Below are 69246 nucleotides of genomic sequence, written 5' to 3' on the forward strand. Positions count from 1 at the left end.
TTGTTTGTGGAAAAGAGGGTGCGGAGGATTGGTTGCCCTCCATCACTCTGGGCTCTTAAAAATGGACTAGAACTTTCAATTTACTATCAAATGAGCTTCCTCTAAAGTTTTTACGACCACCCCTTCCATAAAAAGCCTTTTATGCCCCTGGGGCATAACTTACAACCCTTGCCCCTGGTCTTTGGGGGCTTGTTTCAACAAATCCCCATAGTGTTTAACTAATTTGAACAAAAAGGTTATCTAAGAATTTATATTGGATGCATTTGGGCAAAAGAGGATACGGGGGGAGGCTAATTGCCCTCCTATCACTTTGACTCTTAAAAAGGGACTAGAACTTCTTATTTCCAATTGTCTGGGCGCCATCAGGAGTGTATACAACCATCCCTTCCATAAAAACCTTATGTGTTAATAATGGGCAACTAGTATAACATATAGTAATTACCCCGAGGGCCATGGGGGGATGTTGCCGTCCCAAAAGACATAACTGCTGGACTAATCAACTATGCTGAACAAAACACTATCTCGCAATTCTACTTGGATGTGTTTGGGGAAACGATGGATGGGGAGTTACCCTCCAATCGCTTTTGACTGTTAAAAAGGGCACTAGAATCTTCAATTTCTAGTCAAATGAGCCCTTTTCGAATTTTTTACGACAACTTCTTCTGTACGAAGTGCCCTGGTAAAAACAACTACAACAAATAAATGAGACATTTTACGAATATTGTTCTTTACTTAAGCAGCGCTATTGGGCTGACTGTAAATAAGTCTGCTCATTTTTGGATATAATGTTACTCTTTACTTTACAGCGTAGACCAAAAATATTCCAAGAAATTAAGAATGATTAAGTGTCAGTTTTACGTTTTTGATGCGTTTTTAAAAGATTTTTTACCTGTCCCCTTTCTCTAAAAAATTATCCCTGAGCAAAAGTTCTCGATACGGTCATGGAAGTTGTACATCAATTTCTGCCTCTGCCCTCCCCTCGTTTATCCCTTAGAACTAATTCTGTATTTATTTGAAGGCTCAATGAGAGACGAGATGCTTTGATATTAAAATGCTGACTTTGAGGTATCTTCATCCATCCCTAACTAGAAGAAAATATTTTTAAGTTCAAAACAAATTTTGCAGTCTTGGGTAAATTCTCTGTTGATTTGCAATTCCAAATATTTGTATACAAGGGCTTTAAACCTCTGTGGTGCGGTTCTCAGCTTTTTTTGAAGTTAGAGGGGAAGGAGATGCCTCAAAGGGTGTATGTTAATGCCAAAACATCCCAACTCTCATTGAGCCTTCAGATAAATACAGAATTAGTTCTAAGAGAGAGACGAAGGGAAGATGGGGTTTGAAATTGACATATAATCGCTAGGGCTGTATCCAGAGCTTATATTTGGGGTTGGGGGGAGGGGGATATTATTTCAACGTATTAAAGATAAGAAATTGATATATAATCCCCTTTGATATATAAAAAGGAAACTACTTTTTCCTCATCCCCACTTCCACGTCATGGTCGCAGAAACTTGCGTGGGTACTCATTACGCCGGAAATTTAGAGTTCTAGTTCCGTTGAAGAGGGGTGTGTTTTGCGGAGGGGGGATATATTTTCCAGGGAGTAAACGCCACCTCCTGTCAATTTTATTTTTTGCAGATTACATTATTAGTTAAACATGTGTTTCATCAATTTAAGTCAAACGGAAGACTAGGTCAAGGATTTTCCTTTATCCTTGTGTTGAAAGGTTTTAAGCTGTTAGTTGTAATGGACTCAGTCGAAAGCTGCTGATGAATTAAAAAAATTGCACACATTAAATTATTTTCTTGAAATCCAGCTTTTATCCCATTTTCCAATCTCACTACTGCATCTACTGTATTTTGCTTACGTCAAATCTTACCTACCGTCTCCTAAGAACTTTTTTAATCCTTTGTTTTATTAAATGTTCTAATTCTTATCGAAAAAACTAGTTGAAGAGGTTAGCAGGCATTTTTCAGAGATTGGCACGTTTCGGTGTGGGATGATGGGACGAGTTGCTAAGCTAGTCTGTACAAATAGCACAAAAATTATCTACTTTTTTTCCCAACTTCTTTATTACTTAATTTTTAATTTCATCTATAAAATTGGCCTCAATCCTTAGTATTATATCTATACCGTTACACAGTTCTTCTATGTCTAAATCGTAATCTCTTCTCTCTTTTGCGACAACCTCACTTTGTTTCTTCTTAATATTATTTTCATCCCTTGAGGTTGCTTTATCTATTTACGGGAAATACGACTAGGATATTTTCATTGGTTTAGGTTCGTCTTTTTTTAGCTTCAACTACGGGTTTACGAAACTTCACGTTCACACGGGTCTCAGTCCTAGGCGTAATAATAGTTCCGTTTGGATCGACTCACCAGCAACTAAGACTAGGTTTTAACCAATTACGTCAAAGATTAGTGGCAAGAAATTTAAAAGGAATTTATCAACAAGTGAAATAATATCATTTTTATACAATTCTAAAAAAGGGTTATACCAGCTTTGCCTTTCACTGAGACTATTTGTCTTGGCTTTACTAAGGAAGCATCACAAGTTGTATTTGTAGATGCATCTTATAGAGGCCTGGATATAAATTTTGAGCAGGTGACCTCCCAGTCATCTCTAATGTATTTTGCTTCATCGTAGTATTTTTGTACTTTTTCTGTCATATTATACAGATATCATGCACAATAAGTTCTTCAAGAAAAGAAACTCTTGTGTCATTTCGTATCTGTGCCACTTGCTCACCTTTCATTGCTGTCAAATTTCTTGCCACTAATTTTCGTTGTAATTGGTTGAAACCTAGACTTAGTTGCTGGTGAGTTGATCCAAATTGAAGAACTGTGTGAACGAGACGTTTTTGTCAAGTCGCAGTCAAGACAACGACTACTACTGAGCCTCGTGTGAATGGCCATTAAAATCAACGCTGTAAATGTCTCTTGGTCCTTCTTCTCTCTTGTACCAGTGCCTGGACTTCCACGTTCCAACCCTGTAGCCGCACCTGTCCCATCTTTATTTGACAAGTTGTACTTAATTCCTCGATAGCAGTTTTCATTACTGACATAAATGATTTGCATTAGTTTCAAGGCATTTTAGTTTCAGTCTTCTAACTTTTTAAATACGAGTATATGTGTAATTTGGAATTTGTTGAACTTCCCTATTTCTACCTCTATTCATTTTCTTTTAGTACGGTAGGTCAAATTTCATTTCTATTTACTGACGTCAACTTCAACATTTAGATCACCTTTCGCTATAAATTCAGCTATTTGCATAATTTGACAGGATACAAATGCTAGGTCAATATTAGGGAAATAATTTCTTGGAATATTCATATATATTTCTTATGACTATCAAATCTGATGATCCATAGATAAAATTTGCAGTATTGTGTCCTGACCTATTTTAACTAACGTATAAGCAATGCGCGACTTGTCCCAATAGTAAACCAAAATTAAATAGCAGAATTTTGATATCAATACATACGTCGAAAAGGTGTCAATAGATACCTTGTATCTTAGTTCCAAATATATAAATTCTTAAGTTTAATGTTACCCATCAAAAGCTACAAGCCCGAGAATATTTACATAATTTCAAAAACGAGGCGAAACAACTCCAACAAAATAATAAATTTTAAAAATAAATATCACCATGAGGTTCAGCATATCAGAGAACCCTACTATAGAGGTTTTAAGCTCTTATTTGCAAAAATATGGAATTTCGGGTTTTTTGTTACAAACAATATTAGGGATGCCGGGTTATTTTTCCCAGGGATGATTGTGCCAAACTAAGGGTCTTAGAAGATCAGAAGAGGGCTCATTCGAACAGAAATCCGAGCTTCTGGTGTTATTTTTAAATGACCAAAAAAATTGGAGGGCAACTAACGCCATGGAAAATGTTGATTTTTACCACCACCACCACACCCCCCCCCGCATACACACACTATCTCTACCACAATACAAGTAAGAAAAAAGCTTTCAGTTTTGCACCTTCTTAAAGCCTGAATTCCAGGACAGCCTCCCCTCTTGTCCCCCTAGTCACGACACTGCCCGGGAACATTTTTTCTGCAGTTCTCTTAATTTCATCAATCCTAAAGTCAAGGGCACCGGCAGAAATTTTTTCAGGGGGAGGGCAGACGCTAAAATAGCCGTGGTAGTTGTGTGCCAGGGAATATATCTCAGAATATTTTTTAGTAGGAATAAGTTTATTTTTAAATACTTATAGATATTCACCAAAACTAAAAATGGGATTCTAATGACAATTACTACACCGGCAGTATTGGCTTTTTATGATGATTTTAAATGCAGAAAATTCTTTCAGTTTATTGTTATCCACCCAAAACCAACAATCTGAGAAAATTTATCTGTTTTTTGAATAAAGGGAAAACACTTCCAAAAAAGCAAGTGATCTTATTGAAAATTAAATAAAACAAGAGCTAAGAGCTCATATGGCACTTGTGACGAGGCGAGCAGAGCTAAGAGCCAAGAGATCATAAGGTATGAGCTCTAACAAAATTCTATGAATCAATAGATTGATTTAAAAAGGAAAATAAGAGGCTTAATGCCGGTCAAGATTTAAAATAAGAGCTCTGAGTCACAAAGTCCTTCTAAATATCAAAATTCATTAAGATCCGATCACCCACTCGTAAGTTATAAATACCTAATTTTTTCTAATTTTTCCTCTCCCTTTTGCCCCCAGATGGTCGAATCTGGGAAAACGACTTTATCAAGTCAAATTGTGCAGCTCCCTGACACGCCTACCAATTTTCATCGCCCTAACCGAACTCGCCAAATCACTGAACCCCTCCCCCCAACTCCCCCAAAGAGAGCGAATCCAGTACGATTCTGTCAATCACGTATCAAGGACTTCTGTTTATTCTATCCACCAAGCTTCATCCCGATTCCTCCACTCCAAGTGTTTTTCCAAGATTTCCCCCTCCAGCTCCCCCCAATGTCAAAAGATCTGGTCGGGATTTGAAATAAGAGCTCCGAGACACGAATTCCTTCTAAAAATCAAATTTCATTACGATCCGATCATCTATTCGTAAGATAAAGATACCCCAATTTTCATGTTTTCCAAGAATTCCGGTTTCCCCCTCCATCTCCGCCGAATGTCACAGGATCTGGTCGGAATTTGAAATTAGAACTTTAAAGCACAAGATCCTTCTAAATATCAAATTTCATTAAGATCTGGTCACCCTTTCGTAAGTTACAAATACCTCAATTTTCAAAATTACCCCCCCCCCCAATTCCACCAAAGAGAGCAGATCCGGTCCAGTTATGTCAGTCACGTATCTTAGACAAGTTTCTATTCTTCCCATCCAGTTTCATCTTGATATCACCGCTTTAAGTATTTTCTAAGATTTCCAGTCCCCCCAACTACCCCCCCTCCAATTACGCTTGATCCGGTTGAGATTTAAAATAAGATATCTGAGTTACGAGGTCCTTCTAAATATGAAGTTTCAATAAGATCCGATCACTCCTTCGTAAGTTAAAATACGTCATTTTTTCTTATTTTTCAGAATTACCCCCCCCCCCCAATTGAGTGGATCCGTTCCAATTATGTAAATCACGCATGCAAGACTTCTGCTTATTTTTCCAACCAAGTTTCATCCCAATTCCTCCAATCTAATCGTATTCCATCATTTTAGGTTTCCCCACCCCAAACTTCCCCCAATGTCACCAGATCCGGTCAGGATTTAAAATAAGAGCTTTGAGACACGATATCCTTCTAAATATCAAATTTCATGGAGATCCAATCACCCGTTCGTAAGTTAAAAATACCTCATTTTTTTCTAATTTTTCAGAATTAACCCCCCCCCAACTACCCCAAAGAGATTGGATCCGTTCTGGTTATGTCAATCATGTATCTAGGAATCGTGTTTTTTTTTCCACCAAGTTTCATCCCGATCCCTCCACTCTAAGTGTTTTCCAAGTTTTAGGTTTCCCCCTCCCAACTCCCCCCAATGTCACCAGATCCGGTCGGGTTTAAAGTAAGAGCTCTAAGCCACGATATCCTTCTAAATATCAAATTTCATTGAGATCCGATCACCCGTTCGTAAGTTAAAAATACCTCATTTTTTTAATATTTCAGAAATCCCCCCCCACTACCCCAAAGACAGCGGATCCGTTCCGTTTATATCGATCATCTATCTAGGACTTGTGTTTATTTTTCCCACCATGTTTCATCTCGATCCCTTCACTCTAAGTGTTTTCCAAGTTTTAGGTTTCCCCCTCCCAACTCCCCGCCCCCGTCACCAGATCCGGTCGGGATTTAAAATAAGAGCTCTAAGACACGATACCCTTCTAAACATCAAATTTCATTGAGATCCGATCACCCGTTCGTAAGTTGAAAATACCTCATTTTTTCTAATTTTTAAGAATTACTCCCCCCAACTACCCCAAAGAGAGCGAATCAGTTCCGATTATGTCAATCATGTGTCTGGGACTTGCGCTTATTTTTCCCATCAAGTTTCATCCCGATCCCTCCACTCTAAGTGTTTTCCAAGATTTCAAGTTTCCCCCCTCCAACTCCCCCCAATGTCATCAGATCCGGTCGGGATTTAAAATAAGAGCTCTGAGACACAATATCATTCCAAACATCAAATTTCATTAAGATCCAATCACCCGCTCATAAGTTAAAAATACTTCATTTTTTCTATTTTTTTGCGAATTAACCGGCCCCCTAATCCCCCTCCAGATGGTCAAATCGGGAAATAGAAAGGGTTCATATCAAATGAAATTTGATGTTTTGATGTGCCTAAAGTAGCAAAACCGGGACTTTAGGTTTTCCCCCTCCAACTCCCCCTAATGTCATCAGATCTGGTCGGGATTGAAAATATGAGCTCTAAAACACAATATCATTCCAAACATCAAATTTCATTAAGATCCAATCACCCGCTCATAAGTTAAAAATACTTCATTTTTTCTATTTTTTGCGAATTAACCGGCCCCCCACTTCCCCCCCAGATGGTCAAATCGGAAAAACGACTATTTCTAATTTAATCTGGTCCGGTCCCTGATACGTTTGCCAAATTTCATCGTCCTAGCTTACCTGGAAGTGCCTAAAGTAGCAAAACCGGGACCGACCGACAGACAGACCGACAGAATTGGCGATTGCTATATGTCACTTGGTTAATACCAAGTGCCATAAAAACAAGTTTTTTTTTAACTGAAAGTAAGAAGAGACATTAAAACTTAAAACGAACAGAAATTATTGGGTATATGAAAGGGCCTGTCTTCTCCTGAACCCCCCGCTCTTTATGTTAAAGTTTTTTATTGTTTTAAAAAGTAGAGCTGTGAGAGAGAGTCAAACTTTAGCGTAAAGAGCGGGGCAATGATGAGGAGACGGCCCCTTTCATATAAGGAATAATTTCTCTTCGTTTTAAGTTTTAATGTCGCTTCTTACTTTCAGTTAAAAAAAAATGTTTTTTAATCAGTTTCTTAACGTTTTTGAATTAATGCAGGTTCTGATTTTGGCTCACTTTACATGAATAATTAAAACGAAATTTGCATATTAATTTTATTTATTTTTTTGGCTAAATGGCTTTCTTAGGGTTTTGATTGGACGACTCTCGAAATCGACTCTCCCCCTCCCCGCCCTCAAAAGGGCGGGGAGGGGGCCTAGTTGTCCTACAATTTTTGGTTACTTAAAAGGTCACTAGAACTTCCAATTTTATTTACGAACGTCTTTGTTAGTAATAAATATGCGTAACTTATGAATTAACTTACATAACGAACTTCTATATTCATATATTTTTATTACGTATATGAGGGGGTCCCCCCCTCGTCAATACCTTGCTGTTTTCACTAAAGTTTGAATTTGGTTCCAATTCTATGAGAATGACCCCTGAATCACAAGGGTTGTTCAATTAGAATAAATAGCTCTTTTGAAGTTACTAAAAATACTTTAGCGTAAAGAGTGAGACATTGAAGAGGAGATGAACCCCCTCATATTAGTAATAATTTCTGTTCGTTTTAAGTTTTAATGCTACTCCTTACTTTCAGTCGAAAAAAACTTTTTTCTCATTGTTTTTTTAAGTATTGCTAGAAAATTCAGCGCCCTCTTCGTGGAAATTCTCTTCCCCCTTGATAAATTTCTCCATGGAAAAATCCTCCCACGTGACCCCTTCCTCTGACTCTCTATCACCAGAAAATCTCCCCTTAAAACGTCTTTATACTTCCCAATAACCATTACTATATGTAAATTATCGGTTAAGTTCATAACTTGCAGCCCTTCCCCCGGGGACTGTGGGGGATTAAGTCGTCCTCAAAGACATAGTTATTATATTTTTCAACTATGCTAAACAAACTGGCTATTCAAAATTTTGATCCGGTGCCTTTGGGAAAAATGAGCTTGGGAGGGGGCCTAGTTGATGTCCAATTTTTTGGTCACTTAAAATAGGCACTAGAACATTCTTTTAATTTCCGTTAAAATGATTCCTCTCACGACATTCTAGGATTATTTGGTCGATATGATCCCCCATGGGAAAAAGAACAACAAATAAACACGTATCTGTGATCTGTCTTCTCGCAAAAAATTCAAAATTCCACAATTTTGCAGATATGAGCTTGAAACCTCTACAGTGGAGTTCTCTGCTACGCTGAACCCGATGGTGTGATTTTTTTTATTAAGATTCTATGACTTTTAGTGGGTACTTCCTCTATCTTCAAGAATAAGGCAAATTTTCCCAGGCTCGTAATGGCTAAGACTATACTTGATGAAACTTATATATTTAAAATCAATATAAAAATTCGATTCTTTTGATGTACCTATTGGTATCAAAATTCCATTGTTTAGAGTTTCGGTTACTATTGAGCTGGGTTGATCCTTACTACAGTTCGTTATCACGAACTGTTTGATTTCTTTATTATATATGTCATATAAGAGAACCCTAACGTCGAGGTTTCAAGCTCCAATCTTCAAAATGTGGAATTTCACATTTTTTTTAGAAGGAACATCGTCGATGCATGTTTATTTGTTTTGTTTTTTCACAGGGGTGATTGTATCAGACCGAAGGTCCAAGATAATTGGGAGGGAGCTCATTCAGTTATAAATTCAAATCTCTATTTTAAGTGACCTTACAAATTGGGCCAGGGGAAGGTCTTGTTTTCTGCCCTTTTAGAGCACCAAACTACGACTTTACCCCAAATGGGCCGAATTTGCAATCAATTTAAAATTCTGAGAAGCCAATTGATATAAAAGTATCAATAACGATATTTTAGGCTTCCCAGTTACAAAGGAAGTAATGCAACAGTGGCAGTTTATTTTTATTTTACAGTTTAAGTCGTAGTTTATTTGTAATCAAATTAGGCTACATTTGGTGATCTGTAATTGCGTATTAGCTATAATGAGGGTGGGGGTGAGTCATTGTTTAGGTCAGGGTGAGGTAGGTTCCTAAATACGTTCTGAGAAAGGTTCTGAGTAGGTTCCTAAAAAACTAAATTTCAATGGACAACCTACTTACTCTTCATGAGGCTTCAAATAAATGTTGAAAAGAGGCAAGGGGAGTAGGAATTAATTAAAATGTTTTTTTTTTATACAGCTAAAATGTTACACTCCCATATCTACCAGCACAGAGGTGGAAAAATCAAGGCAGGTCATCATCAGCCCCACCAGGAAATGTCTTTGGGGTGGCAATTACTCCTAGGAACTTAGTTTTCTGCAATTTTAAATGGTAATATTTTTCTTTTTTCTGTTTGCATGAATTACTTCAATGTATTTAAAAAATTAAGTAATGTATGTATCGATACGAAAATCCTTTTGCAGAGGCTGTGATCGCTTTAGCTGTGTAGAAGATCAAAAGTCTCACAGAATTTCCATCCATACAAACAACAATGCTCCTTTTTATCCAGCCGAAATTCTTTAGTTCTTTTCATCCAACCAAAATTTCTATTCATCGAAAATTTTTTGATTATATTCAAATTTTATCCAAAACTGAAATTGCAAATTTAAACGTAACACAGTTCTAATCAACATACCATTATTGATTTATATATTTTAAAAGCAATTAAGCAGAGATTTAAGGGATTGGTACCTCAAATTATATTTTGGTTAAATTTGGAAAACATTCAAAAGTTAATTAAAAATAACGAACTTTTCAACTGTAAGTAAGGAACAGTTTTGAAACCTATTTGAAAATATTGTTCTTGATATGAAGGGGGCTGTATCCTCCTTAGCTCCTGAATCTTTACTGAAGTTTGACGTTTGTCCAAATTTTTAAAGAAAACTTCGAAATTGAAAAAAAATTCAAAGCACTAAAAAACTTTTGTTTCATGTGCAAGGTGTTGAGAAGGGGGCAGCCCCCCTTATATACAGAATAACTTATATTTGTTTTAAACTTTAACTTGCTGCTTACTTTAGTTGAAAAATATTTTCTATTTATTTAAATACATTTCATGAAACTATAAAGTTTTACGAATACAGTATTTTAGGTAACGCAGAAAAAACGATAAATATTTCAATGATATCTGTATGGATTTTGATGGGTAATTATACAGTTCGTGGCAACGAACTGTAAGTAAGGAGCGACCCGGCTCAATAGTAACCGAAACTTTAAAAAACGGAGCTTTGATACCAATAGATATATCAAAAGAATTGGCTTATTATGCTGATTCCAAACATCTAAAATTCATTAAGTTCAGTCTTACCCATCAAAAGCTATGAGCCTGAGGAAATTTGTCTGAATTTCAAAAAAAGGTGGAAAAAACCCCTTGAAGTTATAGAATTCTAATGAAAATCGCACCATAAAATTCGGGGTATCAAAAAACTTTACTGTAGAGGTTTCAAGCTCATATCTGCAGAAATGTGGAATTTTGCAATATTTTGCCAGAACGGATGCGTGTTTTTTTTTCCCAGGGGTGATCACACGGACTACGTGAGCCTAGAACATCGAGAGAGGGCTCATTCTAATAAAAATGAAAAGTTATGGTACTATTTTTAAGTGACAAAAAATTGGAGGGCAACTAGGCCCCCTTCCACGCCACTGTTTTCTCAAAATCATCAGATCAAAATTTTGAGATAGCGTAATTGTTCAGCATAGTTGAAAGGCCCAATATTTATGTCTTTGGAGATAAAATGATTCCCTGCAGCCCCTGGGGAAAGGTTTTTAAGTTCTAAAATTTGCCCATTGTTTATGTATGGTAGGCTATTTGCTATTAAAAAAGTATACATACATTTTTCGGGTGGGGAGGGGACGACGAATTTTCTTCTGGGCGGGATTTTGCACCGGGAGAATTTTCCATGGAGAGGGGAGTTTCCATGTGGTGAACTTTTCAGAAGAAATTTTACACTGGGTCAATTTGCCAGAATTCCTATACGAGATTTTCTTATATGTCTTGCTTTTTCTTTACCGATTCAATTTTACGCCTGGAAATGTTAAGGGTAAATTTGTACCGCATTGCATTATCCAGAGAATATTTCTGCGTGGAGGGGGATTTTTTGTGGAGATGGAGCTAGATATCCTTGCGTCATTTAAAAAACGATAAAAAACCACTGTCTTTGCCAATTTTTACTTCATAACAGTAAAAAATTAAATATTTTCTACAGTGAAAACTAGATAAATACAATCAATTCTGGAAAAAATTAGAATAAAGCACAAGAAATGCATCCGCTTAGGAGGAAAATACGGAAATTCCCAGCAATCCGTTCAGGGGAAACGTTTTGAATGCAAGGAAATGTTCCCGGTTTATTTTGACCGACATTGCCCCTTATTAAGTTCTTTTCCTAGTGTTTTGTATAATTATACGAAGTTTCTTGCGTACTAATAACTGTACTATTTACTTTTAAACAAGTACATATTTAGGATCACTATAAAAAGCTGATTCTTTGACTGAATGTAATCAATAATTAGGCTCTCATACTTTTGTTATTGACAAGGATCGTTATTTCCTTACCGTCCATTATTATGAAGAAATTGATTTTTTTGGTTACTTCAACCAAATCATACAGAAAAAATGCTTGTGGAAAACTGGATAGGGGTCGCTCAGTCACAAATTACAACTTATACTACATCTTATTACAACAATCTTTGGATTTGTACAGCTGCGGTTATTTATAAGCCCGTCCTCTCTGCAAGCGAATATTCTTTTTTTTATATTATTTTCCATAATCATAAATATTTCAGCTTATGTCATTTTTGTTTACTCTCCAAGCAAGTTGACTCTATGAGAAACTTGACTGCTTATAAGGCTTTCTAAATACCTTGAACAATTTTCATCGCCGCTAATGTGGTCTATGCTATGACAGTTTTTGCATTTAATCTGATTTTTGCTAAAGGGCGAGTCGCAGCTTCTTGAGGCCTAGAGCACAACAAGCAAATAATTATTGCAATTGGGTACGGAATGTTAGAAATTCCAAAATTAAACTGGAAAAAGCTGATTGAGCATAATGTTGATTGTTTCAGCTAGTAGAGATAAAATACCGACCTTCCTTAATTTGTTTCTTAGATGGCGTTTAAGAACTGTTGAGTTTTATATTTTTTCTCTTGGGCTGGATCACTTGATATGCAGAGGTCTTTTCCAAAGAGAGAGATTGAGAGTGAGACAGTGAAAACTTTCATACGCTTAGAGACAACTGAAGAATAAAGATCAAATTGAGGCTGAAGATTGGGAAAAAATTAAGGTTGAAAAGGATTGTGATCATTTTTCATCAATAAGATGCCTAGGATTGATAACGATATAAAATTGGATTTTAAGGATGTGTTACTGCGGCCTAAAAGAAGTACTTTGAAAAGCCGAGCAGAAGTAAGTTTTCGAACTAGGCCTTGGCTAAAATGATATATTTTTACATATTCACATAATTTAGCTAGGAAGAAAGTTAATTTTCACTTTATGTTTTTTTTAATGCTTTTAACGATTTAAGTATTCACTTCTGGAGCAAATTCTATGTCGAGCCCTTAAAGCGGCTCAAAATAGCCCATATTAGCCAAAAGTTTAAAAATATGATTTAAAAAAATAAAACTATCTGGTGAGGAAAAATTATCATTTGCAACAGATTTGGGAATTGTGATTATTATTTCCATTAGTCTTGATAATAAAATGTTGTTTGAAAACAAATATGCAAGATCTTTTAAACAGAGTTTCCCTAACCCAACAACTTTCCAAGGTAGCAACAAGTCAATAAACCAGAATTTTACCCTACTTTTTTCTTTGTTGGTAACTGAAACATCATTGAGAGTTATCTAAAGTATTTTTCGGTAAAATTCTAGTTGAGTGACTTCTTGCTATCTCAGAAAGGGGTTAGGTTAGGAAAATCAAACTTTCAAGGATGGGTCTAAAGGCTAAAATATATCCCAGAAAGGTATTTCAAAGTACCCACCTCTACTCCTTCTCCCTCTAGAGAGCCCTGAAATTCGAATAAACCGCTAAGAACCTATTGAAATTTTGACAAAACAACATTTTACCTTAATTTTCAGGTATCAGTTGCTTTTTCTCTGCATTTAGTTCTGAAAAATGCAATTCCTGTTAATTGAGTAGAATTCTGAGCCATATCAATGTTTTTTTTTTCTTCAAAATTTAGGAAATGTTTTTGCATAGGCTATCTTTAAAACCTTATAAATTGGGATTGAGAAAAGTTGTGAAGCTGAAAACAATTTTGTTGTACTTCATTCAAGCAGAAGATCTATTTTACGAAGTTCCACTTTTATAACACACATATTCTTAAAAGTCATCAAAGGTCAGGATCCTCTAGAGAGAGAAGGAGTAGAGGTAGGTACTTCAAAATACCTTCCCGGGATATACTTTAGCCTTTAGACCCATCCCTGAAAGTTTCATTTTCCTAACCTAACCCCTTTCCGAGATAGCCAAAAGTCAATAAACTAGAATTTTACTGTATTGTTCAAAAATCAATTTTTGTGTCCAATTAGTATTTAACTAGTTTTTGTTTTTAACTTATCACCATAGTGTAAAAAGTGTAGACAATGCAATAAGTTGCCTTTTGAGGCCTCTTAATGACGCCTCAAAAGGTTAGTTTCGTTCTAAGTGCTCTAACCTGGAATTTATAGCTCTTAGAAATGCGAATTCTAGAAGTGCATCCATTTTTGGTTGAGCTTCCTCCTCCATGGGGCAAACTAAAAATGCCCGAAGTGGACCTTGTTTGAGGTTTTGTTTTTTAGTTTTAGTATGATGAAAAAAAATATGCGATCATCAGAATCTTGCTATATGCAGTAATACGCACTTTAGAGCACTTGGAACGAAACTAAATACGTACTTTTTTTTGGTGGGGGGGAGGGGGATTTAAAGCTGACATTATGATTATGGTGTTTAAACTTTCTGCCACTAAAATCCTAGACAATAAGCTTTTAACTACCTTAGAAAGTTGCTGAGATAGGAGATGGTTCCTCCAAGAAGGAGTTTAGACCCTGAATTTGCGTTCTGTCGCCCATCCAATCCCTATATAAAAATCGGAATTATTTTCATCAAAGTGTAAATGTGTAAATAACATCGTTTTTTTAAATGTTTTTTTTTTAGTTTTCACTGACTAAGGGGACTGGGAGGGGTGTACGAGAAGCCGGACTGTAAGCCTTTGGTAAAGGTTTTTTGACCATGGACCCTTATTATGCTTCTTGTCTTTGCCACTCGTGAAATGAGACAAAAGAGTGTCTTTTTGGGAACCAAATGACAATTTATAAGAGGCAGATAAATTACTTCGTATATGAAAGAGGCTGCTTCCTCATCAACGCCCCGCTCTTTACGCTAAAGTTTGACTCTTTCTCTCAATTCTTCTTTTTAAAACAGTAAAAAACTTTAGCGTAAAGAGCGGAGCGTTGATGAGGAAGCAGCCTCTTCCATATACGAAGTAACTTCTGTTCGTTTTAAGTTTTAATGTCGCTCCTTACTTTCAGTTAAAAAAAACTTTTTTTTTAAATTTCTGAACGTTTTTGAATCAATGCATGTTTTGATTTTGGCTCTCCGCAGAGGAATAATTAAAACGAAATTTGCATATATTTTTTTTTTGCTAAATGGCTTTCTCATAATTTTGATCGAATGATTTTGAGAATAAAAGAGCGGGGGAGGAAGCCTAGTTGCCCTCCGATTTTTTGGTTAATTAAAAAGGCAACTAGAACTTTTCATTTTTTACGAATCTTTTTATTAGTAAAGATTTACGTAACATATAAATTAGCTTACGTAAAGAATTTCTGTATTCTGTTTACTTTTGTATATGAGGGGGTTCGCCCCCTCGTCAGTACCTTGCTCTTTACACTAAAGCTTAAATTTTGTCCCAATTCATTAAGAATGACCCCTGAATCACAAAAGCCGTAGAATAAATAGTTGAAATTACTAATAATACTTTAGCGTAAAGAGCGAGGTATTAGGAGGAGGTGATCCCGTTATATGGGTAATAATTTCTGTTTGTTTTAAGTTTTAATGCTGTTCCTTACTTCCAGCTGAAAAAAACTTTTTCACATTTTTTCATTGTTTTTTTAATAATGCTAGTAAATCCTGCGCTCCATTCATGGAAATTTTCTTCCCCCATGACAAATTCTCGATGGAAAGTTCCCCCAGCATATTCCCCTCTTCTCAACTCCTCCCCCCAACCAAAAAATCCTCCTGAAAACGCCTGTACACTTCCCAATAACCATTACTATATGTAAGCACTGGTCAAAGTTTGTAACTTGTTGCCCCTCCCATGGGGACTGTAGGGGAGTAAGTCGTCCCCTAAGACATAGTTATAAGGTTTTTAGACTACGCTGAATAAAATGGCTATCTCAGAATTTTGATCCGTTGACTTTGGGAAAATAATTAGCGTGGGAGGGGGCCTAGGTGCCCTCCAATTTTTTTGGTCACTTAAAAAGGGCACTAGAACTTTTCATTTCTGTTAGAATGATCCCTCTTGTAACATTCTAGGATAACTGGGTCGATATGATCACCTCTGGGAAAAAAAAAAAAAAAAAAACAAACAAAAAAACGAACAAACAAATAAACACGCATCCGTGATCTGCCTTCTGGCAAAAAATACAAAATTACACATTTTTGTAGATAGGAGCTTGAAACTTCTACAGTAGGGTTCTCTGAAACGCTGAATCTGATGATGTGATTTTCGTTAAGATTCTATGACTTTTAGGAGGTGTTTCCCACTATTTTCTAAAATAAAGCAAATTTTCTCAGGCTAAATTTTCTCATTAAAATGCAATTCTTTTGATGTAGCTATTCGTATCAAAATTCCATTTTTTTGAGTTTTGGTTACTATTGAGCCGGGTCGCTCCTTACTACAGTTCGTTACCACGAACTGTTTGATTAAAGAAAACTTGTTTCTTTTTACTTAGTTTCTGAATGTTTTTCAAGTAACGGAGGTTCGAATTTGGCTCACCATACATGAAAAACAAAACAAAATTTGCATATTAATTTCGGCAGGTTTGTTCGTATATGAAGGGTCGCCCCCTCCTGAATACCTTGCTCTTTACGCTAAAGCTGTTAGTCATTTTAAAAAAGCTTCCTATTATAATTAAATGGGCCCCTTTGTTTGGGTAAACGCTTTTAAAAAATTGGGACAAACAGTCAAACTTTAGCATAAATAACAAGGTATTGAAGAGGGGAAATCCATCATATATAGAATAGTTTTTGTCTGTTTTTCAAATAATGCCGGTAAATATGGCTCGCCCTCTATAAAATATACCCCTCTCCCTCAAGGAAAACTCAACCGTGGCAATTTCACCCAACTTAAAAGTGCCCCCCCGGTCAAATTTCATTCAGACAGTTCTATACTCACTGAGTATCCCCCTCCCTGTAAAATTGCTTGTGGGCGATTTAGCGTGAAAAATTCTCCTTATCATTCTTTAATTTGAATAAGACTTTAATCTTTAATCAGTTTCTCATCCACTCAAGAAATGCTCCCTTTCGTGGAAATTGTTTGCTGGAAGTCAAAATACGCGGGAGAAAGCCTCTGGATAATTCTCCCGGAAAATCTTCGCATGAAAAATTTTGCAAAGAGAATGTAAGATAATTAAAAAGAATTTCGTATAGTAATTCTGTCAGATACCCCCAGTGTAATATTTTCCCTGGAATAGTCACCCCCCAGAAATGTCCCTCCCCATGGAAGATACTCCTCATAGAAATCCTCTCAAGCACCCCCTCCCCCAATAAAAAGTTCTATACGTAAACTTTGGGCAAACTTTATAACTTACAGGCCTCTTTCTAAGGGTTTTGGGGGGTGTACTAAAGACATAATTATTTGAAAAAAATGGGCGTGGGAGGATGCCCAGCTGTCCTCCGATCTTTTGGACATTTTACACGCATCTGTGATCTGTCTTCTGGCAAAAATAGCAAAATTCCCCATTTTTTGCAGATAGGAGCTTGAAACTTCTACTGTCTCTGGTAAGCTGAATCTGATGGTGTGATTTTCTTTAAGATTTGTTTTAATTTTAGGGGGTGTTTCTCCCTTATTTTAAAATCAGGGAATTTTTCTCCGGCTCATAACTTTTGACGGGTATCACTAAACTTGATGAATCTTATATATTTGCAATCAGCATAGTAAAAGTGTTACTTAAAACACAGACAAGAATGAACTTTGAAATGAAACTTTTTTCGAAAATTGTTGTTAAGAAAACTAAAAAGAGATATTAAAACCGATAGCAATTGGAAATTAGGGTACATAATAAGTCGAACTTGAAACCATCAAAAATTACAGGAACTTAGTGTAAAAATTCTTTACAGGTTAGTGTTTTTACCATTTTAATTTTTTTTCTCTCTAACAAATCTTTTACAAGTATGAAGATATATATATATATATATATATATATATATATATATATATATATATATATATATATATATATATATATATATATACATATATACATATACATATATATATATATATATATATATATATATATATATATATATATATATATATATATACATATTTATATACATATATATATATATATATATATATATATATATATATATATATATATATATATATATATATATATATATATATATATATATATATATATATATATATATATACATATATTATACATATATATATTATACATATATGTGATTGTATGGATGAGTAGGGTTAAGGCCTCATTCAAGTGCTGGTCTATATTAATCACTAATTTAGGAAAACAGTCTTCCTTTTCTCCTTCTGTCTCCTTTTTTTTTTTTTTTTTTTTTTTTTTTTTTTTTTTTTTTTTTTTTTTTTTTTTTTTTTTTTTTTTTTTTTTTTTTTTTTTTTTTTTTTTTTTTTTTTTTTTTTTGTGTTTGTGCTGTAGCATTGGTGATTTCTCTTTTCATGATATATACATATATATATTATACATATATATATTATATATACTGATTATATATCTGAAATTGGAGGCCGATTTTGATGCTTTGATAAGAACAAAGATTGTTACATCAAACTCAATGCAACATGGAATTGTCGCCAAAAAACTGACGGTTGATATTTCCCTATATTTGTCGGCTAGTTCAAAACTTTGGGTGGTTTGATATGATTATCCCTGGAAAAAGAGGCTGCTTATGCTGAAAGGCTGTTTTCTTTGTTTTTCAAAATAGGGGACGGTATTTCCCTAGTTTTGGTCATGGCGATTCCAATGGCGTACTTTTTCTTTCGATTCTCAGTCATTTTCGAGGGTTCTCATGCTCGTTTTTACAATTCCCTAAAAAATTCTTATAGAACTACATGTTAATCTTCAGTCTGTCTAATTTGTAATTTGATAAAAATATTGAAAAATTAAATAAATGAATTTAAAAAGAGATCTTTCACGTTTAAGTTTGCTAAAACTTAGTATGATAAAAACTCCCCAAATATGGAAGACTGTCGCTTGTTTTTTACATGGAAGTTTGATCAACGCTGTATGCATAGTAAAAAAAAAAAAAAAAAAAAAAAAAAAAAAAAAAAAAAAAAAAAAAAAAAAAAATGTATATGCGAGCGTACATCAACTGGAAAAGCAAATACACCTAACCTAAATAAGCCCTTTTATTCTCGAAGCATTGCTATTTCAAAGAAAAAGAAGTTCACTTTTTATGTGCTGTGGGATATTGGAGGAGTTTTAGATAGGCCTACCCGATATAATTTTATAATTTCTAATTGTTTGAGTTGTAATAGTACTTTTTACTTTCATATATAAAGCTTTTTTATTTACCTCCATTGAATAGACACCATGTTCAATTACAAAATTTCCACAAAACTATATTGAAGTGCGTTCAAATAAAAGAGCAAAGTTCAAACTCATGCATATAAAATAAAAGATGGATCAAAAACAAGTTTACATTAGACCTCCAGTGCCTCCAAAAGCACACTGGGTGTCGATAAGTAGCCTCAAATCTTCCCTCAAGTGGGCCGCTGTGGAGATGTCCACCCACTCTGGGATGAGCCTCCTCTGGAGGGGTCTTCTTTCATGTTCTACGTAGTTTATTATTTTGTCGTCGTCGGTGAGGTGTGGCTTCCGATAGCGAGTGGAGGATCGTTTTAGAAAGTCTTATTATCTGGAATGCGGAGGATATGTCTAAGGTATAACCATCTTTGCTGCCTCGCAACGTAGGCGGTGCATGGTTGGTATGGGCGAATACGGATATCGTCGTTGCTAGCATGGTCTCTCCTGCTGATTAGGATCCGGTGAAGACGTTTATTTTCAAAGGCGCTAAGACGTTTCTCCTTTTCCGCAGTTAGCTTCAGGCATTCCAAAACATCTTAGATACCAATACAGCTATGAAAACTCGATTTATTTGTGGGACACAGTGCGCGGCAGCGATGCTAGCGGCTGGAGACAGGAAACTGGCAGCACAGCTTCGATACCAATATTGGTATCCAAGCTGTGTATGCAACAAAACAAAATTGCGTTCCCGCCTGTGGTGTTGTAGTACGATCAACACGTCAGAGCGCGGGCTTGGAGGAGGCGCCAAGTTCAGAGCTTCTCATGGGCAAGATAGGAGTCTTCATAACTGTATTGTATATCTAAGCTGTGATTGGTATCTAAGTTGTGCATTCCACAGTATAAAAATATATACGAATATATATTCATATATATTTATACTCTGCTATGAATTTTCAGACTGGTGGAAATAGTCTGAAATGGTGCGTCGGGTAGGGCTAATCTGGTGCGTAACTATTTTTGAAGGTCACCGCTGGCGACTTTTAGAATAAATTTAGACTCACATAAAAGAATCTATTTCACTATGGATTTCAGAAACTTTAAAAAGCATAAAAACATCTTATGAAAATATAAAAAATTTCCAGAAAATTGGGAACGTTTTATTCTCTGGTGTTAAGGGGGTTTGGGTCCAATGTCCTCTCCCCTACATGCGCACATATGTGTCTAATTCAATGGCTTGTTTCTTTCAGAACAACTCCTTCAGATTCAATGGCTTGTTTCTGTCTGAGTGCTTTGGAGGCCCTTGTCTACCATCTGTCCATATTACAGACAAATTAAAAAATTCTAATTCCTAAAGCCTTCCCTCCATACATTTCGAATTCATTAAGTAAAGATGGAAGGAGAAAATACTAGGTTGATATGGTACACTAATTTCTTATGCTAGTGTCATATGTTATGAAGTCCAAAAACAAAAATCAAAAGGAAACTGAAAATAAACATTTCTATCTTTAAAAAATAACAATGATAAAAATAAAGAGAAAATGAATACTCTGAAGTTGTTTTATGCCAAAGTTTTTTTTTTATATGTAAATCATAGAATTTATGCAATAGAAGTTTCTCAAAAACTTTTGAATCTTTGAACTGTGCAGTTAACTGAAATTGCATGAGATACAAACAATTCAAACATTTAGAAGTAAGCAGTGGGCAGATTATATTATTTCATATAGTTTGGAAATATGGTGGATAGACGGGTTATGGCTATTTAGGGTTCGAACTCCCTAGACAGTTCTAAATTCTTCCGAGCTGGCTTGGAATCGAAATGAAAAATGTCTGTTTGTTTCAGGTTGACTTAGTTCGTGAGTTCAGCTTCCGGAATGGCAAGCAATCCTACGTTGGCGTCCCCATTATTGCTTCTAACATGGACACGGTGGGAACATTTGAAATGGCACAAAGTTTAGCCAAGGTATGAGAAAAAAAAATAATTTGCGGTTCTTTTTCTTCCTTTAGTTATTTAGAAAATTGCAATGCACCGTGTTGTTTCGCATGTAAATATGTCTACTATTTATGTACAATCTAGTTTGTATTTATTTGGTTTTTTCTGCACACCGAAGAGCAGTTATATTGTCAAAGGTAGAAACAGAATTTTCTACTAGATATTTCTTAGAACCTTGATCACGACTTTTTAACTCAAAAAAGTCGACGAAGCTTCACTGGAACAAACTGTGCTTGGAATCAGGCTATGGTCTGATGTTCAGATCGATCAAACACTGAAGAAGAATTAGCCCAAATAAGGAAAGTAAGAGATTCTTTGCGCAAGGCTCAAACGAGCAAAAATGTCTGGGTAGCCAACCGTAGGGAGTGGACTTTGGGTTTTGTAGGTAGGAGAGCCCTAGCCTGACCTCAAAATTCTTTTATATACTTATCTTCTAGAGCTACATCTCTCACTTGCAACAATTGCTTCAATTTCTTGTTTTATCTTTTGATACTTTATTTGAATGCCTCCCAAATCACAAAAGTAAAATTCTTCTTTTATATTTTTTTTACTTGCATATATCAGAGAGATTAATATGAAACATCAAAATATCATAATAGCCTATCGATATGAAATATTGTATAGTCTGAACAACATAGTCAACAATTTTTTTTTATCTTCTTTTTTGTTGTTGAAGAAAATGCGTTTAGTTTTGAGCAGTTACCTACTTTCCGCTACCTGCTGTACATGCCATGTGTGCCACAAAATCAAACCACTCTTGGGACAGTTTCACCCCGCGCGGAATAGTCTCCGCAACGGTTGACCAAGTTCTGTCCCCTTTGGCACGCACTAACTGGTGCACGTGAATTTTAAAAGTCGTCAGCCCCTCGTGTACCTTATAAAGATTTTTTTCACTGTTCAAGAAAATATTTGCGATAGTTGTCTTATATCATATGCCTGACTATTTCAGCCAATGAATGACATAATCTTAGTGAAAGGTTATTCCACATAAGGTTATTCAAAACGATTGTATATTGACACCATATTTTTTGGTTTGAGAAGCTTTAAGGGCACCCGAGTAAATTTTTTTCAAGGGTTGGAGCTTTAGAAAATTTCTCACAGGAAGAAAAAGGGTTACAAAAGCTTTTTTGACTGATATTTTTCACTTTGTGCGGATAATGTACATATACTTATTTCTATTACCCTAAAAGAAACTCTGCAAATTTAAAAACTTTTACAGTTAACGACAAGCCTGCTTGGTAGTAGGGAAAAAAAAATCATTTGCATAACTCGAAATTGTGGGATTGTTTTGAACCACTCTACAAAAACAGGAAGTGTGTGTCTCCGCAAGTGCAAAATGATTGCGAAAGAGCGATCCCATTTATCGTTGTTAAATTAGGAAAAAATAGTTTCTTTCAAACACTGCGCATTCTTGATATTTTCGATAAGAACATGAAAATACCTGTTTTTCTTTTAAATTGATGAAAAATTAGTAATTAATTGTCAGAAATCGGTTGTACAATAGAATGCCTTTAGTAAAGCGCAAGTAAACACTTTATCCCTGTTTGGAGGCAAGAGACCCCTTCCCACTAAAGGCAATCTTCGCTCGTCTAAGTTCTTATATCGCTCTTTACTTTTAGCTGAAATATGCTATTTAAAAAAAATCGCCCGTCTTTCAGTTTTTGCTTAGTATTTTTTTTTATGTTCCTTTCATAAAGCAGAGGAGTTATTTCCGTTTATTAGAGCTAACAATTTACTTTCTTTGCAGAATTGTCTTTATCTGAATACTTCACTGAAAATTGATTGTAGTTTCAACAAACTGTTTTTGTGTCTAGGATTGTAATGTTAGGAAATATGATAAGAAATATAAAGCAATGAAAATGTGCGTAAAAAGTCTAGTTTCTTATGCTACTAACTGATGGTAAGTATTAAATTTAATTAAGGCAATATGGAGATTAGAAATTGTTTTGCGACCCTTAGCGTTGGCCATCCGTCACAAAGACAAAGGATCCATTACCGAATATTCCCAGGGAACTAATCATGATTGACAGCTTTTGAGAATTGGTAGCTTGAATATGAAGTTTGACTAAAAGATAGTGAAATTTTACATCTCTTAATTCTAAATAGTTTTGCCACAAAAACTAAAAAAGTTTATAATGGGTGAGATTGGATAACTCTTTCTGACATTCAGAATAATTAATATGAATGCAGTTTATATGACAGTGTGTCTTTCCATCCACAACAGATCGAGGATTTTTTGAGGTATTTTGTTTAATAGGGGAAGGGAGTTACAAATGCCCCTTTGACAACAAATTTCGCATTATACCTTTTTGATTAACGTACCAGAGCTTACCGTACCTCTTTGATAGCAGAAGCTACTGGCCAGTTTCTATAACTTCTAAATTGTTTATGCTACTGCAGTTCAAAATTATCCTGCTTTCCCAGTAAACAACAAAACTGATTACATGATATTCAAGCTTTTGCTTTGGTCTATAGCCATTCCTCGTAATTAATTTTATCCTATTACACGACTCCTTTCTTCCTTTTTAATCTTACGTGTCATGTCCTTCCACACCCTTCTCGCAAATTTCTTCTTACCTCGTCTTTTGGGGATAGTCAATTATTCATTGCAAAAAAGTTTCACCGTTGTCCTTTTGTCTCTCCTATTTCTTTATTCTTTTCGACCGTTTCTCTTCCAGACTTACAATTTCTTATAGTGTTAGTTTTTTTCATTCGCTTGCTGTGCAGGCTGTACTGGAAAATATTCTAAATACTTCCCAATTTAACCTCAGAAACTGATCTTGCTCGTCTACCAGAACCCTAGCATTTGCCGAATAACTTCATATAAGAAATATTCTTTTTGTAACAATGATTGTTTACACTCTTGATAGATAATTTTTGGTATTGTTTATTATTCAGAACACACTAAATAAGTAAAGTCAGGTTCTTTCGTAAAACAAACTACTATGCGAAAATCCGGTTTCATAGCCACAAAGACAGAACTCGATCTAGTTTGCTGCGAATAGTGATAGAAGATAGTGTCTGAACATGGATTCTGAAATGAAGATTTGGGATTTGCCAAAGACTGAAAAAGAGGCAATTATATTTTTCCAGGATAAGGGGTTGTGAATTTACTATATTTTCATCATATTTTGTTTTATTTCATTAGTTTTATCAAAAATTTTGGCTATATATTTGTACATTGGGGGGGGGGGGTGCATTTTATCAAATACCTAACTTGAAACCTAACCTAACCACCTCTATATATAAAATATTTAATTAAATATACCTATATCGTAGTATGTTTCACGAAAGAACCTAACCTCACTTATCGAGTGTGTTCTGAATAATACACAAGTACCTAATTTTCTTTTGCTTTTCCCTTCCTTTGCTGATTTAATCTTATAATGTAAAGGAACAAGTGATATAATACAAATGGGTCATTACCTTCTAACTGGACCCTGGGTCCTTCTTAACCTTTTCCTTAACGTTTTATTCGCTTTGACCGTCTCTTTTTGTCATGGTATACTCTGGAGCTGAGAAATTACCGTGACGGTAAAAAGATCAAGAAGTTGTTTAAGTTAAAGGTTACAGAATTATTCCTTCTTTCTTTACCGTTGAATATAACTGAAAAGGCTCGAATCCCTTATTGTTTTTAAGTCTAAAATTATCTCTTACTTTGCACTTATGTTGCAAATAATTGGATGGGCAGTCCTAAGTATTGATCATAAATGCGTCTATAAGAGATTTAACAGATGTGGGGAGACGCTTATGAATGTAAAAGACTAAATTTGTTTGTTCCAGTTCCTCTTTGGTTATAGTTCCTTCATTTGAAGTCGGAAACTGGTTTTGATGAATTTCCACCTCTTAACAATTTTGTTTGTGGTATTTTCTATAGCTTACATTTTATAAACTGTCTAAGCTATGTTGCAAAATGGAGATGCATACTGACAGCTCTTGCATTAGTGCCTCATTAAATCTATGTGCATATAACCGTGGGCGTGTATATAACTTAGGCGGAGAAGCAAGTCAAAAGAAAGAAAAGAGTGACTGATAGTAAAAAATAGATTTTCGGTAATAGAAAAATACAAGTTTAAAATTAAGAGCAGCAACCGACCAAATTAAACTTTTTTTCTTTTATCCAAAAAAGGCGTGGGTATTCTTTTTATTTTTTTCTAATTTCATAAAATGGTTTTTTATTCATATTTTCAATGTCATCTTGGTAATCTTGGTACAATATCATTTTTTGATCAAAATACTTAAACTGATCAAGAAAGAAGTTTATTTCCCCATTCAATTCAACACTCTTTCTAAAGAGTTTCCGAAGCCACGCCGACGAAAATATTTCAGTGCGCTGCCGCAAAAGTTGTGATGCGCCGGTACGCCGTCAAAAATTTCTGTTGGTGAATTATTTTCTGAGATTGCTCATAGGAAAATATAAAACAGAATCCACTATTAAATGGCAAATGCAGAAGTGTTAAATTCCCCTCAAAATGCTTCTGAAACGACTCATCTACAATGGACTTCGGATTATCTTTCACCTGTTTCTGTCCTGTCCACTGCAATACAATAATTTCTAATTAAAATGAATTTCGACTAGCCCTGTCATTTCTAGAATACCTTCTTTGTAAATTTTTTCTTCTTTTGGTTGAACAAATATACGCAAAATCTTCACCAAACTTCTAACGTCTATAGTAGTCAACCCGCCAGCCCACACCATAGCTAACATCAATATTGCTCTTTACTTCTCTTAGAAAAATGCTGTTTTTTAAAATTAATCTCTTTTTCACATGTTTTTTAATCACATTTATCTGTGCTTCAGTTTCATCAATCGACAGCTTATAAATTTAGATGATCTCAAATGGATTCTGCACACGGCCGGAAAAATGGCGATTGGAATGATTGAGCCAAACCGGGCCCCGCATTTGAAAGGGCCCCGCACTGTCATCAAAATGAACAATTGGTTTTCGAAATCGTGTTCTTGTTGTGTTCTTAACAATCCCTGTAAGCATTGCTTCTGGAGACTGATCATTTACCAGGCTAAAACAAAAAAAAAAAAAAAAAAAAAAAAAAAAAAAAAAAAAAAAAAAAAAAAAAAAAAAAAAAAACTATGTGACACCAACAATAAATAAAGATGGACTAAATAGTTTAGCAATCATGTTGATTGAAAGTGAAGACAGAAGGAAAATAGATTTTAGAACCGTTTTAGAAGCTTTTGCAGAACAAAAATTCAGAAATATGTAAATTCATGTGCCTATATTTGGTGATGTATATTTCAAAAGGCATTTTCAGCAGTTTCATAATATCTAGGGGGCACAAACGCGAATTAATGTTAGCACAAAATGATTACAAAAAGAACAGAAGAGGTCAAAACTGTAAGCTCAAAATGAACAAACTGGACCATCAATAAACTATAGCTAAAATATTAACAAAATTGCCAGTTCTAGAGTTAAAATATTGTTTTATTTTTTGTTGGCCGGCCACGTACCCCCTAAAAATTGTTGCGTACCCCCAAGGGGTACGCATACCACAGTTTGAGAACCACTGACCTAGACCATCAAAAGTGATAAGACCAATCGAAGCAACTAAGGCAAAAGGCACTGAAGCAATGATAAACGAAAATAAAGATAAAAAAATATATAGTTAAAATATTAGCGAATCCGAAAATTAGAACAAGTTAAAAACGAAATTGAAAAATATAGAAATATGCAGTTAAAAGACGTAAGTTAAAAGAGTTGAAAGATGAAAGATGCAGTTAAAAGAGTTAAGTGGTAGCTTGAATCAGAACGACTCAAAAACGAAAGTGAAGAAAAAAAATATACGGTTACAGATATGCGACAACAAGGATCAGAACGAATCAAAATGAAAATGAAGAAGAGAGAAATGTGTGGTTAGAAGATATACGACCGCGAGAACAAAGAAGTATGCAGTAAGAAGCGAGAATTACAAGCAACATCTGGAATCAGGACTTGCCAAAGATGAAAGTGAAGAACAAAGAATTGTAGAGTTAGCAGATACGCCAAAGGAAGTATCAAGAGTGTCAAATATGACAGTGAAGAACAAAGAACTGTGCTGTTAAAGGACAGCGAGAATCAGAACGAGTCAAAAATGAAAGTGCAGAAAAAAAGGTACTTGTGTACATAATGGTACACACTCGAGAACAAGCCGGTTTTATCTGTCTGTATTAAGAGACAATTAGCTTACGCTCAGTGGAAACAAGTGGGTGACAGAATACGTTGGACACCTATAGTTTGGGTTACATATTTGCACATTAGAAGTGGGAGTGGTGGTAAAGTATTTGGACAGCGTGAAGTTAAAAAACAATTTTTACTTCATAATATGCAGAATAATGTAGCTAACACATTTTGCATTCAGACCCGCTACACTTTACTAAAGAGCTCCACAAACAAACACGAAACAAGAACTCATGTTTTGTTTTAGCTTCATCCAACGCAAGCGATGATCGAACCAAAAATAGTCGTAATGTTTTCAACTTCAAAATAGCTTGACAAATTTATCACAAAATTAATTTAGCGACACTTTTGAACCATATTCATATGGCCAAATGTATTTTTTAGACCCCAATGCAGATATTAAAGAACACCTATCACATCTTTTAAGTTATAAGATCAGTCGTTACCCAACAGATCTCTAGGAAGAAATATTTTGAAACACAAACAGCTATGCTAAAGGTTACATGAAAATGCATATATATATATATATATATATATATATATATATATATATATATATATATATATATATATATATATATATATATATACTAGCTGTTGGGTGTCCCGGTCGTCATTTGTGTCCCGGTGTCCCAGTTTGTAATTTCTCTTTGAGTGTCCCAGTCGTCATTTATATTCCCTGTGTCCCGGTCGTTATTTGTGTCCCGGTGTCCCGGTCTGTAATTTCTATTCGAACAATCCCTGTGTCCCGGTCGTCATTTATATATCCCGCCTGTGCCCCTGGCGTCCCCGTTGTAGTTGTGTTCCTGTGTCCCGGTCGTCATTTATATTCCCTGTGTCCCGGTCGTCATTTATATTCCCTGTGTCCCGGTCGTCATTTGTGTCCCGGTATGTAATTTCATCAGTTGACGAACATGACGTCAGTCGACAAACAACTTCATGACGCATACAGCTCAATCCTTATAATGACGTCAGTCGAAAACATGACGTCAGTCGACACACAAACATGACGTCACTCGACAGACACACACACAACTATATATTATATATATATATATATATATATATATATATATATATATATATATATATATATATATATATATATATATATATATATATATATATATATATATATATATATATATATATATATATATATATATATATATATATATATATATATATATATATATATATATATATATATATATATATATATATATATATATATATATATATATATATATATATATATATTACTAGCTGTTGGGGTGGCGCTTCGCGCCACCCCAACACCTAGTTCGTGGGGGCGCTTCGCCCCCCCAAGCCCCCCCCCCGCGCGCAAGTCGTTACGTGCCATATTAGTTACGCGCCATTGTAGTTGTGTCCCTGTGTCCCACCTGTGAATATAGATTGTCAGGATAGATTATATTTATCTATATATATAAAAATAAGTTGTCTGTGTGTGGATCTGTGGATCAGGTGACGTCACACTAAATTATTTCACACTAATACAAAAGAAGAAAAAAACTAAAAAAGGTAAAAACTACAAAAAAAAAACTAAAAAGAAAAAAAAACTAAAAAAGCTAAAAAACTAAAAAAAAACTAAAAAAAGGTAAAAATCTAATAACTAAAAAAAAACTGAAAAAAATAAAAAAAGGCAAAAACTACAAAAAAATAAAAACTAATAAAAAAACTAAAAAAGCTAAAAAACTAAAAAAACTAAAAAAAACTAAAAAAAGGTAAAAAACTAAAAAAAACTAAAAACTAAAAAAGAAAAAAACTAAAAAAAAGGAAAAAACTGAAAAATAAAAGAGAAAAAGAAAACTAAAAAAATATGAATAAATATATATAAAAATAAGTTGTTTGTGGGTTATGTCTGTCTATCTGTCTGTCGAGTGACGTCGTGTTTGTCCGCATATGACGTCTGAATTATTTCACACTAATACAAAAGAAGAAAAAAAACTAAAAAAGGTAAAAACTACAAAAAAAACTAAAAAGAAAAAAAACTAAAAAAGCTAAAAAATTAAAAAAAAACTAAAAAAAGGTTAAAAAACTAAAAACTAAAAAAAACTAAAAAAAGGCAAAAACTAAAAAAAACAAACTAAAAACTAATAAAAAAACTAAAAAAGCTAAAAAACTAAAAAAACTAAAAAAAGGTAAAAAACAAAAAAAAAAACTAAAAACTAAAAAAGAAAAAACTAAAAAAAAGGAAAAAACTGAAAAATAAGAGAAAAAGAAAACTAAAAAAATATTAATAAATATAAAAATATAAATATAAATATAATATAAATTAGCAATCAACAAAGCACCGAGACACAAATGACGACCGGGACACAGGGAGTATAAATGACGACCAGGACATAAGTAAAAAAAAAAAACTAAAAAAACTAAAAAAATGGTAAAAACTACAAAAAAACTAAAAACTAATAAAAAAACTAAAAAATCTAAAAATCTAAATAAACTAAAAAAGAAAAAAACGAAAAAAGGAAAAAAATAAAGGAGAAAAACAAAACTAAAAAACGAATGTATATACAGACCGGGACACCGGGATACAAATGACGACCGGGACACAGGGAATATAAATGACGACCGGGACACAGGGGCACAACTACAATGGAGACGCCGGGGGGCACAGGGGGATATAAATGACGACCGGGACACCGGGACACAAGGAATATAAATGACGCCCGGGACACTCAAAGAGAAATCACAGACTGGAACACCGGGACACAAATGACGACCGGGACACAGGGAATATAAATGACGACCGGGACACAGGGACATAACTACAAAGGGGACGCCGGGGTGCACAGGGGGATATATAAATGACGATGGCGACTCAGGGAATGGTCGATTAGCAATCACCATCAACAAAGCTCAAGGGCAATCATTAGAATCATGAGGTATAGATCTGAATACGGATTGTTTTCCCATGGACCATTATATGTTGCATGTTCAAGAGTCGGTAAACCTGAAAATCTATTTATATGCACAGACAATGGGACAGCAAAGAATGTTGTATATTCGCAAGTTTTACGTAGTTAAAAACATATATATATATATATATATATATATATATATATATATATATATATATATATATATATATATATATATATATATATCTATCTATATTCACAGGTGGGACATAGGGACACAACTACAATGGCGCGTAACTAATATGGCGCGTAACGACTTACGCGCGCGGGGGGGCTTGGGGGGGGGGTGCGAAGCGCCCCCACCAACTAGGTGTTGGGGTGGCGCGAAGCGCCACCCCAACAGCTAGTAGATTATAAATATAGATTGTCAGGTTTACCGACTCTTGAACATGCAACATATAATTGTCCATGGAAAAACAATCTGTATTCAGATCTATACCTCATTATTCTAATGATTGCCCTTGAGCTTTGTTGATGGTGATTGCTAATCGAACATTCCCTGTATCCCCGTCATTTGTGTCCCGTTTTCCCGGTCTTTAATCTCGTCAGTCGACAAACATGACGTCAGTCGACACACAAACATGACGTCACTCGATACACACACACACACAGACAACTTATTTTTATATATATAGATTTGCTATTTATATGCCCTGTATATAATTTTGCTTGTTCCTCTAGAAAGATTTTGTCTAGTGCTTTTTTCTTAGGAGTTCCTTCCAGGGAAGGGAGGCATAATTGGGTTTCTGTAAGGCCATGTTTTGACAGTTAAATGAAGGGTGCTCATAACTCCTTTTACAACTAACTTTTTGTGTCATGACTGTCCTTTACTTTTATTTTTAGTAAAAGCAATCGATTCTTGTGGTTTGTAGGATTATTTTTGCTTTTGATTGTATTTTGAGAAAAATGCCCCCTTTTACAATTCTTTTTTCTGTTGCCCTGATGATTCACTGTTATGTATTCAAATATTATTAGCTTTTTAATTTTACTGGCATCAAGTCCCTTTTCTATTTCTTTTATTTTGTAAAGACCGAAAATATTTTTTTTTCGCTTCTTCAAGAAACAGGGCCTTTTCTCCGAAAAAAGGGACAAAAAATGTATGAAGTTCAAGCTCAAGGCTTAACTTTCATATATATTACGCCAAATTATGTAAGAAATCGTCGAACTAGAGGTACTGAAAAATGTCGCCGTATCTCCCTGAAGTAATTTCATTTAATCTCTCGTATTATAACTATTAACGTATTATAACTATAAATATGTAAATATTCTCCATTTTTTCAGCACAAAGTTCTCACAGCAATACACAAGCACTATACTGTTGACGATTGGAAAGAGTTTGCCAGAACAAATAAAGATCTTATGCCTTATGTGTCTATTTCAAGCGGGACAAGCAAAGAAGACTTTGCAAAGTTACAAGAAGTTGTCGGACATGTAAGCAGTTTATTTAGCTTTTGGCCTCGTTTTCTTTCAAGGAAATATTAGTGGTTTTCCAGCGTGAAACATTTTCCTTTGGTTCATGCTCTTATTATTCCAAAAGAGTTTTATTCAAAGCCTCCAATATCACGACTGTAAGTGCCTGCTTAACACTTTAGGCCCAGATTCTCACCAAAGACATTGCTGTATGTGGGAAAGGATGCTTCCCTAATCATAGACCGCGAAGGGCTTATGCCCTTATTAATAATTGAAAGTGATTGAAAGGCAACTAACATCACTCCCACGCCCACTATTTCCTTAACCACATCCAATAAAAGTTTTGAGATAGCCATTTTGCTCAACGTATTTGATAGGTCCAGAGTTATGACTTCGAGGCTGACAACCACTCCAGAGCCCTGGGCAAGGGTTTTAAGTCATGCCCTGGGGGCATAGAAGGTTTGAATAAAAATGGTAATCGTATAAACTTCGGAGGGGGCTCATTGGATTGCTAATCAGAAGTTTTAGTGCCCTTTTTGGAATTCAGAGTGATGGAAGGGTGAATACCCCCTCCCAACACACACACACACGCACCTCGTATTTTCCCAATTTGCATCTGATAGAGGTTTCTAGATGGCTATTTGTTGTCGTAGAATCTTCGAACAAGGTTCATTCGTTTGAAAATTGAAAGGGCTGGTGCCTATTTTAATAGTCGAAAGTGATTAGAGGGCAACTAACCCCTTCCCACGCCCACCATTTCTCCAAACACATCCAATCAAAATTTTGAGATAGTCATTTTGTTCAACGTAGTTGAAAGGTTCGGAATTATGTCTTTGAGGATGATTAAATAAAAAAACAAGTTTTTTTAAATGAAAGTAAGGAGCGACATTAAAACTTAAAACGAACAGAAATTACTCCGTATGTGAAAGGGGCTTTTCCTCCTCAGCGCCCCGCTCTTTACGCTAAAGTTAAATCTACATTTTAAAACAGTAAAAAACTTTAGCGTAAAGAGCGGGGCGTTGAGGAGGAAAAGCCCCTTTCATATACGGAGTAATTTCTGTTCGTTTTAAGTTTTAATGTCGCTCCTTACTTTCATTTAAAAAACTTTTTTTTTAAATTTAGTTTCTGAACGTTTTTGAATCAATGCATGTTTTGATTTTGGCTCTCCGCAGAGGAATAATTAAAACGAAATTTGTATATTTATTTTTTTTTTTTTGGCTAAATGGCTTTCTCATAATTTTGATCGAATGATTTTGAGAAAAAAAGAGAGGGGAGGAAGCTTAGTTGCCCTTCGATTTTTGGCTAATTAAAAAGGCAACTAGAACTTTTAATTATTTACGAATCTTTTTATAAGTAAAAGATATACGTAATTTACGAATTAACTTACGTAACAAACTTCTATATTCGTATGTTTTTATTGCGTATATGAGGGAGTTCACCCCTCGTCGATACCTCGCTCTTTACATTAAAGCTTAAATTCTGTCCCAATTCCTTAAGAATGACCCTTGAATAACAAAGGCCGTAGAATAATTAGTTGAAATTACTAAAAATACTTTAGCGTGAAGACCGAGGTATTACGAGGAGGTAAACCCCTCATATGCGCAATAATTTCTGCTCGTTTTAAGTTTTAATGCTGCTCCTTACTTTTAGTAGAAAAAAACTTTTCATATTTATTTTTTCATTGTTTTTTTAAATAATGCTAAAAATCCTGCGCCCCCTTGATTGAAAGTCTCTTCCCCCATGAGAAGTTTTTCCATGGAAAGATCCTCCCATGTAACCCCCCCCCCCACCTCAACTCTCCCTCCCAAACCAAAAAAATCCCCCTGAAAACGACCGCACACTTCCCAGTAACCATTACTATATGTAAACACAGGTCAAAGTTTGTAACTTGCAACCCCTTCCACGGGGACTGCGGGGGAGTAAGTCGTCCCGAAAGACATAGTAATCAGGTTTTTTGACTATGGTGAATAAAATGGCTATCTCAGAAATTTGATCCGGTGACTTTGGGGAAAAATGAGCGTGGGAGGGGGCCTAGGAGCCCTCCAATTTTTTTGGTCACTTAAAAAGGGCACTAGAACTTTATAATTTCCGTTAGAATGAGACCTCTCGCGACATTCTAGGACCACTGGGTCGATACGATCACCCCTGGGGAAAAAAAACAACAACAACAAAAAAACAAATAAACACGCATCCGTGATTTGTCTTCTGGCAAAAAATGCGAAATTCCACATTTTTATAGATAGGAGCTTGAAACTTCTACAATAAGGTTCTCTGATACACTGAATCTGATGGTGTGATTTTCGTTAAGATTGTATCACTTTTAGGGGGTGTTTTCCCCTATTTTCTAAAATGAGGCAAATTTTCTCAGGCTCTTAACTTTTGATAGGTAAGACTAATCTTGATGAAAGTTATATATTTAAAATCAGCATTAAAATACGATTTTTTGATGTAACTATTGGTATCAAAATCCATTTTTTAGAGTTTCGGTTACTATTGAGCCGGGTCGCTCCTTACTACAGTTCGTTACCACGAACTGTTTGACTACCACCCTATAGCCCTCAGGGCAAGGGTTGTAATTTATGCCCTGGGGAAATACACGGTTTGTATAGAAACGATGATCGTATAAACTTTGGAGGGGGTTTATTGGATGCCTAATCAGAAGTTTTAGTGCCCTTTTGAGACTTAAAGTGATGGGAGGGTGGATACCCCGTACCACACACACACCTCGTATTTTCTCGAAATGCATCCAATAGAAATTTTGAAATGGCCATTTACTGCCGTAGAAACTTCGAAAAGATCTCATTCAATTAGAAATTGAAAGGACTAGCGCCCTTTTTGTGTCGAAAGTGATTGGAGGGCAACTAACTCCCTACCACGCCAACCATTTTCCCAGACACATCCAATCAAAGTTTCGAGATAACCATGTTGTTCAACGTAATTGATAATTGGGAGGTCTGGAATTTTGTCTTTGAGGATGACAACTCTCAAGGCAAGCGTTGTAAGTTATATCCTAGAGTCTTATAAGGTATATATAGAAAGGTTGATCGTATAAACTTCGGGGGGAGGGGATCATTTGATTAATAACCAGAAGTTGTACTGCCCATTTTAAGATTCCGAGTGATCGGAAGATGGATACCCCCCCCAACCTTGTATTTTCACGAAATGTATCTGATAGAAATTTTGAGATGGTCAGTTGTTGCCGTGGAAACTTCGAAAAGAGCTCATTCAATTGGAGATTGAAAGGGCTAGTTTACTTTTCAATAGCCGAAAGTCATCGGAGGGTAACTAACCCCCTTTCCACGCCCACTATTTTCCCAACACATCCAATCAAAATTTGGAGATAACCATTGTGTTCAACGTATTTGAAAGGTCCGGAAATTATGTATTTGAGGATGACAGCCACCCTGAAGTCCTCAGGGCAAGGGTTGTAAGTTATGCCCTGGGGACATAAATTTATACAGAAAGGGTGATAAAAGCTTCCAAGCGTAAAAGTACCACAAATCACTATCAATAAATAAATGAAACTCAAAACGAACAGAAATAACAAAAAAATAGCCAAGTCAAACTCAAAACGAGCTAAAATTGACATGATTAGGGCTGATAACCCCCATGCCTTTTCAAGACCAGAACACAATTTGCACTTTACTGAAAACAAAACACATTTGAAATGTTTTCACTTCTCTTATTTTCATAAATAAAAAATTATCCAAATTCTAAGGAATAAATATCAGTATATGGCAATTAAACTAACAATCCACGGTCATTTGTTTGTTGTTGCTGTTGTTTTTTTTTCAGTAAAGCGCAAATTGAGTTCTGATCTTGAGAAGGTATGTGGGTTATCAGCCCTAATCATGTTAATTTTTGCTCGTTTTGAGTTTGACTTGGCTAATTATTGTAATTTTTGTTCGTTTTGAGTTTCGTTTATTTATTGATAGTGAATTTGTGGTAGTTTTACGCTTGGAAGCTTTTATCACCCTTACTGTATTTTCTTCCCATTCTTGGATTAATAGAGCTATTTACTTTTCTTTGAAAAACTTGTTTTGTGGAAAAAGTTTTTAAAATTAATTGCTTGAATATGCGCCACTGAATTCTAAATATAAATCATAAAAACAAGTCAAGTCAAGTTATTCGGGTTTGTTGAAAAAAATAATCCATCGAATCACATGGCAACCTTAGCTTCACCAACATCCCTGTTGCGTCTCTTTGAAAGATTACAATCAATTTAAAAACCTAAGTAGCGGATTTTCTTTTTAACTTACACACTAGGCTTATTCTCAGACATAATATTACTTTTAAAATCAGAGGATTGCTTACTGTAGAATATAAAATAAAATTAGTCATATCCAGGGACGTATTCAGTTTTTTTGGGGGGAGGGTTAAAACAAGTTTTTTCAGGTTTTTTTTTTTACAAAAACATTAAAACAGGCATCAAAAATTAGTTAATATTCATTTTTGTTACGTTTTTACGAGTCGAACAAACATTTCGGGTTTCACTTTGTATTTTTTTTCACTTTGTAGTTCTTTTCTGGTTTAACAAATTAATCTTAGGCATGTTTTTTTAGATTCCTGAGATTAAATTTATATGCCTAGACATAGCCAATGGCTATTCAGAACACTTTGTGGAACACGTCAAATGTGTGCGAGAGTCGTTTCCAGATCACGTGATTATGGTAAGATTGATTTTAATTTTTGGTTTCAACTTTGAGATTCTTTACAGTTTAGAAGATCGCTGGGCTGCAATTTATTTTTGCTTTCAGGATTTGATAAAAGTATTCAATGTGTCGGTTTTAAAATAGCTAAGTATTAAAAAAAAAGTTTTTTCTACTAAAAATAAAGGAGTAACATTAACACTTCAAAGGATTAGAAATTATCCCGCATATGAGGGGGGCTGCCTCCCTCAATACCCCTCTCTATACGCAAGAGATTTTTTTTGCAGTAAAAAAAAAAGTTCAGGTTCTAATCATAATCTAAACGTCTCTTCACGCAAATGCTTTTTTTTGTACTTTAAAAAAAAAATGTTCAGATTCCAATTAAACGGCCCTTATGTTTCAGGATTCGTTCATACAAAAATGGGACAATAGGTCCAGTTTTAGCGCAAAGAGTGGAGTATTGGGGGGGCAGCCTCCCCCCGCTCATTAAGGAATAATTTCTGTTCGTTTTAAGTTTAATGTTGCTCCTTACTTTTAATAGAACTTTTAATCCTTACTTTTTCACAAATACCTCAATTTTCAAAATTACCCCCCCCCCCAATTCAACCAAAGAGAGCAGATCCGGTCCGGTTATGTCAGTCACGTATCTTATACAGGTTTCTATTCTTCCCATCCAGTTTCATCCCGATATCACCGCTTTCAGTATTTTCTAAGATTTCCGTTCCCCCCAACTGCCCCCCCCCCCAATTACGCTTGATCCGGTTGAGATTTAAAATAAAAGATCTGAGTTACGAGGTCCTTCTTAATATGAAGTTTCATGAAGATCCGATCACTCCTTCGGAAGTTAAAAATACGTCATTTTTTCTTATTTTTCAGAATTAACCCCCCCCCCCCAAATAGAGCGGATCCGTTCAAATTATTTAAATCACGTATCTAAGACTTCTGCTTACTTTTCCCATTGGGGGGCAGTTGGGGGGGGGACCGGAAATCTTAGAAAATACTTAAAGCGGAGAGATTCTCCCCCTCGAAAAGTTTCTCCATGGAAAGTTCTTCCTTTGTAAAATCCTACATCCCCCCGGGAAACTAACCCCAGACAATTCCATCGTCGCTGCAAATTCCCCCCGAAATTTTGTCGGACGATTCTGCATGAAAACTACTCTTTAGCATACTTACATTTTGAAAAAAGATATGCTTTTATTTAATTTCTAATCGTTTTTCAGGTCTTGGCGAAATCACTCCTATTTAGAAATTTTCCCTGCCCCTCCCCCATCTATGGTAAGTTTCTCCTGCTGAAATTTTTCCCATTTAGAATTCCTCCAAGTGAAAATTGCCCCATGAAAATTTTATCCTTTGAAAACCCTTCCAAGAGGATTCCAGCTCCACCGAAAATTCCACTTGGAAGATTCGTAGAGCATCTCCATATGTAAAATGGAGTCCCTATCAAGAAAATAATACAAGCAAAACGAATGTCGTCGTATATGAATTCTGGCAAATTCCCCCTTGGATATTTCACCCTAAAAACCTTATCATGGGTTGTAGTAACAAATCCATCACCAAAAAATCATCCCCCCTTCCCGAAAAACATCTGTATACTTCCCAATAAAAATAGTATATGTAAACATTTGGCAGATATTTTAAGTCGCAGCCCTTCCTTCAGGGTCTGTTGTTGGTCGTGTTATCCCCAAAATCTTAGTTGTTAGTTCTTTCAACTATACTAAATAAAATAGCTATCTCAAAATTTTGATCGGACAACTTTGTAGCAAAAAAGAATTTTTAAGGGGGCGCTATTTACCCTCCAATATCTTGGTCACTCAAAAAAGCCACTAAAACTTTTAATTTCCGTTTAAATGAGCCCTCTTCCGACCTTCTCAGATCATTGGTTCGTTACGACACTTCCCCGAAAAAAATAACAACAAAAAAATAAACATGAAACCGTGATCTTTTTTCTGGCAAAAAATACAAAATTCCATATTTTGCACATGGGAGCTTGAAACCTCTACAGTAGGGTTCTCTTATATGTTGAATCTGATGGTACGATTTCTTATGATATTTCTTGACTTTTGAAAGATGCCCTACCCCACTTTTTTTGAAAATCAGGCAAATTTTCTCAGACCCATGAGTGTTGTTGAATAACATTAAACTTGATGAATATGATATATTTGGGGTCATTATTAAAAGTCAATCCTTTTGATGTACCTATTGTTATCAAAATTCTTTTTTTTAGTTTCGATTACTATTGGGTCGAGTTGCTACATACTTACAGTTTGTTACTACGAACTGCAATATTGGAAGTTTTTATTGTAACTGCAATATAACTGTAAAGCTGTAATATTGAAAGTTTTCAAAAAATAATATGCAGTCTCGTTGATAATTGTTCCCCTTTGGAAAAAATGTTATAAAGAAAAAATAATATCTTGATAAATATAAGTTATTCTTTAAATGCGTTGGAATGTCCACTGTTAAATACACTTTGATTTGGTGGCAGTTTTAGCAAACCTCTGGAAAATACAAGCTGAAAAACATAGCTTCAAAAAAATTGCATTCAAAAATTAGAATTTCATCTGACTCAAAACCTGACTCAAAATGATTTTACTGTTAAAAATCAATATAAACCTAAATACACATAAACTGATGCTAGAACTTCATGGCCTAGTATCATTTGATAGGATAAATGTTCACATGTACACCCTAAGTGTAATAAGGTGTGTGAGGGTTATGTCGATCCTAGAGCTTCGTGTCGAATGACACGAAACAAAATTTTGCAGAAAGAAGGTTTTGCGTTGGCTTGTTTCGTGTATATTACGGTTAGAAGAGACCAAACCTTACTTACTTCTATTATTCTCTCAATTAGTTTACATAATTTTATGAGTTTCCTTAGTAGTAGATATAAAACAATCAAAGAGCTCAACCTTCCTTTCTTTCCGAAGCAGTAGCCATTTGAAACTTGTGACCGGGGACTGAGACGTATGAGAAAACACAACACTGTCCCACTTTGGATCCATTTGGCTTCTTTGAGCTAATGCCCAAAGCGAAGGATTTGTGTTGCAGTTATTCATCAAATAAAAATAACTATTACACTTATTGAACCGAGAATATAGACGTATATATATATATTTACGTTTACCAATGCATTTCAAAGCTTACAAATTTCCATACAAGATTAAAAAGATACAACCAAAGGGAAAGGGCCAAATCCAAAATACTGCAGGTAGGCAAGTTGATTGTATATTTTAACAAGAGTTAAGAGCTCATATGGCACTTGTGACGAGGCGAGAAGAGCTAAGAGCCAAGAGATCATATGGTGTGAGCTCTAACAAAATTCTATGAATCAATAGATTGATTTAAAAAGGAAAATAAGAGGCTTAATGCCAGTCAAGATTTAAAATAAGAGCTCTGAGTCACGAAATATCAAAATTCATTAAGATCCGATCACCCACTCGTAAGTTATAAATACCTAATTTTTTCTAATTTTTCCTCTCCCTTTAGCCCCCCAGATGGTCGAATCTGGGAAAACGACTTTATCAAGTCAAATTGTGCAGCTCCCTGACACGCCTACCAATTTTCATCGTCATAGCACGCCCAGAAGCACCAAACTCGCCAAATCACTGAACCCCTCCCCCCAACTCCCCCAAAGAGAGCGAATCCAGTACGATTTTGCCAATCACGTATCAAGGACATTTGTTTATTCTATCCACCAAGCTTCATCCCGATTCCTCCACTCCAAGTGTTTTTCCAAGATTTCCCCCTCCGACTCCCCCCAATGACAAAAGATCTGGTCGGGATTTGAAATAAGAGCTCTGAGACATGAATTCCTTCTAAAAATCAAATTTCATTAAGATCTGATCATCTATTCGTAAGATAAAAATACCCCAATTTTCACGTTTTCCAAGAATTCCGGTTTCCCCCTCCAACTCCCCCCAATGTCATAGGATCTGGTCGGAATTTAAAATTATAACTTTAAAGCACAAGATCCTTCTAAATATCAAATTCCATTAAGATCTGGTCACCCTTTCGTAAGTTACAAATACCTCAATTTTCAAAATTACTCCCCCCCCCATTCAACCAAAGAGAGCAGATCCGGTCCGGTTATGTCAGTCACGTATCTTAGACAGGTTTCTATTCTTCCCATCCAGTTTCATCCAGATATCACCGCTTTCAGTATTTTCTAAGATTTCCGGTCCCCCCAACTGCCCCCCCCAATTACGCTTGATCCGGTTGAGATTTAAAATAAAAGATCTGAGTTACGAGGTCCTTCTTAATATGAAGTTTCATGAAGATCCGATCACTCCTTCGGAAGTTAAAAATACGTCATTTTTTCTTATTTTTCAGAATTAACCCCCCCCCCCCCAATAGAGTGGATCCGTTCAAATTATTTAAATCACGTATCTAAGACTTCTGCTTACTTTTCCCATGGGGGGCAGTTTGGGGGGGGGACCGGAAATCTTAAAAAATACTTAAAGCGGAGAGATCAGGATGAAACTGGATGGGAAGAATAAAAACCTGTCTAAGATACGTGACTGACATAACCGGACCGAATCTGTTCTCTTTCGCCGAGTTGGGGGGGGGGTAATTTTGAAAATTGAGGTATTTGTAACTTACGAAAGGGTGACCAGATCTTAATGAAATTTGATATTTAGAAGGATCTTGTGCTTTAAAGCTCTAATTTTAAATTCCGACCAGATCCTGTGACATTGGGGAGAGTTGGAGGGGGAAACCGGAATTCTTGGAAAACGTGAAAATTGGGGTATTTTTATCTTACGAATAGATGATCGGATCTTAATGAAATTTGATTTTTAGAAGGAATTCATGTCTCAGAGCTCTTATTTCAAATCCCGACCAGATCTTTTGTCATTGGGGGGAGTCGGAGGGGGAAATCTTGGAAAAACACTTGGAGTGGAGGAAAGCTTGGTGGATAGAATAAGCAAATGTCCTTGATACGTGATTGACGTAACCGTACTGGATTCGCTCTCTTCGGGGGAGTTGGGGGAAGGGGTTCAGTGATTTGGCGAGTTTGGTGCTTCTGGACGTGCTAAGACGATGAAAATTGGTAGGCGTGTCAGGGAGCTGCACAAATTGATTTGATAAAGTCGTTTTCCCAGATTCGACCATCTGGGGGGCTAAAGGGAGAGGAAAAATTGGAAAAAAATCGGTATTTATAACTTAGGAGTCACAAGTGCCATATGAGCTCTTATCCACTTTTATCCGTGTATGAGTCGAAACTCCTACCTACCTGCCTAAATTAGAGAATTTTCATCGAAGAGGAAAAATAAATAAACTAATGCCAAGGAATATACACTTTGTTTAACATCATTTTTTTATGCGAATATTTTCGCTGCCACTCTATAACGAGGATACCCTTATCAACAATATCAATGCGTTATTTTCTATTCAGCTTTTATCCAAACCACTTCGTATGGGAAGAGGTGGTCCTTGAAACTTGGAGGGTATCATTCAGTTGAAAACTGAAAGCTTTGGTGCTCTTTTTAAAGGTAGAAGTTGATTGGACGGCAACTATGCCTTTTCCTCCTACCTGACCGCTCTGTAACTCCGCAAGATATCGCCTAGGGTAAAGGCTGTTCGAATATTGTGCACTGTAATATGTAAATTGTCATTTTTTATAGGGCTTACAAGAGGCACGTTTGATATTATAGCCCTATCGACTGGGGGACTGCTTTTCTTTGAAGAGATCCACTTAGAAAAAATACTTTTCTAAATAAATTGTCTAAAATTGATCATTCCTTTCACGTTTGGTTTACTTCAATTTAAAAAAAATCACTGAGGATTTAGTAAATTATTTCGACAGTTGATTTTTAAATATATGCTGGCTGTGTCGATTAAAGACATCAGTCACCCAATTTTATTTGTAACTAAATGATGTGTATAAACCTATAGCTTAAGAGGAGAACAGAAATTGCAAGATGCTGTCCTTCATAAGTTTCTTGTTTGGTTTGATAGGTGTCACGACCAAATATAGTGTAGCTGTCATTGTAGAAGGGAGAGAGTATACAACCTGAGAAATAGTAACGAGTGGTAGTACATTGTGAATATGACAATCTAAATAATGATATATTTAGAAAATTGTTCTGCAAAGAAAATTTTATGAGGCCATAACTGTGATTATGGGCTTGTTAAAACAGGCGCGTCTATTTTGGCAGACTGGGATCTAAAATGTTCAGGGGATGACGCGTCAACCAGCCCATTTAGTGCGTAACCGAAGCTTAACTTTTCAGGAGGGAGAGAGAGGTACTATACTCAAAGAGAAAAAGGAAATTCAGTTTATGTAACCGTGTTAAAGAGTTTTCTTTAATTCCTTTGGATTTATTTTTACGATGTATTTTCTTAGACAACCACATTGTCTCTTATTTTGGTTAATAACCCCTTCTTTTTAAACCCCTACCTATAAGCATCTAATAGCTGACGAGTCAGGCCTGATATAATTGTGAGCCACTAAAAGACGCAAAGCCGGATTCGTTCTTTGTGTGCAGTTTTAAGCCAGTAAACGAAACGAACCGTTTTTTAGTCACAGGATTTTTTGGGTAACCTTTGCGCTTTGTATGTTTAGGGTCTCTGGGAAGATAGATAGTTTAAGTAGCTTTTATTTATTTCACTCCACAATGGAATGCAAGTGCTAATAGAACTTGATGGATCGCTTGATAAGCGTTTTTCGGCTCCTAAAAATTTTTGCGAGACCAATTTCACACTACGTAAAAGTGATTGTGTTGACCTAGCAAATAGAGCTCCAAAAATTAGCCTATTCGTCAAAGAAATATAAGCTTTGATTATTTTTTTTCCTTGCATCATCTGAAAGCTCTTTGTGTCAGCGGTTCCAGCAAATTAACTGTGAACGCTTCCAAAATACCATTTGCCATTGCAGTCTTTGCAGGAGTTGCTCCTTATCAACTGGATATTGAATCTTGCTCCTCTTTTTAAGAGTTTCTACCTTAATCAGATGCATCGTGTTCGTCTTGATTATGTTAGGTTATTCTTGTTTTTTTTTCTTGATATTTTTTTTCTTTGCATCATCTGAAACGTTTTCAATTTTGGATTCCTTCGAACCCCGTGTTTTAATTAGATTGAAAATCGAAGCTAAGCTTCATAACTCTGATCTTAGTACTTATAGAGGGATATTCTTCGTAACATTTTTCAGGACCAGTTCAGGCATTTCTCTTTTAAGAGCAAGGCCGCTTCAAAGAACATCGCATATAATTCCCCAGCTGTTTGAATGTTTAGCTTGGAAAATAATAGAGACAAAGACAGTAAAAAAGCTGAAACCAAACAAATTAATATAAACTAATCTGATTGCTCTATTATTTATTCTTAACTAATGAATATACAAAGTGAAAATATCCACTGCTTTAAAATAGCTTTTCTGAAGTAAAATATAAAATCTAATCCTTGGCCTTTAGTGTTTTCATCTAATCAAGGCTAGCGAAGAGTTATTATCCCTTAGCAAGTTATATTCAAGCTTATAACATTGCTCCCCATTTTCATTGAAAAGTTTTTTTTACCCCCTTTTTTCTTATTTTGTTCAGTTTATGTTGTAACTGAAATTGTGCATATTTAAATGGTAGAATTTTTTGGCACATTATTCGCGACTCTTGTTGAATTTAGGCGGATTGTTGATCTAGATTGTATAAAAGAATGCAGTTTGCCGATGGAGACTAAACATTTTATATTTGTGACTTTGATGTTTTTTGTTAATGATTGCCTACTGTACTTTATTTGTACAACTTTGCAGGCTGGAAATGTTGTAACTCACGAAATGGTTGAAGAATTGCTTCTCGCTGGTGCAGACATCATCAAGGTACCTTTTGTGTTATTCAGAATCTTTGTATAATGCAAAACCCCTTTTAATTGCTAAGTATTAACTCACGTGTTAGTTTACTCTGGTGAATTAAGTAAAGGGCTTTTCTAATGACAGACTGGGTTGTAGAATCAGAATCTGGATTGTAAAATGTGCCATTTCAGTTTAACAATGTGGAATGCTATCCTGGTGACAATCGGGATTTTAAGCTTATAATCTGTCAATTAGACAACCTTGCAGGAAAGTAGGGTTGTGATTTTGGATAGTTGATTTCGTCACTTTATCTTTATTGGAGTACGGATATATAAATCAGTAATAAAAAAAGAATAAAAAAAGTAACGAAAACAAAACTGGTCTGAACTATAATAATCAAACAGTTCGTGGTAACGAACTTTAGTAAGGAGCGACCCGGCTCAATAGTAAACGAAACTCTAAGAAACGGAATTTCGATGCTAAAAGATATATCAAAAGAATTGGATTTTTATGCTGATTTTAAATATATAAGTTTCATCAAATTTAGTCTTTGTCATCAAAAGTTACGAGCCTGAGAAAATTTGCCTTATTTTAGAAAATAGGGGGTAACACCCCCTAAAAGTCATAGGATCTTAACGAAAATTACACCATCGCATTCGGCGTATCAGAGAACCCTATAGAAAAAATTTCAAGGTCCAATCTAAAGAAATGTGGAATTTCGTATTTTTTGCCAGAAGACAAATCACGGATGCGTGTTTATTTGTTTTTTTGTTTTTGTTTTTTTTTTTTTCCCAGGGGTCATCGTATCGACCAAGTGGTCCTAGAGTGTTGCAAAAGGGCTCATTCTAACGGAAATGAAAAGTTCTAGTGCCCTTTTTAAGTGACCAAAAAAATTGGAGGGCACCTAGGCCCCCTCCCACGCTCATTTTTTCCCTAAAGTCAACGGATCAAAATTTTGAGATAGCCATATTGTTCCGCATAGTCGAAAACCATAATAACTATGTATTGGGGGAATGACTTACCCCCCACAGTCCCTGGGGGAGGGGCTGCAAGTTACAAACTTTGACCAATGTTTACATACAGTAATGGTTACTGGGAAGTGTACCGACGTTATCAGGGGGATTTTTTTGGTTTGGGTGTGGGGTTCAGGGGAGGGGGCTATATGGGAGGATCTTTCCTTGGAGGAATATTTCATGGGGGAAGAGAAATTCAGTGAAAAGGGCGCAGGACTTTCTAGCATTACTATAAAAAAAAACAATGAAAATGTAAACATGAAAAAGTTTTTTCAATTGAAAGTAAGGAGAAGCATTAAAACTTAAAACGAACAGAGATTATTACGCATATGAGGGGTTCTAAAAATACTCTAGCATAAAGAGCGAGGTATTTAGGAGGAGATAAATACTTCGCTCTTTATGCTAAATTTTTTTAAAATAATTTCAACTATTTATTCTACGGCCTTTCTGATTCAAGGGTCATTCTTAAAGAATTGGAATAAAACAAGATTTAGTTTGAAGAGCGAGGTATTAACGAGGGGACCAACCCCCTCATATATATAATCAAAAATATAAGAATATAAAAGTTTGTTACGTAAGTTAATTCTTAAGTTATGTATTTTTTTTACTAATAAAAACGTTCGTTAAAAATAAAAGATCTAGTTGCCTTTTTAAGTAACCGAAAAATCGGAGGGCAACTAGACCTCCTTCCCCACCCCTTATTTCTAAAAATCGTCTGATCAAAACTAAGAGAAAGCCATTTAGCCAAAAAAAGAATTAATATGCAAATTTCATTTTTATAATTTATGTACGGAGAGCCAAAATCAGACATGCATTAATTAAAAAACTTTCAGAAATTAAATAAAAAAACAAGTTTTTTTAAATGAAAGTAAGGAGCGACATTAAAACTTAAAACGAACAGAAATTACTCCGTATATGAAAGGGGCTTTTCCTCCTCGACACCCCGCTCCTTGCGCTAAAGTTTGATTCTTTCTCGCAACTCTACTTTTTAAAACAATAAAAAACTTTAGCGTAAGGAGCGGGGTGTCGAGGAGGAAAAGCCCCTTTCATATACGGAGTAATTTCTGTTCGTTTTAAGTTTTAATGTCGCTCCTTACTTTTATTTAAAAAAACTTGTTTTTTTATTTAATTTTCATTTGAAAGAACAGCTATGCAAGAACTGTTGTAAGTTTAGCCAGGAGACAGCACATGATTCGTAGTGATGGTTGAAGAAAGAAATAAAGTCGGAGTAAAGTGAAACGAATTGAACCTACAGCATACGTATGCATACAGGACTTTCGGAAGATGTTACGGATACTGTATTTCACATAATAGGGTCACCTTGATGTAAAAAAAGAAGAAAAAAAAAGAATACTTTTTAAAAATGGCATCAGTAAGAACTTACTTGTAATTCTGGCAGAGGGCGGGCACGTTTGCAGTAATTTAGTTTTGAAAGAGTTTTCGCTATGGGAGATACTTAAATGTAAAACAAAACAAATAAATTAAATACAAAACGCAGGAAATCATTGGAATAACCGTACAAATCTGGTCACTTCAATGGGGGATGCGCTTGAAGTACAATCACTCCTTTTTTATGTGCTTGGCGGGGTATTGGAACTCAAAATCTTCGATTTTATTCATATCCATAATCAGGCAGTCATTTATTTTTAATTCAAACTCTAACATATTTTAGCCACTAATGGCTAAGATTGACTGATTTAGGGCCTTTTCTGTAAAGAAATGGTTAAAGTAATTTATTTTATGGATGTTGCTCATGGCAAAACTTCTGTTTGCCTTAAAAGTTAAAAGGAAGTTCGGAAAACCGAACAAGGCTATTTTTTTATTCGCCCCTAAAACAAGCCCTATGATAGAAAATGTTGACTCAAATTTGTTTAACGAGAATTTATAAGAAAACCATCTAAGCGTTAGTGTTCTGATTTGTAATTTTTTTTTTTTACTTTATTGCCCAAACAGGCCCATATACATCAATTGTACGGACGGATGAAGAAGGCTATATTATTTAGAAGTAGGGAAACGTATTTTAAATAGTTTAGAAAAGTAATGAAGTATAAATAGTAGAAGCAAATTAGAAATAGTTTAGATTTTGGGGGAAGGGTAGAGGCGCAATGCCCCCATCCTCTCCCCGCCGCTCGTTTGTGCTTGGAACATGATCATACGCATGGGCACTCCATTTGTAGTAACACCAAGCTCTTAATTACTTTGTTCATACAGATTTTTATGGCACTTGATATTTACCAAGTGGAAATCTTGGAAAACGCTTAGAGTGGAGAGATCAGGATGAAACTTGGTGGGATGAATAAGAACAAGTCCACGATACGTAAATGACATAAACGGATCGTATCCGCTCTCTTAGGGGGAGTTGGGTGGATGGGTAATTCGAAAAGATTAGAAAAAATGAGGTATTTGTAACTTACGAACGGGTGATCAGATCTTAATGAAATTTGATAGCTGGAAGGTCATGTGCGTCAGAGCTCTTATTTAATATTCCAACCAGATTCGGTGACATTGGGGGGAGTTGGAGGAGAAAACATTAAATTTTGGAAAACTCGAAAATTGAGGTGTCTTTATCCTTACGAATGGGTGATCGGATCTTAATGAAACTTGATATATAGAAAGATCTTATAACTCAGATGCTACATTTTCAATTCGAATCGGAGTTCGGGACACAGGGGGTTGGAGGGGGGAAACAGATCTTAGAAACCGGGAATCTTGGAAAACGCTTAGAGTGGAGAGATCGAGATGAAACTTGATGGGAAGAATACGCACAAGTTTTAGATACGTGATTGACATAATTGGAATGGATCCGCTCTATTTGAGGAAGTTGGAGGGGATTTCCAGTGCTTTGGCGATTTCAGTGCTTCTGGACGTGCTAGGACGATGAAAGCTGGTAGGCGCATCAGGGACCTGCACAAATTGACTTGATAAGAGTCGTTTCCCCGATTCGACCATCTGGGGGGCTGGAGGAAGAGGAAAAATTGAAAAAATGAGGTATTTTTAACTTGCGAATGGGTGATCGGATCTTGATGAAATTTGATATTTAGAAGGACCTCGTGTCTCAGAGCTCTTATTTCAAATCTGGACCGTGCCCGGTGATATTGGGGGAGTTGGAGGGGGAAATGGGAAATCTTGGAAAACGCTTAGACTGGAGAGATAGGGATGAAACATGGTGGGAAGAATAGGCACAAGTCCTAGATATGTGATTGACACAACTGGCTGAATCTGTTCTCTTTGGGGGAGTTGGGGGGGGGGGGGGTGTTAATTCGAAAAAATAGAAAAATTGAGGTATTTTTAACTTAGAACAAGTGACCGGATCTTAATGAAATTTGATATTTAGAAGGAACTCATTTCTCGGAGCTCTTATTTTAAATCCCAACCAGATCTGGTGACATTGGATAGAGTTGGAGGGGGAAACCGGAAATCTTGGGAAAGGCTTAGAGTAGAGAGATCGGGATGAAACTTGGTGGGTAGAATAAGCAAATGTCGTAGATACGTGATTGACGTAACTGGACTGGATCCGCTCTCTTCGGGGGAGTTAGGGGGGCAGTGCTTTGGCAATTTCGGTGCTTCTGGACGTGCTAGGACGATGAAAATTGGTAGGCGTGTCAGGGACCTGCACAAATCGACTTGATAAAGTCGTTTTCTCCGATTCGACCATCTGGGGGGGGGGGGGCTGAAGGGAGAGGGAAAAATTAGAAAAAAGGAGGTATTTTTAACTTTCGAGTTGGTGATCGGATCTCTATGGATTTTGATATTTAGAAGGACCTCGTTTCTCAGAGCTCTTATTTTAAATCCTGACCGGCATTAAGCCTATGATTTTCCATTTAAATCGATCTATTGATTCTTAGAATTTTGCTAGAGCTCATGCCATATGAGCTCTTGGCTCTTTCGACCTCGTCATAAGCGCCATATGAGCTCTTAGCTCTTTTTTTCTAATAACTTAACGGCCAAAACGAGAACTTTCTATAAAATCGTGTTTCAAAGGTCAATATTGACTTTCTTTTCTTGTATTGCATGAAAACGTTATGGATTTATGGAAACTTTCTTATCCGGTTCTTAAAAACTAATATCAATTGGGAAACTTCACTTTTGGCTTCGAAACAGTATGCTTTCGTTTAAGTATGGGGAATTCAGAGGACAAAATATTAACTGTGCTTCTTTATTGATCCAACTCTCTGCTCTTTTGAGTTTGTAACGGCGCTTTGTTCTGCAGTCACATGCTACTATGAACAACCTTTGAATATTCAAACTATTGCTTCACATTGAGACTCAATTGAGGTAGTTATAGGGTGCGAAAAGTTTTTATTTGTAGTACAAAGCGGGATATAAGTTGCTTTTCCAGTTTCTTATTAAAGGGAGGATAAATATTCTTTAGCCCTTAATAGACAATGTTGGACATAAAACTAGAGACAAAGTCGAAAATAGCGACGAAGACCACACTGCCTTTCCATAACAAACAAATACAAAGTAGAGACAATAGGGAAAATCTTTTCAAGACAGTGGAAATTAGTTATGTGGATATTTCGGCCCTATGTCCTATATATATATATATATATATATATATATATATATATATATATATATATATATATATATATATATATATATATATATATATATATATATATATATATATATAAATATATATATATATATATATATATATATATATATATATATATGAACTTACATCAAACTGTGAGAATTAAAACTAAATAATTAAAAACACTTTTTAAAGCTTTTGTCAACTATAAGTTCAAAGTATTATAACGCGCGGTTGGACCATCAAATGGATAATGAATTTCAGCTAAATATAGGGGCGTGGTGGACAAAAAGAATTTAAATGAAGAAAGAAGCTATTAGGTCAAATATTAGATCAGTCCATCATTAGATCCAGTTTATAGAATAAAGAAAAACAACAAAACAATCGTTTAAACTCCTTTTCAGTTACCAAAAAATATAAGGCCACCATTTTACTAGGAAGAGGTCATTCTATTTTTGAAGTTCAGTGCCTTATAGTTTGGATTACTTTGTACCAAATTTTAATGTGTAATTAGTGGTGAAAAGGATAATCTTTGAAGGAATAGCAGTCGATGCCCGACCCCTAAAGTCATTCGTGCAATTGAATCGAAGGGGTCACTTGCAAATTTTGCTAGCTAATTACTAGTCCCAATGTGATTTACAGAAGATTTGGGTATGTACTAAGACCTTTCGAATTCTATAACCCTATCTTTGGACGCTTTGGTCTTCCTTTTTAAAGGTCAAAATGAGAGGGCTGGTATTTACAATTTTCACCGTCTTCCCCTTCCTCTGTATTTCCTAGGGCTAGTAGATTAAGAATAATGAATATTAGATAGACTACAGCTTCATTTTATGTCCCGTTAGGGATTTACTTTTAATTTTCCTTTGTTCCCAAAGCCCTCACACCCCAAATTCTTTCTTCAATAAAAGATAAATTTCTTGTTTGAAATTAGGCAGTTTTCTGTTTTCATGTGACGTATTTTTGGTAATTTATCATTTAAAGTTTTGGGAATTTAGATCTTCCTTGTTTCTTCCAATCCTACCTGAGGTTCATATTTGGGATAGATCTTGGTCTGCTGAAACTAAAAATGTTGTATAAATTCGATCCTACAAGGTGACGCAATACCCCACTACTTTACATACGAAATGTCGTTTTTAGATGTTGTAGCTATCATCTAACTACTTCTGAAAGGAAGAGCTCTGTTCTCTATTAACATCTGGCTGTTTTCCTGTAATGCTCATGGTACCTCCAAGCGCCAGTAAACATTTATTGTGACATAATGAAAGTCAAATTCCAACACTTTCAGTTAAGTCAGAACATACATTTTCAACAGGCTAAAAACCCGGATTGGAACCTGATTTCATCGATTACGTTCAGCTTGTTATCTGCTAGAACCGCGCACACGCTCAGTGGCGTCATGGGCTAAAATATCTGTGCCAGTAGGCATCTAAATGTAGTATTTTTATAATACAAGGAGAAACATTTAATTGCCACAAGATATTGAACGCACTTATTATGTATTTAGCGTTTAATGTACTTGTAAGGAGGCTAAGGAATAAAATTGAATAAATATAAATATTAATCAAATAAATAATTTAATAAATAAAATTGGATAAGGAAAATTTGGAAAGTGTGATATGCATTTTCATTTCAATGCTGTAATAACTGGAAAAGAGAATATTTGTTCTGTAATTCGCTATCAATGAAGCGCCAATGACGCAGTAGGCTTTAGATTTTTTAAGTTAGGAAAGGAGGCAGTTGCTTAATTCTTGTCTCTATTGAAACTAAATTTGTCGCTAACGGTCTTGGGATGAATAAGGTTAAACTAAATATTTGATATATAATGATGCCAACTGCCGAAAAGCCAATCTGTTCAGAATTTGATTTTGCTGTAATTTTATTTTTTATTTTCAGTGTTCTAATAAGTACGTAAGAAAATGCTGTGATTGTTTGTTTAGTTTCTGTTTGTTTTGGGTTTCATTTATTCTACAATAGTAAAATATTTCAGAATAAAAACCCATTTTCAGTAAAGCGCCAATGACGCAGTAGGTCTTAGACTTTCACGGTTTGGGAAGGAGGCAGTACTCATACTCTTTTTGAATCTTCGTTTAACTCTTGATTCGCGTATTTAGTTAAAGCTTTATCGTCTTAAGCTTTATTTACTCATTTGTGCTAGTATATGTTGTTTGTTTGTTGGCTGTGATTGTTTGTTTAGTTTCTGTTCGTTTTGGGTTTCATTTATTGTACAATAGTAAAATATTTTTGTTCGTTTTAAGCTTAATTTGCCTATTCAATTTTAGCTGAACTCGTTTTAAAATTTACTGATTCATTTATATTAGTACAACAAAAGAATAAAAACGAAAGCAATACGAAACCTGAAGAATGGAACAACAAGAACAGTGCAAGAAGAGATAAAAAAGAACTAGAAACAATATTAAAAAAAAAAGAAAACCAAAAACAATTGACAGCCCTCTACCTCCCGCACAAAAAAGCAAACCAAATGTATTTAAGCTGCTCCAGCCCCACCCAGGTAATACGAGTCCAGCCTAATGCAGGTTAGATTTTAATTACTTTTAGTTTTATTGACGAACAATTCTGATTTTTCCCTTCTCTTCTTAACCTGATTAGTTGCAATTCCTTTTTTCTTATTGTTAGAAGTTTCTGTTCTTTTCTGGTTTTTATCGACATTCAGTATGCCTCGTTGGATGAATCTAAGGATATTTGCGGTCTTTTTCTATCTTTCCTTGTTCTTTTTTGGTGGCCGACGTTTATCGCCCCCCCCCCCCGGAAAAATGCCTTCCCCAGAAAAAAACACGAAAAATACCCCACCCCCGGAAAATATCATCCCCCACGCAGCTGGCTGGTCTTCAATCCCTTTGGACTTAAAAATTTTCATATGTAATGAGCACACTCCGAAGTTTCTTCCACCTTGAGTCAGGTGGACGTGTGGATAGAGAAGGGACAATCACTCTTCTGTATGGAACAAATTCAGCTCATTTTGGGGTTATCGTTATTCTTTACTTTCAGAATAACAGCGTAGGCCAGAAATAATAAGCGAGTAGATATCAATTTCACATATTTGATGCGTTTTAAAAAGTTTCTTTTGTATCCTCCCCCCAAAAAAACTTTGCTAGAAAATACCCTATTGCTGGCCTTTTGTTGGGAAACTTTTCACAGAGAGGATTACCGGCATGATTTTGAAAACAATCAAAAATTATTCTTTTTCAAATGAAAGTGCAAAAGGAACATTTTTCACCTGAGATCGTCTGCAAGAAATTTCCTGGGTGGAAATTTCAGCTAGAATGGAATTGTCTTGGAGAAATTTCTCTGGAGAGGGGGTATTTCTACGTGAAAAGAGCTTTCCACGATGGAATTTTTCCGTGGGGGAAGGAATTCTTCACGGAGGAAAGCCAGATTTCCCGGAATTATTGAGAACGATTAGAAATTAAATTTTTTATACAAAGTTTCCTAACTGAAAGTAAGTAGCAACATCAAAACTGAAAATGGACAGAAATTATTACGTATACCTTAGTATAGTTTAGTATATAGTATACATATATAGTTTAGTATATAGTATATGTATATAGTTTAGTATTGTTTAGTATATACTGTACGCATACTTTAGCATGCGTATACTCTTAATTAATCGTAAGGTTTGACTTTTTGTCCTAATTCTTTAAGAGCGACTCCTGAATTAGAATGGCCGTTTAATAAGAATAATAAGCTTTTTTAAAATTTCCGATCATAAGTTATGAGTATTGGTAGGTGCAGATTGGGAGCAGGGGATGGTGCCTGAAACCACCTTAAGAGAGTTGAATTTTCGTCATGATCTGATTAACAATAAAAAACGTCTATTGCCCATTGTTTACACAAAGCATTTGTTGTTGGGACATAAACAGATATTTTTCGGTATACGAATTTTCTTGGGGGAATTTTCAGTGGTGGGATGTGGGGGATGCCACCTCGTAAATGCTTAGCTCTTTTCGCTAAAGTATTGATTTTTTATTCCAATCATTTACGAACAAAAAGTGGAATATTAGGTTAAATTAGAATAAGGTAGCTTTTTGAACCTTCTAAATAACTTTAGTGTGAAGAGCAAGGCATTTTTGATGGGGGGAATTCTATTGCCTATTGCTTACACGTAGCATTCGTTATTGGGAAGTGAACAGGCATTTTTTGGGATGCGAATTTTCTCAGGGGAATTTCCGGTGGTGGGATATGGGGGATGCCACCTCTTAAATACTTAGCTATTGTCGCTAAAGTATGATTTTGTATCCCAATCCTTTACGAACAAAAAGTGAAACACAGGGTTCGTTAAATTAGAATAAGATAGCTTTTTGAACATTCTGAGTAACGTTTGGGTGCAGAGCTAGGTATTGTGGAGGGGGTATACTCCCCATATAGTAATAGTTTCTGTTCGTTTAAGTTTTAGTGTTGATTTTTACTTTCAGTTGAAAAAGTCTGCTTTTTTTGTTTAATCAAACAGTTCGTGGTAACGAAAGGAGCGACCCGGCTCAATAGTAACCAAAACCCTAAAAAATAGCATTTTGATGCCAATAGTTACATCAAAATCGCATTTTAATGCTGATTTTAAATATATAAATTTCATCAAGATTAGTCTTACCCGTCAAAAGTTACGAGCCTGAGAAAATTTGCCTCATTTTAGAAAATAGGGGGAAATACCCCCTAAAAGTCATACGATCTTAACGAAAATCACACCATCAGATTCAACGTATCAGAGAACCTTATTGTAGAAGTTTCAAGCCCTTATCGACAAAAATGTGGAATTTCGCATTTTTTGCCAGAAGACAAATCACGGATGCGTGTTTATATGTTTTTTGTTTTTTTTTCCCAGGGGTGATCGTATCGACTCAGTGGTCCTAGAATGCCGCGAAAGGGCTCATTCTAACGGAAATTAAAAGTTCTAGTGCCCTTTTTAAGTGACCAAAAAAATTGGAGGGCACCTAGGCCCCCTCCCACGCTAATTATTTTCCCCAAAGTCACCGGATCAAAATTCTGAGATAGCCATTTTATTCACCATAGTCGAAAAACCTAATAACTATGTCTTTGGGGACGACTTACTCCCCCGCAGTCCCCGTGGAGGGACTGCAAGTTACAAACTTGACCTGCGTTTACATATAGTAATGGTCATTGGGAAGTGTACAGACGTTTTCAGGGGGATTTTTTTGGTTGGGGGGGGGGGGGGGGGGGTTGAGGGGGGTGGGGTTACGTGGGAGGATATTTCCATGGAGGAACTTCTCATGGAGGAAGAGACTTTCAATAGAGGGGACGCAGGATTTTCTAGCATTATTTAAAAAAACAATGAAAAAATGAATATGATTTTTTTTTTTCTACTGAAAGTGAGGAGCAGCATTAATACTTAAAACGAACAGAAATTATTATGCATATGAGGGGTTTACCTCCTCGTAATACCTCGCTCTTTACGCTAAATTATTTTTAGTAATTTCAACTATTTATTCTACGGCCTTTGTGATTCAGGGGTCATTCTTAAGGAATTGGGACAAAATTTAAGCTTTAATGTAAAGAGCGAGATATCGACGAGGGGTGAGCCCCCTCATATACGCAATAAAACATACGAATATAGAAGTTCGCTACGTAAGTTAATTCGTAAGTTACGTATATTTTTTACTTATGAAAACGTTAGTAAAAAATTAAAGGTTATAGTTGCCTTTTTGTGTAATCAAAAAATTGGAGGGCAACTAGGCCTCCTCTCTCGCTCCTTTTTTCTCAAAATCTTCCAATTATAACTATGAAAAACCCGTTTAGCCCCCCAAAAAAATTAATATGCAAATTTCGTTTTAATTATTTATGCGCGGAGAGCCAAGATCAAAAAATGCATTAATTTAAAAACGTCCAGAAATTAAACAAAAAAAAACAAGTTTTTTTTAAATGAAAGTAAGGAGCGACATTAAAACTTAAAACGAACAGAAATTACTCCGTATATGAAAGGGGCTTTTCGTCCTCAACGCCTCGCTCTTTATGCTGATGTTTTTTTAATTTTTAAGAAGTCGAGTTAAGAGAAAGAGTCAAACTTTAGCGTAAAGAGCGAGTCGCTCCTTACTTTCATTTAAAAAAACTTGTTTTTTTTTGTTTAATCACTCAGAAGCCCAAACAATTCTTTAAAATGCCGCTGATTTCACGCTTTGGATGCGTGAGCTGCTTGTATAAAGGTAGTTAGATTGTCTCTGCATCGTCTTTGTCAACATGGCGTTAATCAGCTATGCAAGGGAGGAATGTGACGTAAATTATGCAAATAAGGTAAAAAAATTCCCGAGGTTTTTACCATACCTTATATACGGCAAAATGTAAGTGAATATAGATTTGTTTGCAAGAGCCACGTAACCTGGGAAGCTTTGGGGGGAAAGCTTTTTTCTGGAAGCCTGGAAGCGTTTTTCTCTTAAGCTTTAAAGGATTTGAAACGAGAAAAAATTCAAAAAATATTCGTTGTTTTGGCGTAGCCCAAGTTTTATCACATCTAATTTTATACATCTAAGGCTTTTCAAAACAATTTTTATTCTTAAGTCAATTTTTTTTATATGTTCATTGCTGTACCTAGCTATTCCGTTTGAAAATTGTTTTTCGGGTCATAGAACTTAATTAAGAAATATACATTCTGTTTTTTTTTTAACCCTTTTGTGTTCTATTGCAGGTTGGTATTGGACCAGGCTCAGTGTGCACGACCAGAAAGAAGGCAGGTGTGGGTTATCCACAACTTAGTGCGGTAATTGAATGCGCAGATGCAGCGCATGGCTTGGGTGGTCACATCATATCGGTAATAACCTCTATTTGTTCTCCAACTTTGTTAAAAGCATTTGACTATGTTTGATTTGCATACTGTATGTCTGTTCATGAACATTGGTTCTTGATCGAATTTATATCGATTGAACTATTTTCAAACTAAAATCTATTGACAGACGAAAATTAACCTATATGAAAGGAGCCAATTCAAAAGGCAGAACTCGCTATTACGCCATCTAATGAGGTTGAACCCAAAATCTGAAGTGGCCATATTTATATAATATTGCTGAGTTTATCATTTTTCTTTAAAAATCTGTAATTCAATATATTATTCTATTGGAGTATTGAAAAACATTGATTTTTAGTCTTAAGTATTTCAGGTTTTTCTTGGATAACCATCTTTGAACCCATTTTGTCACATTCATACAAAACTTTGGTAATATGCTTGGTTCTGAAGGCAAGACTCTATGTAAAAAAACAGTCAGTAAAATATATTTTTAGAGACTTAAGTAAAAAATTACTTAATGTTTTTGGGATGCAACTCGAAATTTTGCAGCAGATATTTCATTGCTAAAAAATAAAATATCCTCTTCTAGAATGTATCCGTTATTCACAGCTTACACACGAATTAATGGTGAAATTAGGTCTTAATACTTATTTTAAAGAATGCTTTCCAAAATTTTCAGGGCTACTGACAATAAGCTTAAATGTACTTAAGATGGAACAGATTAAGCAGCCTTCCCAAGAAGTCTGAGAAGATATTGATTTATAAAGGACTTTAATATGTATGTTATAAAATTTTAGAAATGACTCAAGAGCCGAAATGATGAATGATAAATAGTGCTGTATAATTTGTTGCGTAAAGAACTCAGTAGAAACCGATTTTGATTGAATTCTATGCTTATTATTAGGTTGATAATAGCTTTGGGATGACAATAAGATACTTCACTAAAGTTGGTGCTTAGGTAACCCGACTGGGGTAAAAGAATGAAGGCATACGATGAAGTCATACGAAAGTGCTTAGAGAAATAGAGAACTTCCTGGGTTGTAATAAAGAGTTGAACTCTAATTTTGGTACGTTGAAAGGGTTTCAAACAAGATTTTTGACAATAAACCAAACTGCAGAGGTTGGCAAAGTGACAATGAATAATAAAATTTGCTGGTTTTTAACCAAGGATGACTTTCTTCTTTTAATTTTGTAGTTGATAAATTGTTTTCTTTAGCTTAGTATTCATACACATTTATTAGTTGTATAGTATAAACTATTCAACTTCTTTTTAGGATGGAGGATGTACCTGCCCTGGAGATGTTGCGAAGGCATTTGGTGGAGGTGCAGATTTTGTTATGCTTGGTGGAATGCTAGCAGGCCATGACCAGTCTGGAGGGGAGACAATTGAAAGGGCTGGCAGAAAGTACAAACTTTTTTATGGAATGTCCTCAGCAACCGCAATGATGAAACATGCGGGTGGTGTTTCAGAATATCGGTAAGTAATTTGAACTTCATCCATGGAGCTCAGATTTTCCTTATACATTAAGACCACCAGTGATTTTATTGAAATGATCGCTGTCTTTAAAATAGGAAAAGTTTATCTATTTAAGTTAATTTTTATTTCTTATGTGTCGAACTAATGAGTTTGGGTCCTAAGTTATTTTAATTTTAATTTTTTTTTAAGATCCTATTTGTTTTGTTTATAGTCTGAACGCAGAAATGCCTACCACGTAATTTACGTCGTGTAATGTCAACTTATTTTTTTAGTGCATCAGAAGGGAAAACTGTCGAGGTGCCTTACAAGGGTGACGTTGAAGGAACAATTCTGGATATTTTGGGAGGAATTCGTTCTGCTTGTACTTATACTGGTGCTAGCAAACTCAAAGAACTATCAAAGAGAACAACATTCATTCGAGTCACCCAACAAACAAATGAGATTTTTGCACAATGGAACAAAAGCGATTGAGTAGCTGTTAGACTTTGTTTATAATGAAAAATTTTGCTGGTTTGCCTTTGAAAGTTATGCTATATTAATTGATAATAAATTTTGTTTTCCTTTTTGGTATTTGTAATATTTTTGTTTAATTTTAACCGTATAGTACACTAAGGTTGAAAGTCCTAATTTTTTTGGCTTTGCCAATGTTTAGAATGTTTTACTTGCTTGCTTTTATTCCACACTCCTCTCCAACTAAATTAATTCAGGGGTGTCAAGACATGTCACATTTTTCAGGATACTCATTTTAATTCATAGGATATTTTGAGTTTATCGCAAGCTTGTCACAACTTATGTGTATATAATTGTTACTCTGCTGTTTAGCTAACTGTTCGACACTATTAGAAATTACCAGAAAATCCAGTTCCTGTTTCAGTTAATTGAAAATGGAAGAAAAAAGTTTTCCTAAGGAAAGTAAAGAGCTAGTTTGAAACTTAAAACAAGCAAAAATTTCAATTCTCTAAAATTTAAACGCTCTGTAGTCTGAATCCTCTAAAAAAAACTCCAAAGCATCTAGCTCATAGGAAAGCGCTGATTTTTAGGAATTCTGTAAATACAGAGAAATACCACGAGCCAGCTCATTTGGAATAGTTTCTCAAAACTGTATTCCATAAATTACGTAGCAGTAATTAATGTTTGTTTTAAGTTTCAAGTTCATCCTTTGTTTTGTTTTGTTTTTCAAATGATTTTCATCATTTTTGTTCGTTTGAAGTTGCAAAATCACCAATTAAGTTTCAAAATCTTAACTTTCCCTTGATTTTTTTTTTTTTTTTTACATAGAGTTCAGGGGGTATACTATACTTCGTATTTTTGAGGTTAATAAAAATTCGAATACACATTAAATTTCTATACAAAATTCTAACAGGACTTTTTTGCTAATTAAATTTGAATAAACGTTTTTCTGCTAAACAAGTTTTTATAAAACATGTTTGATATTTACTATATTATATCACAATTGCTTAGGAATATCTTGAAGGCATACGGTTAGTTTTGACCACAATAGAGATATCTTAATATCTCTGCTGTGATTTTGCCATACACACAGGACTTACTACCCAATTTTACTCGTCGTCTCACGGAAATAATAGTGTACTATGGTGATCTATATAGTGCCTACCCGCAAATAAGAGGCAAGAAGGCTAATATTTTACCCTTAAATTTGCATATTACTATTAGCCCCAGAAAGGCATGGAAATGCTTTGTGAGCTTAAAAATCTAACCTTTTCATTATGAACGAAGTCTGCAATTCCCTTCATTCAAAATTCACTTTATTTGCAGTTCTACATCCCCTGCTTAACTTAGGTCTATATTTATCTTGATCAAATTGCAGTCTAATGTGTGCTATTGTAATCTATACGGTGGTTACTCGCAATCAAGATATAAGAAGACACTAAATTTGCTTATCACTATTAGCCCCTCAAAGATTTGGGAATACTTTTTTAGCTTAAAAGGCCAGCCTTTCCGTTATGACTAATGTCTATAATTCTCTTCATTGAAAACTCGTTTGATTTGAAGTTCTACTTCCCAAAGCCCACCTGTCCAGTTTGATTTAAGTGCATATTTCCCTTGGTCAAATTGCACTCTATAGTGTGCTATAGTAATCCATGAAGTGATATTCATTTTATATTAAATTGAAAACGCGTTTTTCTACAGAAAGTAAGGAGCAATATTAGAACCTAAAATGAACAGAAATTATTCTGGATATGAGGAGGGCTGCCTCCTCTCCAATACCCCTATTCGTGCTGAAATTTTAAAAGCACTTTTCAAAAAGATTCAGAGTTTAACTAAAGAACTGAAACGAAAGGTCAAATTTTAGCATAAGTAGTGGGGTATTGTAGATGGGGCAGCTCCCATCATATACGGAATATTTTCTGTTTGTTTTAATGTTGCTCCTTACTTCAGTATATTTTTTATTGTTATTGTCCAAGGATATTTTAAAACTGGTGTCGCTAACAGCTCTGGTCTGTATGATGCGGCTGTTGGACCTGTGACGGTTGATGCTCTGAATGGTAATGATGAGCGGCTACTAAATTGCTGCATCACCAACACCCTATCAGTCACAAATACTTGGTTCGTGAGAAGAGACATTGCGAAGCACACATGGTACAGCAGTGACGGCAAGACAAAAAAGATGCTTGACTACATCATTGTACGATGACGCTGGCTTCCGTCTGTCCAGAACTGCCGCTCGTACGGAGGTGCTGAGCTTGGAAATACCGACCATCGTCTTGTTTCTGCAAGGACAAACTTCGGTTGAGGGCCAACAAGAGTAAATCCTCTTCCTCAAAGAAGATAGACACCTCTCGACTGAAGCAAGATCCCTTGGTTCGTGAACTCACATATTTTTCGGATCAATTATATCCTCAAGTGGCACACTTGACGGCGAAATCTCAGCCAAGGCAAGCTCTGTGTTCGTACGACTCGTGAGAGCAGTCTTCCACTAACCGCAAATTAGCCGCCATATCAAAGCCCGAATTTACAATGCCACTGTCTCAAGCATCATGCTGTACTCATCTGGGACACGGTCGATAACCCAGACACAGCTAAGAAAGGTTGATGCCTTTCAGACTAGATACCTGCGCCGAGTCGAAGGCTCCAAATGATATGACAAGATCTGCAATACTGGGATCCTTAAGACCTTCAAGCTGGCGAACCTCTCTACCCAAGTAGAAGTCTGCTCTCTAAAGTGGTACAGCCACCTGCTCTGATTCCCGCAAGGTCTAGTCTCGGACTTCAATACCTCGGAAAATGGCTAGAAACACCCTTGAGGATGGCCAAGCACTAGATGGGCTGATGTACCAAAGCCTGCTCAGCCGCAACGTCAACTCGAACGAGGCCCTATCCTTAGCCCTGGACAGGGCTACTTGGAGAAGATTGACGGCGCTGTCAACCAGTTCCCTCCACGCTGGTGACCCTGTTGAGCAAGAATGTTAAGTCATGCAAGTCAAGTATTGAGAAAAGGCACGCATGTTTGACTTCTACTATCCCTAAATACGAACGGCAATAAGATAAGTCTTTCAGGGAATGTTGAGGGGAGTGGTGAATTAAACCAAAAACTTAATGTGTAAATTGGTTGTCAAAAGGGTGTAATTCAGGAATGACTAAGAATATTAACTTGGAATTTTCAGGAAATGGTAAAAAAGATGATCAATTGACCAAAAAGGCAGTATTACACGCTACCACTATTACAACTACTGCTGCTTCTACTGCTACCACAAGTACTGTTACTACTGCCACTAAAACTGGCACTTCTGTTGCGAGTGCTACTACATCCGAGGATATCGAGTGTATTGAAAAAAATATCTGAGTAAACGTTAAGGGGGAAGTTGAAGTAAATCAAAATATACTGTACATACAAATGGCTGATATGGACGTATCAGTAATATTTTTGGAACGTCTTACAATATCAAGAGGAATCTTCAGGGGCATCATGAGTGGGATGTTCAGTTGACCAAAAAGCAAATGTACCTGACACTACTGATATTAATACTGCTGCTACTATTGCCACTAATAATAATAATAATACACTATTACTGCTACTGCTGTTCCTACTACTACTATGGTAACTAGTACAATTAAGGCTACACGTTTGAAGGTGAAAATTTTACAGGATATTGAGGGGGAATTTGAATTATACCTAACCACACTATGCGAATGCAGATTGTCAAAAGGACATATCTCAAGAATTGATTTGGGTATCAAGTTGAAACTTTCGGAGAATACTTAAAGGGGAAGATCAATTGACAACAAGCTAATATATGCACGTCACTACTAGCACTAATACCACTGCTACTTTTACTAATACTGCTACTAAACTACTTCAACTGCAACAACTTGTAAGGCTTAGAGTATTGAATATCAAAAACGCAAAGAGTATTTTTTGTCAAAAGCGCACAAAAATAACATTTTTGGAACGGCTTAACGTGTCAAAGTGAAACTTCCAGTGCATCAAGAAAGTTGTATTCAACTGACACAAAGATACTATGATATATTTAACGAGGATATGCACAGGAATAGGCAGAATCAAATTCTACAAGCCAAAAAAATACTCAAAGGGCTAGTCTGTAATAGCATAGGCTAACTATGCCTAAAGAAAACATAAGTCTTTATCTCCTTGGCGCATTGCTTTGTCAATATCCTCCCAGGACTCGCCTATTAAAATTTTATATTGAAAAGACAGAATGCTCATATTTTTTGATAAATATTAACAAAAAACTTTTATAAATATGTGTAGTTTCTCAGTTACTTGCAATTTATGGTTCTACAATGCTTTCAATTCAAAGTAATGAATGCAATTTTCAACGGCTTAGCGGAAATATTTCAATGCAGCCGTTGAACTGTTGTGACGCAGAATCTTGCAGCAAAAATCAAAAGAAATTTGACGGATCACATGGCCGTTGTTGCGTCGAACCGCGTTAGCGGTAACCGAAGCGGTTTCATAAGCAAGGTTGCCAACTGTCGACACCCAAAAAAGAGTGCAAATCAAAGTCAAAATTTGAGTGAAAGTTAGTCAAAAAAGAGTGCAAGTAAAAAAATTTGTATAGGAGCGGCTGCTGCCGCTTGCGCAGCCCCTTTTTACTGTTCTCACCTTTCTTGCGCCATTTACAAATGATTATCAGTTATCTTTCAATCAGTAAAAATATTTCCTTTAAATTTGTCAGATGTATTTAAAATAAAGTAAATAAAGTTAGGAAGACTCCCTACTTAAATAAACCTCTAAATAATGGGCTAGATAATGATTATCATTTTTTTAGCTTAAAAGGTAGTCCTCTGCTGAAAATTTGCAGTTGTATATTTTGATTGCTTGGATGTTTTTTGAACTATAGTGACTGCATCAAATCTTCAGTTAAAGTCATTTTTTTTTCATTTCATCCAAATGTTTTGAAAGGAAAATAAGAGGTCCATGTAGCTAGCTATGAACTATAGCTTACTTCACTGTAGTCAAGTCAAGTGCCGTTTTTTTTGCTTAATACTTTTTCTATCATCATATCATAAAAGAGTGCAAAGAGTAAATAATAGTCAAAACAGTTCAAATCAGGTTAGTGGTGTGAACGTATGAAAACAAAGAAAGGGAATAAAAAATGAAAAGAGAAAAAAAAACAAATAGGTGAAAAAACGAGGATTTTATCAGCCAGTAGCTAAATATGAAAAACAAGCAAATATTTCGACAAGGACCTCCGCCAAGTCGTCCTCAGTGCTCAAAGAAAAAAAAAAAAAAAAAAAAACAACAGCAAAATCTAACCTTTATAAGTGAACTACACGAGAGGAAGACAGACACTGACTCAACCAACAAAAAACCAAGTTTAAATCAATGAAAGAGAAGTTACCAATTAGATTGAATAAGTATCCTTTGCCTAGCAACAGATTTCGCCTGTCTACAATTTCGGTTTTCATTAGATATGCGGACAGGTTGTCTTAAATTAGACTGAGCGAAAGTATTCATAGAGTCTTTTAATATTAAATTATTATAAATTGGGCTTAAGGAAATATCTCCCGTGTCTCTATTTATAGCCAAATTTCTATTTATATGTTTTTTTTTTATCACAATAGCCTCTTTAAAAGATTGCGGTAGACCATTTACAGTAGATATTAAAGTTGCCTCTTCAAAAAGAACTAAATGGGCAGGATTTTCGTATATATGCTGGGCCAGAGCTGAATCAAAGTTGTCATTTTTATTTTCCAATCTCAGGGACTTATCTATTGAAATTTTGTGTTCTTGCAATCGTTCCCCTAGTTGTTGATTGGTCCTTCCAATGTAAAATTTTCCACATGAACAGGGGACCCTGTAGACACCACTACTTAGTATAGGGTCCGTTTTATCCTTTCCCGAGTTGAAAAAATGTTCAACTTTTTGTTCAGTTTTAAAAGAAACAGAGAGATTATGTTTTTTTAAAATTTTTCCAAGTTTGTCGCTGAGTTTTGAGACGTATGGTAATGTAGTGAAAGTTTTTTTCTCAATTGCCAGTGTACCTGAATCAAGGGGGACGGGCTTCCTGTTTTCCTGTTTTATCTTTTTTAATCGTCTATCTATTATATTTTCAATGAGGTTGATTGGGTAGCCATTACAGAATAGAATATTTTTAACATAATCTAACTCGAATTTTACATGATTACGTGAACATATTTTTAGAACCCTGTCGACTAAAGAAATTACTACCCCTCTTTTTACACAAGGAGGGTGATTTGACGAGAAATGTAGATACCGATCATTATGGGTTGGCTTTCTATATATAGAAAAATCCAGGCTAGGAATATTTTTTATAATTAAAACATCCAAGAAAGGGAGCTTTCATGAATCTTCCAGTTCAATTGTAAATTGAAGATTCGAATCAAAAGAATTCAAATGAGCCAAAAACACTTTTAGAGAGTCCTGACCATGTTCCCAAACAGCAAGAATATCATCAACGAAACGAAACCAGAGAGAGTGTTTTAAGGGGAAACTATTCAAAGCAGACTGTTCTATGAAATCCATGTAAAAATTTGCCAAAAAAGGAGACAAAACAGTGCCCATGGGCAGGCCCTTGACCTGAAGGAAAAATTTTTCTCGAAACCTAAAATATAAAGAGAACTTGTTGCAAAGACGTACAAGCGTCATTATTGTGTCAATTTCCAAGGTTTTGTAATCTGCCCAAGTAGAATTTTCCTCTAATTTTCTTTGTAAGGCCTGTTCACATTTATGGACATCGCATGAAGTGTACATGGAAATTGCATCAAAACTAGATAAGATAGTTTTTTCTGTTATACTATGATTTTTCAGCTTCTCAACAAGATCTATGGAATTTTTTATATAAGATTTCTGTGTTGTTAGAAGATACTTGAGAATTGTAGCTAAGAATTTTCCTACGGCTGTAGCTGGAGAGCTATAACACGCTACAATAGGACGCAACGGAGTATCCTTCTTATGAATTTTGGGTAGACCATAAAATTTTGGGGCTGAACAACCTTTTGGGTAAAATTTTCTGTACATTTGAGGGGTGATTAGTCTATTATCTTTTAAAATTTCTAATTCTTTTCTCAACTGCTTGGTGTATTTATCTGTGGGATCAGTTTTTATTTCTTTATAAGTATTTTTATCCAATAAAAGGCTATTTATTTTATTTTGATAATCTGCAGAATCCATAATCACAACTGTGTTTCCTTTGTCCGCTCTTGTAATTACTGTATTTTTATCTTTTTTCAATTTTTGGAGGATTTTAATTTCTTCCTTTGATTGAGATGTAAGCGACAATGACGGCTTATGATCAAGAATACTCTTCACTATTTCCCCTCTTAGTAGGTCTGGATTTTCCACTTATCGGGGTTTAACCCCTAAAAGATAACAACAAATACTTATCTGGCCACGTGTCACTTGAAACGGCACGAATAACTACAAGAATAACATTTTTCACATTTAAAATAGCCTATATTATTGCTTTAATGCTATGTGAAGTTCTGACAAGGAAGAGGCTGGGGCTTCGGGTCTGTTTCTAATTTTACCGGCAAATACACCCTCAGCAATTATGGAAGAAAACCTGTTAAAAAATGTGGTTCTTTGTAATTTACATAATAATTATAGCTAAAACATTTTACATGCAGTCCTGCTCTACTTTAGCCCCAACCCTCATATTTTCTATTGATTCTGCCAATCTATCCCTCAACCCTAGTACCTGTTAATTGAAGCAACTGTGGCAAAACAAGAACTGGGAAAACAAGTAAAAGGTGGCAGAAAACATTGGAGATGTATAATTTGGACTATATATTTGCAAATTAGGCATGTTAGGGGTAAATTTTTTGTTGTTCATATTTGGACTTACAAATAAAGTGAATATACCACTTGATGCCTTTTTGTATGTTCTTTACAAATATAATCATTGCTTATATTGCTAGTTCAAATTTAAGCACTTTGACCTTACTTAACCTAACAAATTTTGGCAGTGAAAAACATACATTATTTTGTCAAAAATGACCAAAAACACATACTTTAATTGAAAATTTGGCATCAAAGAAGAAGAAAAACAGCATAATATTGTAAAATTTATTAATCCAACATAATTGTAGAAAATCAGTGCTCATAGATTATACAACATTTATAAAATGGACTAATAATAAACAGTAAGTTTGAGACCAGTGCTTTAAGCTTTTTTACACCCAAAAACTATTTGGGTGTATTTTGGTCATTTTTCAAGAGCTCAAAAAGTGATTAAATTTGAAATTGCAATTGAAGCACTAATTATGTTGGTAAAGAACATAAAAAAGGCATCAAGGGGTATGTTCACTTTATTTGTAAATCAAAAATATGAACAACAAAAAATTTACCAATTATTAGTATAGCTGAATGATTTTCCCCTGGGTATGTAGGCTAAGTGGAAGGTCGCTTATCCCTGATCCTGTCCCTACTGTTTTTATTTGGTTGAAAAAAATCCAAAGAAAGTTCCCATTGAAAAGGAAAGAGACCAAAAGTGAGATTGAATTTATCATAGCTTGGAGGTTAGCCTGTCAGTCTGTTTAAAGAAAACAGATTCATAATTGAAGCTTTGTTCATTTCAATCTTAGGGAGGATCTACATTTGTGACAATTCATTAAATGGTTATAAAGGGATACGTTTATTTATTTGTCTTTTTTGTTTTCAACATGATTTTTTAATCTTTAAAATGATATAGATTTCTTACAAATTAATTAGTCATACCATAGTTCCATTTGCAAGTTTTGACCTAATTTGTAACCCTGGTCTCAAAATTACATATAAATTTATTAAAACTAGAAAACATAGAACTCCTCTCTGTTTAAAAGAAAATGGATGGAAATAAGTAGGTTTTAATACACTAAAGTCCTAGGGCCATGGCAATTAAAACAAAACAATGAAGATTGACTTTAAAAAGCTTGACATTAAATAAATATTACATTCACAAAGAAAAACCATTCATAAAATTTTACTTTTGTGCTCAGTTGCCAACCTGAGCAATTGCCCTAAATTTTTAAACCTTGCAAAACATTCACCAGCCACCTCTTATGACCTACACTCTTGTCTGTACATCAACAATTCATTGAAAAGTTAGGACCACCTTACTGGCATTTCTTCCTTTGTACTTATATTTAATAGGTTTAAAAGAAAGCTTCTATGGCTATGTCAGAAGCCCAGTAAAGGACCAGGAAGTGCAATAGCAAGCTAAGGGCCAGTCATCCTATGCTTTTGCATACCCTTTCTGCTTACTGACCCCAGATTTCTCTAGGTAACCTGTCAAGTTTGGGCCAATTCTGGCTGAACTTAAAGAGTCACATCACTGACCTTTGTCCCAAACCAAATAAACTGCTAATGCCAGGAATTAAACCTGTGCCCTTTGGATAAAGGATTCTCAACCTAGAGTGTCAGCCACTTAGAAAGGAACACAAATGTCACCAGAGAACAAAAATTATTTGGAAAAAGAAAATATTGAAAAAAAACAACTCAAGTCATAGTTGCTCCCATTTTTCACTGCTGTCCCACAAACAATATGTATTTTATTTAGACAAATAAATTTTAAGACAGGTATCAACAAAACTCCATCAGGGATTGTATTTACTTAAGATACAATCAGCAATATGAATGCTTACTTTTGTGATATTCTAGTCTTGAAATAATAAAAAAAAGAGAAATTATATGTTCTATTTGTATTCCGCCAGCCCATTTGAGAAAAATCATCTGTGACAACAATATACCTATGGTTGGCTCAGAATCTCTCTAAAATGCTTTAAACAGAAGAGATTTTAAAAACAATTATACTGATCAGCAAGAAGAATATTAACATAACTCTCTAAACTTGGCACTTTTTAAGACAATTTTTAGCAAAGCAAATGCAGAACTTTAGTGGTGTCCTATGTCATCTAAAAAAAAAACATTAAAATGTGTCAGATGTATTTTGATATAAGATGCCTCAAAGACTTCTAGTTGAATCTATGAAATGAAGGGCCAGGTATTCCTTTACATTTTATACAACATGTAAAAAGAAAAACAGTTCAAATTTTTTCACAAAAGAAGAAGCTTGATGTAAAAAAATAAATTTATTTTTAACAGAAAGAAACTGGCATCAATGAAATCAAATAAAACAAAAATTCATGGAGAATAAATAATATCAGCCATATATTTAACCTATGAGGTGGCATAAAAGATTATTTCTAAAATTAGAAAAAAACAGTGTTATGGCTTAAAGTTCTGCTCAATCAACAGGAATTGTCTTTTTAGAACTAAGGCCCAAGAAAAAGAAACTGATAACCAAAAAATAAGAAACCCAACAATTTTAGGACCCTCAAGAGGGAAAAGAAGTAGAGGTAGGTACTTCAAAATACCTTCCTGGGACATACTTTAGCCTGTAGACACATCCCTGAAAGTTTTATTTCCCTAGCCTAACCTCTTTCAGATAGCCAAAAGTAGCTAAAGGAAAATTTTATCCCTACTTTACCTTAAAAATCCAGTTTATATAGCAATCTCAACAAATATAGACTATATAAAAGGTTATAGGTATTGGCCTAATCATTCTAAATTTTTTTCAACTAAAAATTAAAGGATGGTTTAAAAACTAGGCCTGTTTGATATAGCAATATTTGACTAATTCACAAATGCAATAGCTGCCTTCCTAAGAACCAACCTTTTTAATAACCAAAAAACTTTTCTTCTGGCTCCTTATGAAGCTTAGCCTATGCAAGATGGGCCTAGAACACCAAAACCCCTTTAGATCCTAAGGAATATGCATAAGATTACTTACAGGTCAACTTTTTCTGGATATTTGCATATTCATTTGCAATGCCTCTAAACATAGATGGATCTTAACCAGTTATGCAGGGTATTAGAATCATTGGCTTCAATTTTTGTCAGGTATTTAATTAGTAGAGATCTTCTTCTTTCATTTATTGGTGATAGTCCACTCTCAGTAAGCAGAAACTTAGTGTTTGTTGTTTTCCTAAGACCAAATATAAGATGGATTATATCATTTTGAGTCGTTTCGATTTTTTGCATATGGGTCTTAG

General features: G+C 35.2%; 1 protein-coding gene across 1 annotated transcript; it reads left to right on the forward strand.

Annotated features, from left to right (window-relative positions):
• Positions 1-12510: 12510 nt before the first annotated feature.
• On the forward strand, positions 12511-58338 carry LOC136032115 (GMP reductase 2-like). The gene is made up of 8 exons (XM_065712283.1): positions 12511-12741; positions 20890-21009; positions 31439-31588; positions 36130-36237; positions 43955-44020; positions 56196-56318; positions 57566-57768; positions 58041-58338. Exons 1-8 carry the CDS (start codon positions 12655-12657, stop codon positions 58237-58239), a joined length of 1056 nt encoding a protein of 351 aa, XP_065568355.1. The 5' UTR covers positions 12511-12654; the 3' UTR covers positions 58240-58338.
• The last annotated feature ends 10908 nt before the right edge of the window (positions 58339-69246 follow it).

Source organism: Artemia franciscana, chromosome 10, assembly GCF_032884065.1.
Source record: "Artemia franciscana chromosome 10, ASM3288406v1, whole genome shotgun sequence".
NCBI lineage: Eukaryota > Metazoa > Arthropoda > Branchiopoda > Anostraca > Artemiidae > Artemia > Artemia franciscana.

Coding starts and splice junctions, on each gene's coding strand:
- LOC136032115 (XM_065712283.1), top strand. CDS start 12,655: ATGCCTAGGATTGATAACGATATAAAATTGGATTTTAAGGATGTGTTA. Junction 44,021..56,195: donor CTGGTGCAGACATCATCAAG/GTACCTTTTGTG, acceptor GTTCTATTGCAG/GTTGGTATTGGACCAGGCTC. Junction 57,769..58,040: donor GGTGGTGTTTCAGAATATCG/GTAAGTAATTTG, acceptor TTATTTTTTTAG/TGCATCAGAAGGGAAAACTG.